The 72,089-nt window shown below is 41.3% G+C and overlaps 1 protein-coding gene across 1 annotated transcript; it reads right to left on the reverse strand.

Annotated features, from left to right (window-relative positions):
• Window positions 1-706: 706 nt before the first annotated feature.
• On the reverse strand, window positions 707-27,357 carry LOC124788773 (thioredoxin, mitochondrial-like). Its single transcript, XM_047256056.1, has 3 exons — window positions 27,179-27,357; window positions 934-1,057; window positions 707-847 (listed from the first exon to the last, which is right to left on the reverse strand). The coding sequence occupies exons 1-3, from the start codon at window positions 27,355-27,357 to the stop codon at window positions 716-718; spliced, it is 435 nt and encodes a 144-aa protein (XP_047112012.1). The 3' UTR covers window positions 707-715.
• Window positions 27,358-72,089: the final 44,732 nt, after the last annotated feature.

Raw genomic sequence — 72,089 nt, forward strand, 5'->3', positions numbered from 1 at the left:
GCTGATAACGCTGCCTCACTTTAATACATAGCATCTCTGTGTCAGTGATCACTTGGTGATTACTCACTGATCACTTGGTGATTACTCGCTCAGCATATGATACTGTTCACGCCCCTTACATACCTACAGACCTAGTAACAATACTAAACACAAACAACACTAATGCACTCTGGTGCCCTTTCTACCTGGCTCAGGGAATTGCAATTCTAATCATTTACATGCCTGTTGATGGTGTGTACTTGTGTCAAGTTATACTGCATCTGACCATGTCTTCTGGGTGCCTCAGTTTCTTCATTCAGGCTATGTATAAACATAGTTCTGCTGTGTCTATGACCTTTTTAGTTTCAGGAAGGAACTGGAACCATTCGAAAATTTATTTGATAGTAGGTGGGAAAATAGTGAAACAATATACACTAATAAGTAGCATATATTGGATCACTTTGTTATATCACTGTCATAGAAGTCATTCAGGTTAATTTGAATATTGTATTCAGACTTTAACCTATCAACTAATATTCTCCTTTTTGTGTAAAAAAATATTTATTTTACTGTTTATTTACCTATGTAGGTGATGTATTGCTACACTTTAAAGTAGTAGAGAAAAGGTATCATGTTTTGAATAATGCTTTTTAATAATTACTTATACATGGATTTGTCTAGAAGTTCTTCTGAAAGCTCAAGCCTTGCAGTGGAATATATAATTCTCGTTAATTTTTCATTCATCAGCCTTTTCTGTCTTACAGATTTTATCAACAAAACTTCTTAATTTCTCAGTGTTTTGTAGCCCATCTAGCCTTTCTTTTACCTTCCCATTTTCAATGGCTATGAGGGATGGTATACTGCCTACCTAAAAGTGAAAGAAAAAGGTCAGAACTGTATTCTGCTTCAAACATGACTACCTGCATTTAAAAAAGAGAGAGAAAGCAGTATTACCTCGTAGTCCATGGCAAGATCAGTGTTTTCATCAACATCCACTTTAGCGAGCAGTATTTTGCCCTTCTTCTCTGCTATAACTGATTCAATTCGTGGTGTAAGTTTTTCACAGGGTTTGCACCATCTAAACATACAAAATATGTTTGACATTGTATATGACTTTATGAATTTTATTTATGCTTTTGAAATAGACTAACTTTTGGGAATATTGCAATACCCATAAGAAATGTCCTAAATATAAAAGCTTGGAGACTGTGAAACACAGCCTACCAGAAAGCTTGTAGGGAGATAGTATACACATGTTAGCTGACTGATATACCCTTTTATGTAACTAGATACACCGACATCATTTTCAGTAAAAAGCTATCAAACAAAGTAAATACAATGAAACAAGTGCCACTGCCATTGCCAATGGTGCAATATTAAATCATAGTCCGTGAGTCAATCTGAACTGGGTAGAATGGTGGTTTGACTGACACTTTGGATCAGGCAGGGCCTGCTGCCATTTCAGCGATGAGTGTTTGGAACCAGCGGATACAAAAGGTGGCCACACACTGCATTGATGAACAGGTATTTAACCATATAGTGCAATCACAATACAGGAATATGTCTATCTTGTCCACATGGCCACTATGGACCATACAACTCCGTTTAAAAAGTATTAGCTTTGTTGGCTGTAATGGTGTTTCAGTCAGCAGAGTATTAAAATTTTGTGCTAACTTGATTGCCCTTAAACTACCTTTGTAATAAATCATCTACAAAACTGAAGATAAGCAAACCACATCTAATGACAGAACTATATCCATCCATGCCACCTTCTCAAAAGTATTAAAGAAAGTGGCCTGTGACAAAATATTGACTAATTTAACTGCTAGCTGAACATGTTAACTGCGTCTGTTATCTTTCATAAAGGGCTCTCCATGCAGAAAGGAATACAATACCTAACAAATGAAGTGCTATCCTATTGGTATATTATGTGACCTTGTCAAAGCCTTTGTACTGTTCACAAAATTCCACTTAGCGAACTCAAATGTTATGTCAGTAATAGCATCCCTCTTGCGCAGACTGGACCTTATCTTCGCAATGGACAGCAGAAGAGCTCATTAACAGACTACCTTGACCATGAAAATAACCTCAGGAGGGGGAACATAAAATGTGGAGTGCCACAGAGATTGACACTATGCTTGCTCACATTTATAATCTACATAAATGATTTTTCTATGATTTTAAAGGGCAGTCCAAATACTGTAACATTTGTTAATGACATAAGCGTACTAATCAAGGGTCCAAACTCATCCCTAGCAGACACTACTCAGATAATAGTTGACTAGGCCTATAAGTGATACACAGTTATCAGTGATAATCTCACAAAGATTTCTATTATGCAGTTTCGGGTAAGCAATAATAACCTTACACCACAGACATAAATGGTCATAATGATTGAAGTACAGATACATTCAAATGGAGTCAACACCTGGATAAACTAAACAAGAAACTCTGTCTAACACTTATGCCTTTAGAAAAATCTTCCGTTCATCATTTTGTGTGTGTGAGCAGTGGGGGGGGGGGGGGGGATCAGCAAAAAAACATCTTGTAGAGGTTTGATATTGTGTATAACGTTTGTTGGCGATCACTACCTGCTTCTGTTTTCAAATATTATGTGAATAAAGCCTCGCTATTTGTGTATCACGAGCTATTACAATTTTTCACCCCCCACACATTTGACAGAGAGATGGTTCTTACCTCCACAGTGGTTTGTTCTAGATGTAGGTGATTTAGAAGAAGTGGTTTAAGAGAAAATGTGGAACATACATTCGTGCACCCAGCATCCACTTCTATAATATGTATGGATACCGTATACAGATGTTTTGATGATGTCTTTATCTCACTTTAATGTATGTCTTGAATCATTACACATCCCTGAAGGTACTCCTCCATGATGTGATCAATGACACATTTTTCACTGTCTTAGTTCTATGTCTGAGCATTGAAACGTGTGAACCTGTCCGTGTTTAACAGTTCACTGCAGGCTGGACTGGTGGTACACGTACCATTGTGTTGGCACCCATTGTCCAGAAATCACAAATGCTTCTGAATGCCACAGGCACATAAATGCTTTCCCTATGAGAAGAGGCAAAAATTGTGTTTGTGGAGTCTAGCTTCATTATGTCCTAATGTGAACACACCACATTCTGACACTACCACTGGTAACTGCAATCAAGGGGTCTGCTTTGTTAAATTGGCATAACAAATAAATGTCAAGTGGGTGTTATTCTGCTGCATCCTGCCCTGCCAGACAGACATGCCCATGAGCAGTTTGAAGGAAGCCAAAATATGTACTGGATATTGACTAGTAGAGACCTGTACATAAAGTCATTTGATGTAGGCTATTTCTTCATTCACTGCAAAACAAACATAAGTCACATTCTCTCTTCCCATTTTAGGTCCACGGTAGGCTCCTGACCACTACTTCAGGAAGGCTTTATGCTGCTGTGAACAAAATAAAATATCTGTGCTCAATAATTTAAGAAAATGTACAAATCTGTAAGCAGACATAGTTCACAAATTTTTGATTGACCTCAGGAAATCTCCTGCTCCCACTTTACATTACGCTGTGATTTATGAAACTATCTGTGAATGTTTTGCCAAAAGATAGCAATTGTGTTTATATAGTTATGAAATTTTTGTGACATTGCCAGAAGGTATGTCCTATCATTCTGTCTTCTCTTCTTGTCACTGTTTGCCATATGTTCCCTTCTTCACTGATTCTGTGGAAAGTCTCCTTATTTCATATCCCATTAGTCCACCTAATTTTTCAACACCCTTCCATAGCACCACATCTCAAACACATTGATTCTCTTCCTTTCTGATTTTTTTTACAGTCCGTGATTCATTATCATACAATACTGTGTTCCAAATGTACATTCTCTGAGAATTCTTCTCAGATTAAGGCCTTTGTTTTCCATGAGTACATTTCTTTTAGACAGAATTGCCCCTTTGCCTGTGCTAGCCTGCTTTCTATGCCCTCCTTGCTTTGCCTGTCACGTTATTTAACTTTCAAGGTATCAGAATTCTTTAATCATTGTGACCATCAATTTTGATGTTAAGTTTCTCACTATTATCATTTCTGATCCTTCTCATTACTTCTGTCTTTTTCTGGTTTATCCTCACCCAAATTCTGTACCCAGAAGACTGAGCATTCCATTCAATGGGTCCTGCAATTATACTTGACTTTCACTGAGGATAACAATGTCACCAGTCAATCTCATCATTGATATCATTTCTTCCTAAATTTTGATAGCACTCTTGCACCTTCCTTTAAATATGATCATTGCGTCTTCAATATACAGATTGAATAGTAGGGGCAAAAGACTGAACCCCTGTCTTATACATTTTCTAATCTGAGCACTTTGTTCTTGCTCTTCCAGTCTTATTGTTCCCTCTTGGTTCTTGTACATATGGTACATCGCCCATCTTTCTCTATAGCTTACACTTATTTTTCTCTGAATATCAAATGTCTTGCATCAGTTTACATAGTCAAATGCTTTTTCTAGATTGAGAAATCCTATGAATGTATCTTGATTTTTCTTTGATGTTGCTTCCATTATCAAGCACTTCCATATCAAGCCTCTCTGGTGCCTTTCCTAAAGCCAAACTGATTGTCACCTAACACATCCTCAGTTTCCTTTTCCACTCTTCTGTATATTACTCCTGTCAGCACCTTGGATGCATGAGTTGTAAAACCAACTGTGTGATAATTTTCACATATCTCTGCCCCTACTATCTTCAGAATTTTGGGGATGATATTTTTCCGAAAGTCTGATTGGTAAATGACTAGTCTCATAGATTGTAATCACTAACTTGAATAGTCATTTGGTTGACACTTCCTCCAATGATTACAGAAATTCTGGTAAAATATTATCTATCCATTCAGCTTTATTTTACCTCAAGCCTTCCAGAGCTCTTTTAAATTTTGGCTCTAATACTGGATCCCCTATGTCTTCTTCAATAGTTCCATTTTCTTCTATCAGGTCATCAGGCATGCCCCCCCCCCCCCTCCCCCCCTCACACACAGGCCAGTATTGCCTAAGCTAATAGTTTGATAATATTCAATCTGTCAGCGCCTGATTTCTTTGTAATTGGAATTATTACATTCTTATAGAAGTATGAGGATATTTTCCCTGTTACTTATATCTTGCACACCAAGTGGATAGTTTTGCCATGGCTGGCTCTCCCAAAGCAATCAGTAATTCTGACAGAAAGTTGTCTACTCCAGAGGCCTTGTTTCAACTTAGGTCTTTCAGTGCTCTGTCAAATTCTTCTTGCAGTATCATCATATGTCATCTTTTTCTATATTCTGTGACCTTTCTATAATATTGCCTTCAAGTTCATTTCCCATGTATAGTACTTTTTTCAGCTTTCCCTCTTTTCTTAGTACTGGTTTTCCAAATGAGCTGTTGATATTCATACAGCTGCTTATCTTTTCTCCAAAGGCCTCTTTGCTTTTCCTGTGGCAGTATCTATCTTTCCCTGAGTTAAAGATGTTTCTATAGACCTACATTCATCCTCTAGCCTCTCCTGCTTAGCCATTTTGCATTTCTTATCAATTTCTTTTTTTAGATATTTGTATTCCCTTTTGCCTGCTTCATTTTTACATTTTCTCCTGTTGTTGATTAAATTCAATATCTCTTGTAACATCCAAGGATTTCTACTAGATCTTTTCTTTTTACCTGTTGTTGTTGTTGTGGTCTTCAGTCTAAGAGACTGGTTTGATGCAGCTCTCCATACTACTCTATCCTGTGCAAGATTTTTCATCTCCCAGTACCTACTGCAACCTACATCCTTCTGAATCTGCTTAGTGTATTCATCTCTTGGTCTTCGTCTGCGATTTTTACCCTCTGCGCTGCCCTCCAACACTAAATTGGTGATCCTTTGATGCCTCAGAACATGTCCTACCAACCAATCTCTTCTTCTAGTTAAGTTGTGCCACAAATTTCTCTTCTCCCCAATTCTATTCAATACCTCTTCATAAGTTATGTGATCTACCCATCTAATCTTCAGCATTCTTCTGTAGCACCGCTTTTCAAAAGCTTCTATTCTCTTCTTGTCCAAACTATTTATCGTCCATGTTTCACTTCCATACATGGCTACTCTCCATACAAATACTTTCAGGAATGTATTCTCAACACTTAAATCTATACTCGATGTTAACAAATTTCTCTTCTTCAAAAACGCTTTCCTTGCCATTGCCAGTCTACATTTTATATCCTCTCCACTTCGACCATCATCAGTTATTTTGCTCCCCAAATAGCAAAACTCATTTACTACTTTAAGTGTCTCATTACGTAATCTAATTCCCTCAGCATCACCCGACTTAATTCGACTACATTAAATAATCCTCGTTTTGCTTTTGTTGATATTCATCTTATATCCTGCTTTCAAGACACTGTCCATTCCGTTCAGCTGCTCCTCCAGGTCCTTTGCTGTCTCCGACAGAATTACAATGTCATCGGTGTACCTCAAAAAGTTTTTATTTCATCTCCATGGATTTTAATACCTACTCCAAATTTTTCTTTTGTTTCCTTTACTTCTTGCTCAATATACAGATTCAATAACATCTGGGATAGGCTACAACCCTGTCTCACTCCCTTCCCAACCACTGTTTCCCTTTCGTGCCCCTAGATTCTTATAACTGCCATCTGGTTTCTGTACAAATTGTAAATAACCTTTTGCTCCCTGTATTTGACCCCTGCCACCCTCAGAATTTGAAAGAGAGTATTCCAGTCAACATTGTCAAAAGCTTTCTCCAAGTCTACAAATGCTAGAAATGTAGGTTTGCCTTTCCTTAATCTATCTTCTAACATAAGTCGTAGGGTCAGTATTGCCTCGTGTATTCCAACATTTCTACAGAATCCAAATTGATCTTCATCTACATCTACATCTACATTTATACTCCGCAAGCCACCCAACGGTGTGTGGCGGAGGGCACTTTACGTGCCACTGTCATTACCTCACTTTCCTGTTCCAGTCGCGTATGGTTCGCAGGAAGAACGACTGTCTGAAAGCCTCCGTGCACGCTCTAATCTCTCTAATTTTACATTCGTGATCTCCTTGGGAGGTATAAGTAGGGGGAAGCAATATATTCGATACCTCATCCAGAAACGCACCCTCTCGAAACCTGGTGAGCAAGCTACACCGCGATGCAGAGCGCCTTTCTTGCAGAGTCTGCCACTTGAGTTTGTTAAACATCTCCGTAACGCTATCATGGTTACCAAATAACCCTGTGACGAAATGCGCCGCTCTTCTTTGGATCTTCTCTATCTCCTCCGTCAACCCGATCTGGTACGGATCCCACACTGATGAGCAATACTCAAGTATAGGTCGAACGAGTGTTTTGTAAGCCACCTCCTTTGTTGATGGACTACATTTTCTAAGGACTCTCCCAATGAATCTCAACCTGGTACCCGCCTTACCAACAATTAATTTTATATGATCGTTCCACTTCAAATCGTTCCGCACACATACTCCCAGATATTTTACAGAAGTAACTGCTACCAGTGTTTGTTCCGCTATCATATAATCATACAATAAAGGATCCTTCTTTCTATGTATTCGCAATACATTACATTTGTCTATGTTAAGGGTCAGTTGCCACTCCCTGCACCAAGTGCCTATCCGCTGCAGATCTTCCTGCATTTCGCTACAATTTTCTAATGCTGCAACTTCTCTGTATACTACAGCATCATCCGCGAAAAGCCGCATGGGACTTCCGACACTATCTACTAGGTCATTTATATATATTGTGAAAAGCAATGGTCCCATAACACTCCCCTGTGGCACGCCAGAGGTTACTTTAACGTCTGTAGACGTCTCTCCATTGATAACAACATGCTGTGTTCTGTTTGCTAAAAAGTCTTCAATCCAGCCACACAGCTGGTCTGATATTCTGTAGGCTCTTACTTTGTTTATCAGGCGACAGTGTGGAACTGTATCGAACGCCTTCCGGAAGTCAAGAAAAATAGCATCTACCTGGGAGCCTGTATCTAATATTTTCTGGGTCTCGTGAACAAATAAAGCGAGTTGGGTCTCACACGATCGATGTTTCCAGAATCCATGTTGATTCCGACATAGTAGATTCTGGGTTTCCAAAATCGACATGATACTCGAGCAAAAAACATGTTCTAAAATTCTACAACAGATCGACATCAGAGATATAGGTCTATAGTTTTGCGCATCTGCTCGACGACCCTTCTTGAAGACTGGGACTACCTGTGCTCTTTTCCAATCATTTGTAACCTTCCGTTCCTCTAGAGACTTGCGGTAAACGGCTGTTAGAAGGGGGGGCAAGTTCTTTCGCGTACTCTGTGTAGAATCGAATTGGTATCCCGTCAGGTCCAGTGGACTTTCCTCTGTTGTTGCTTTTCTATTCCTTGGACACTTATTTCGATGTCAGCCATTTTTTCGTTTGTGCAAGGATTTAGAGAAGGAACTGCAGTGCGGTCTTCCTCTGTGAAACAGCTTTGGAAAAAGGTGTTTAGTTGGATTCTACAAGTTTTTCCATTCGTCTGTAAATGATTCGCGTTAGTATTTTGCAACCATGACTTATTAAACTGATAGTTCGGTAATTTTCACATCTGTCAACACCTGCTTTCTTTGGGATTGGAATTATTATATTCTTCTTGAAACCTGAGGGGTTTCGTCTGTATCATACATCTTGCTCACCAGATGGTAGAGTTTTGTCAGGGCTGGCCCTCCCAAGGCTATCAGTAGTTCTAATGGAATGTTGTATACTCCCAGGGTCTTGTTTCGACTTAGGTCTTTCAGTGCTCTGTCAAACTCGTCAAGCAGTATCATATTTCCCATTTCATCTTCATCTACCTCCTCTTCTATTTCCATAATATTGTCCTCAAGAACATCGCCCTTGTATACACCCTCTGTATACTCCTTCCACCTTTCTGCTTTCCCTTCTTTGCTTAGAACTGGGTTTCCATCTGAGCTGTTTATATTCATACAAGTGGTTCTCGTTTCTCCAAAAGTTTCTTTAATTTTCCTGTAGGCAGTATCTATCTTACCCCTAGTGAGATATGCCTCTACCTCCTTACATTTGTCCTCTAGCCATTCCTGCTTAGCCATTTTGCACTTTCTGTCGATCTCATTTTTGAGACGTTTGTATTCATTTTTGCTGCTTCATTTACTGCATTTTTATATTTTCTCCTTTCATCAATTAAATTCATTATATCTTCTGTTACCCAAGGATTTCCACTAGCCTTCGTCTTTTTACCTACGTGATCCTCTGCTGCCTTAACTATTTCGTCCCTCAAAGCAACCCATTCTTCTTCTACTGTATTTCTTTCTCCCATTCCTGTCAATCTTTCCCTAATGCTCTCCCTGAAACTCTCTACAATCTCTTGTTCTTTAAGTTTATCCAGGTCCCATCTCCTTAATTTCCCACCTCTTTGCAGTTTTTTTCAGTTTTGATCTACAGTTCATAACCATAGATTGTGGCCAGAGTCCACATCTGCCCCTGGAAATGCCTTACAATTTAAAACCTGGTTCCTAAATCTCTGTCTTACCATTATATAATCTATCTGAAACCTTTGAGTATCTGCAGGCCTCTTCCACGTATACAACCTTCTTTCATGATTCTTGAACCAAGTGTTAGCTATGATTAAGTTATGCTCTGTGCAAAACTCTACCAGGTGGCTTCCTCTTTCTTTTCTTACCCCCATTCGATATTCACCTACTACATTTCCTTCTCTTCCTTTTCCTACTATCAAATTCCAGTCACCCAAGACTATTAAATTTTTGTCTCCCTTCACTATCTGAATAATTTCTTTTACCTCATCATACAATTTCATCAATTTCTCCACATCTGCAGAGCTAGGTGGCATGTAAACTTGTACTACTGTGGTAGGCGTGGGCTTCGTGTCTATCTTGGCCACAATAATATGTTCACTATGCTGTTTGTAATAGCTTACCCACAGTCCTATTTTAAATTCATTATTAAACCTACTCCTGCATTACCCATATTTCATTTTGTATTTGTAACCCTGTATTCACCTGACCAGAAGTTTTGTTCCTCCTGCCACCGAACTTGACTAATTCCCACTATATCTAACTTTAACCTATCCATTTCCCTTTTTAAATTTTCTAACCTACCTGCCCGATTAAGGGATCTGACATTCCACACTCCGATCCGTAGAAAGCATGTTTTCTTTCTCCTGATAACAACATCCCCCTGAGTAGTCCCCACCCGGACATCTGAATGGGGGACTATTTTACCTCCAGAATATTACCTGTCTTCATTATTTTATCTCTCAGAGCTACCTATTTTTCTTCTACTGTCTTCTTTCTCTTGCGTCAGTCAGTCATTGCTTATTGCACTCTTATTCAGGTCCCATGTCCTTAATTTCTTACCTTTTTGCAAGTTCTTCAGTTTTAATCAACAGCTCATAACCAACGAATTATGGTTAGAGTCTACATCTGCCCAGAATGGAAAAGTCTTACAGTTTAAATCTGGCTCCAAAATCTCCATCTGAGTGGACCTTCCAGTGTCTCTTCCATGTATAAACTCTTCCTTCATTATTCTTGAACCAAGTGTTAGCGATGATTAAATTATGCTCCATGCAAAATTCTACTAGATTGTTTCCTCTTTTAGTCCTTTCACGTAGTCCATATTCCCCTACTATTTTTTCTCTTCTTCCTACTCCTGAACTCCTATCACCCATCAAAATTAAGTTTTCCTCTTCCTTAACTATGTGAATAATTTCTTTCATCACTTCATACATTCTTTCAGTCTCTTCCCATCTGTGTAGCTAATTGGCATGTAAAGCTGTACTACTGTAGTAGCTGTTGATTTTGTGTCTGTCTTGGTTACAATAATGTGTTCGCATGCTGCTCATAGAAGCTTACCCACATTTATATTTTCTGATTCATTATTAGACCTACTGCTGCATTAGTTCTATTTCATTTTATAAATATACCCTATTCTCATGTGACAAGAAGTCCTATTCATCTTGCCACACAAATAGCATTCCGTGCTCCAACTCATGGAATGTCAGTTTTGTTTTACCTGATGATGACGTCGGCCTGAGTAGTCTGCCCAGAGATCCAAATAGGGGACTATCTTACCTCCAGAATATTTTACCCAAGGGGATGCCATATGAAATATTTTACCCAAGAAGATGCCATCATCATTTAATGATAAAGTGGAGCTTCATGCCCTTGGGGAAAGTAACAGCAGTAGTTTGCCCTTGCTTTCAGCTGTTCATAGCTGCAGCAGCAGCAGCACAACAAGGCCCCACTGGCTGATGTTACAAGGTCAGTCATCCCATTTAAAGGTAGCAGAAATAACATACATGGCGTGAAACTTATCTACAACTTGTACAAAAACAAGACAGTAGTTATTAAAGTTTAAGGACATAAAAGGGGTGCAGTAGTGGAGAAGGAAGTTAAACAGGGCTGTAACCTATCCAAAACATTATTCAATTTGAAAACTGAGCAAGCAGTTAATGGAACCAATGAGAATTTTGAAAAGGGAAGTAAAGTTCAAGGATAAGAAATTAAAACTTTTGAGGTAGAAAGATGACATTCTAAGACCAGTGGAACAGCATGGATAGTGCATTGAAAAGAGGTTATAAATGAATGACAAAAAAGTAAATCAAGGATAAGGGAATGAAGTAACTTAGGTGGTGCTGAGGGAATTAGGTTAGCAAATGAAACACTAAAAGTAATAGATGTGTTTTGCTATTTAGGCAACAGAGTAATACAATGGCCAAAGGAGAGAGGATGTAAAATGCAGACTGATAAAGGCAAGAAAAATGCTTCTAAAAAAAAGACACATTTGTTAACATTGATTATATGAGAGTTATTCAATAAATAATACCCCACAATGTTTTCCTCAGTACACATTCATCCATGAGAGTCAGAATTTGATGACAATATCAGTCAACTTTTATTTTACATGTACAGTCTTTTTTTACATAGTCTCCAACACATTTTACAAAGAAGTGGCACAGTGGTTAGCACACTGGACTTCCATTTGGTAGTTTCAGATCTATGTCCAGCCATCCATATTTAGGTTTTTCATGATTTCCCTAAATTGCTCCATCGGATGCTGGGATGGGTCCTATGAAAGGGATGGCTGATTTTCTTGCCTATCCTTGAAACACCCCAAACTTGTGCTCTGTATGACATTGTTACTGACTGGACGTTAAACCCTAGTATTCCTTCCTTCTGTCTTCCCTTCTGACATATTCTACAGCCTTACATCAACACTGTACAGGGGAGCACGAAGTCTTGCCATGATTATAAAAATTTGTAACAGAATAACTATTTGACATAATAAGTTACATTTGTTGCCGTTACATAGGGTAGTGTTACTAGTTTTTTTTAACTTTTTTTTAAAGAGTCAAGGGGCGTAATGTCTGGGGAGAGCAGGTTGGCCAGGGTGTTGGATTGTTCCTTCCAATCCACCAATCCAGACATTGCTCCAGATGAAGTCCAAGACTGCCAGGTCTGGGGTACAGGGTGGATGAGGCAGTGATGACCATCTCAATTTGACAACGTTTCCCTGAGTTCTGAAACTTTTGAGTGGGCTTGCATTTCTGTATTAGAGTAAAATTTTGTTTGGATTCTTGTGAGACTAACAATATTGCAAACTGTTCTGGGGTATGTCCAGTCCCTACACAAATGACTTTGAAGAAATAGTTGACCCTTTTGGCAAACACATCTACAAGAATTAGTATCCCAAAAGACAGTCATCATGACTTTGCCAGCAGAGAGAGCTGCCTCCAATTTCTTCCTTTCTGGTGATTGTGAGTGGCACCATTCCAGTGACAACCTTTTTGTGTCTGGTTCAAAGTAAGGTATCCAGTTTTTGTCACCTGGAACAGTCCATGACAGAAAGGCCTTTCCATTGGCTCAAAGTGTTCCAACACTTCAGATGAAAGGGCTAGGCTACTCTTTGAATTTGTGGTGTGTTGTGAGACTTCATGGAACCCACATTGAAAATGCTTTTGAACATCCAAGAGTCTCAATCATTGCACACATGCCTCCAATGTTCACCTATAGTTGTAAAGCCAGTTGTTGAGCTGAGATACGCTGGTCTGCACAAATAATCGCATCACACCTAATCAGGAGCAGTGGTTGTGACAGGACATCCTGAACATTGACTATCTTGGAACACAGTTTCTGCCCATCTTGATATTTTAATTCTCTTTACCCATTGCCCAACAGTACTCCTATCACATGCATCATTACCATTACTACACACAAACATTTATGGATGTTCATCATGGTTTCTTTTACTGCAGCAAAGATTCAACTATAGCACAGTGCTTGTTATGAATGTCTTGCATATATACGATTTTGGTGGTCTCTCTCTCTCTCTCTCTCTCTCTCTCTCTCTCTCTCTCTGTGTGTGTGTGTGTGTGTGTGTGTGTGTGTGTGTGTGTGTGTGTGTGTGTGTGTTTGTTTGTGTGTGTTTGTGTTTGTATGTGTGTATTGGGGGGGGGGGAGGGGGGGAGTGTTATTTATTAAACAACCTAACAACCTTCGTAAATTTTATAGAAAGTCTTTTCTGTAGATATTTGTCTGGATTATAGCCTTGTGCACAAGTGAAAAGTGGACAATAAACAGTGCAGCAAGAAATGAATGGAAATTTTTGAATATGATGTAACAGGAGAATGCTGATGATACAGTGTGGAGATTGGATAACTAACGAGGAGGCACAGCATTGAACTGGGCAGAAAATAAATTTATGGGACAGCTTGATTAAACAAAGGAATTGGTTGATAGGACACAAACTGAAACATCAAGGAGTAGTTAATTTGGTAAAGGAGGGCAATGTGAGTGGTAAAAATTAAAAATGGAGTCCAAGGCTTGACTACAGTAAGCAGATTCAAATGGATGTAGGTTGTTGCAGTCATTCAGAGATGAAGAGGCTTGCACAGGGCACATTAACATGGAAGACTGCAGCAAACCAGTCTTGAGACTGAAGAGGGTGACGATGATGACAATGATGTTTTTAGACCTTAAAGCTTCTAATTCGGAACCACACAAAGTAAATAAATTCTTTTGCACATGATAAATAACAAACAGGTTTGTGAATGGAGTCAGAGTCTCTTGTAGTGTGTACCACTGGAGTTTTTGTTAAGCCTCTCAGTAAAGCTCTCACACTTACCCAACTAACTTGTGACAAATATGACACTCCTCTTTGAATCTTGTCTCTCTCTCTCTCTCTCTCTCTCATATTAATACAAAATAAGTATCCCAGACTGATGACCAATCGGTAGCGACTCATGCAAAATTTTACCAATCTGCTACATTGTAGGTGGCCTATAGCCTCTTAGCTTACAAGGGCAGTAATCCTAACTCAGTTGAATATGTTAATTTTATGTATGTACATAAGAAGAGAAATTTGTTAACATCGAGTATAGATTTAAGTGTCAGGAAGTCGTTTCTGAAAGTATTTTTCTGGAGTGTAGCCATGTACTGAAGTGAAACATGGATGATAAATAGTTTGGACAAAAAGAGAATAGAAGCTTTTGAAATGTGGTGCTACAGAAGAATGCTGAAGATTAGATGGGTAGATCACATAACTAATGAGGAGGTATTGAATAGAATTGGGGAGAAGAGGAGTTTGTGGTTTGTGGCACAACTTGACAAGAAGAAGGAACTGGTTGGTAGGACATGTTCTGAGGCATAAAGGGATCACAGATTTAGCATTGGAGGGCAGTGTGGAGGGTAAAACTTGTAGAGGAAGACCAAGAGATGAATACACTAAACAGATACAGAAGGGTGTAGGTTGCAGTAGGTACTGGGAGATGAAGAAGCTTGCACAGGATAGAGTAGCATGGAGAGCTGCATCAAACCAGTCTCTGGACTCAAGACCACAACAACAACAACATTAAACTGTTTAAATAGATGTAAATTTTATAATTAAAAGTAAAAAACTGTGAGGAATGAAATAAAATGAAAAGAAAATAAAGTATAGTAGTAATCTTCATCATAAATGCTGCTTCAGCCATGCTTAAAATTTTGGTATAGTAGTAATGCGAATCGAACCTGAGATGATGAATTACCACTCAGCACACTTGACCATTCTCCCACGTATTTGAAAATACCTCATATTCTACACTTGCGCCGTACATTACATGCACTTTAAAAAAAAAAAATAAATAAATAAATAAAAATAAAAAAAATGCTGACCTGATGCTGCAAGCAACTTAGCACTCATAGTGCCGAAAAGGATAATGTTACAACAGAGCATGTGCAGTGGAAAATAGACATCTGCAGCCCTTCTCTAAGTTGAACATAGTGTGGTTGACTGTCATTTTGGTACTTCACACTGGTTTCTAGTTGTCATGAAGAGAGTGCAACAAAATATGCTTTCATCCATTTCATTTGCATTGGCAGAGAAATGGTGTGATTTTAGTGCCATTTCTGGCTCACATTCAAAGAGAATGTCATAATTTTAGTGCAAATTTGCAGTGTACCGTAGCACATGATAAATGGCCACAACTGTGAGCAATACTCAAGAATCAGTCTTACAGGTGTTTTATAAATCACTTTTTCATGAATAAATTACATTTCCTTAGCATTATCCCAATGAACCGAAGCTTGGCATCTGATTTTCCTATTATTTGTTTTGTGTGGTCATTCCACTTGAGGTTGCTCTAAATGATTTATCCTAGACATCTTTATGGATGTTACTGTTTCCAGAGGTTTATCACCAAAAGCTTAATCAAACACCTGTGGGTCTCATTGCCTCTTTGTGTGCAGTATATTACATTTATTTAACCTCAGTGACAACTGCCAGTCCTGCTACCAGTTATCACTCCTCTGCAGCTCTTCTTGAATTTCACTAGTCTTCTGGCACGCAACTTTCCTATTGAAAATAGCATCATCTCGCAACAGCCATATGGAACTACTAATGTTATCCACTAGAACACTTGCATATGCTGTGAACAAGGTCCCTATCACCTTTCCTTAGGGTACTCCCCAAATTACTTTTACATCTGTCAATTTCTTCTCCCATTAAGAACTGTGTGGTGATGAAATCTTGAATCCAGCAACAAATCTTGTTCAATACTCATTAAACTCATAGTTAGTTCAGTAAACAACAGTGTGGAATTGTATCAAATGCCTTCTGGAGGTCAAGGAGTGGGACATCGATCTGGGCGCCTTTGTGGCACTACAGATTTCACATATATTTGCATGAGTTGTATTTCGCAAGATCTCTGCTTATGGAATCCATGTTCATTTTTATAGAGCACATTTTCATTCTTTCAATATGTTGTAATTAGCAGAAAGCATATTGAATAATTTCACATCAGATTGATGTTAGCAGTATAAGCCTATAATTTCATGCGTCTGTTTGATGACCATTCTTGAAATTGGGAACGACCTGTGCTTTTTTCCAATAGCTTGATATTCTTTGTCAATCCAAAAATCTTGGATAAATGTATAATCCCTGTAGAGTCTTATGGGTATCTCAAACAGTCCAGAGTCATTTCTGCTGTTGAGTGATTTCAGTTGATCTTCTATTCTACGATTGCTTCTCAATGTCTGCCATTTCAGTATTCAAGCACTTGGTGAATGGAGGAAAACATTTGTTTTATGATTTTCCACAGCAAAACAATTTTGGAAGTCTGAATTTAGTGTTTTGGCCTCTCTGTCATCTTTGGTTTTGGTGCCAGTGTGGTCACTGAGTGAATGAATATGTATTTTGATATGCTTACTGGCTATGCATGATGAAAAATTATTAGGAGTTTTGGTCATATCAGAAGATATTTTACTTTTGAATCTCTTGCACACTTCTCACATTAACTTGCTCCACACATTTTGCTTCATTTAGCTCTGTTTGGCTATTAGAGTTTGATTGCCCTTAAATATGAATGAAGATTGATAAGAATAGAACTGATTTATTCACCTCTGAACATTTTCCATGTAATTGATGTCATCAATGTTTACATTCAACTATAATTACAGATATACCATACTTCATGTTAATAAATTGGACTTTATAATTACATTACCATATTTTCAATAATTAATTAATTGTTACAGTAATAAATTACACTTGCACATTACACTTTTACACATTAGACCTACATCCATATTAAATACTGATGTGTTTTAGCATTGTGTTTGTACAATATTTCATTTTATTATTTTAGATAGCTTATCAACATAAAAAATAAACCTTTTGTCATGAAATTCTTATGCAGTTTATTGTTATTTACTTTTAACTCATTTTTCAATCCTTTTTTTTTTCTCTTCCATACGCACTATATCAGGACTTTATTGGACTTTGTTAAAAATGTGATGCAAGATGTTTATAATTGCTGTGGATCTTCCGGTAGTCCAGTGTATGGCATGTCAGTTGCATGTGCCTTTCTTGTGCTATTCTGATGTGCACAGTAGCCAAGATTAAACTGATTTATGTTTTCCTTAGTACAGACCAGGCAACTATAAATACATAAACTCAGTACTATCATGATATTAAGTTCCCGAAAATAATTGCTGTAAGATCCTTGTGGTGCAAGTTTCACAATACATCTAACTGCTGCTTCTGCCATTTAAATGACATGGACAGAGGTCTGTGGACTATGGCTATTCAGTTAACTAAATGTGATGAGCAGAATGCTGTTTCTTTCAGACGTGTTCACCTAAATTCGAGAAGTCTGTTGTTCTTTACTTACTGTTTAATACTTAACAGTAGGGTCTTTCCCTTCCTGTCTTGCCTCACTAAACTTCTTGTGGTGTGTCAGACCTACCTGTAAACACAAGAACTGCATCTCATTTATTGCCACTAGCAAGTACCATCATCCTATGAATGGGCAGCTTTACTGGGCTGGAATGTCCCCTGCAGGTGGTCAGGCTGCAAGCCCATCCACATGGGAAAGGAACTGAAAAGTATGTTGCATTAAACATAGCTGTGATTTCCTATAGTTTATTGCCATTTTGGAGATACCCATTTTTCATGCTGCTTTATTCTTTGAAAGTTAGCAGAGAAATTTGGAATTAGATATATGGTATGTAAAAATATAAACACCTTTACTAAAATGTTTTTGTCTCATGAGCTCATCACAGTTCACTCAGTGACTGGGACCTCATGACCCTTCCCTCATCCTTGGATCTGCACATGCTCCAAAGCTTTTGCAGTGGTTTACAAAACATAGATGTAGTTCTGCTCCCACAAGGGTAACTCGCTATACAGTACCAGGTATAAGGAGGTTAGAAGTTTGCTTAAGATGGAAGAAGATATCCAGTCATGTTTCACCTGCCTGACCATAAAGTTTTCACTCTATGGAAAAAAAGGGTTTTTGGCAGTCACACAGGCACACAGACAGACAACAAATTGATCCTATAAGGGTTCTGTTTTCACTGACTGGAACCTTGAAAAAAAGGTAATTCATTTTGAGACTTCCTGGCAAGTTAAAACTTTGTGCCAGACAAGCACTTGAACCCGGGTCCTTTGCCTTTTGCAGGCAAGTGTTCTACCAACCTTTTTTTTTTTTAACTAATTTGATTCAATGTTGTTTGTTGCATTTGACACCTGTTCAAGTTCATCACTGATCTGTTCACTTAGTTTTTTATTGCAGAGGGCAGCTAACCCTCTGACTGAACAAGCTGAGCTACCGTGCTGGCGCTAATCTTCTCTGTATCATTCCAATTTTAGTATATGTACCGCTGAAGTGAGTGCAACAACCCACCATCAAGCTTTAATTCCACCAGTACCTCATCTTATATATTACAAACTTCACAGAAGTTCTGCATACCTTGTAGGTCTAGTACCCTCGGAAGAAAGGGTGTTGCAAGACTTGGTTTCGTAAGATATGCAGGACATCTTCTCTGAAGTTTGGAAGCTAAGAGATAAGGTACTGGTGGAAGAAAAGCTGTGAGGGCAGGTCGTATGTTGTACTTGGATAGCTTTGTTGATAGAGCCCTTGTCTGTAAAAGCTCCCAGGTTTGAGTCCTGCTCTGGCACAGAGTATTAATCTGCCAGGAAGTTTCAGATCAGTGCACACACTGCTGCACCATGGAAATTCATTCTGGATAATTCATCCTGCTTGAATACCATTTATCTTATTAAACTATGGTGCCATGCCACCAAGAGTAGCAAACTGCAATATGGAATGGTACGATAATTTACTATCAGCATCCCAAGCAACCAGTTTCATCTACTTGGATGTTATTGAAATGTTAATGACAGTGCCACAATATCTGATCTTATCTTTGTTGCAATGATTAATATCTTCCATTCTTTTCTGCAATTTTATACAAACATTGCAACTGAATATGTTGACTGGGGTACAGTGAAGTGCTATTACAACTGCTTTAATACTTTTGTTAATATTAGCACATTACACAGTTGCTTAAGAACAAATAATGTGTTACTAATAATTGTCCCATGAGCAAATATCACAGTTCACTCAGTGCAGTTATGGGCTATTCTCTACATCCATACATATATAGACAGTGGTATAGCTGTAACTTACATCATTAATTTCAGTTCAGGTGTAGCACGTATAATCCTTGTGCACTGGCCAACATTTAGTTCATTATACTTTCTTCCAATACTATGGATTCATTATCAAAACTTTAGTGTGGAACTTATTCAACACACTGTTAGGCCATAATATCTATTTTCCAAAGGCACTGAGTGGCACGCAACTGTCTCTGATTACCATACTCAAAACTAGTTCACAAAAAAAAAATATATCGGGCCTACTGTAGAACATTCAAAAGTTTGTGTTTTTCATTTCTAAATATGAAAATGCGCTATCAGCCAACAATGGGAGAACTGATTTTACAAGAGGAAAATCATAAAAGTCATCTTACTACAATCATTTATATAAGAGGACGCATTAGGTTGATCTACAGCAGAATGTCTCAAAGACAACAAGTGAGACAGAAAAATAATTTAGGGATACACTTTGGTTATAAATAAGGGGGAAAATGGTGTGGATGAGTTTCAGTAATATTATAAATAAAGACAGACGCAGAATAAAAGCTGAGTTAGGGAACTATGCTGTTGCTCAAGCTCCATACACAAAACTTTTAGGCATATGCGTGAGCACTTGAGATGAGAGAAGTATCTAGGAGTTTTGAAAAGTAAGTAAATGCTGCTATGTGCTAAGAATGCTTCAGGAGTGTTGCAGTACTGAGTATTTAGTGGAAACAATCTTGAATGTTTTAGAGACTCATGATATTCCCAAAAAGGATTGCAGAGGACAAAACTATGACAATGTTTCAAATATGCTGGTCTAAAAGCAAGAATCAAAGAGAAATGTGAATCTGCCACCTTTGTACCATGTATGGGACATTCACTAAACTTGCTAGGTGTCCAAGCTGCTGGGTGTGTATCAGAGGCAACAAAGTTTTTTGAAATGATTCAGAAAGTGTACAACTTTTTGTCAAGCTCTACCCACTGATGGAATATATTGACAGAGATTTAGGTTCAAAAAAAGTTGTTAAAAGTCTTTTACAAGCCAGATGGTCAGCCCAAGCTGATGCAGTAATGCCTTGCATGAAGGTCATCAACAAATTATAAAAACTTTGATGCCCATCGCAGAAAATATTGAGCAGGCAAGAGAAACTAGAGACGAACCCCTTAGTCTGTCCACAAAAATGGGAAAGTTATAATTTATTATACTAATGGAAATTTGGAGCTCTATATTGGAAATAATTGACAAAACAAGTAATTATCTTCAGAAAGAAACAATTACAATGCACGTTGCAACTAACTAAATTTGATGACTTCAAATCATTTGCTAAAGAAATAAATCTGTAATCTGGTTACAAGGACCTATCTCAAAGAACAAAACGTAGGAACTCACACCAGAGTAGTTTTTTTGGTGGCTCTGCATCATCAGTCCAACTAAATGGAAAAGAGAAATTCAAAAAAGAAACCTTTCTTCCCATAATTGGATAATTGATACCCTGACCATTCATCTAAACCAGCGATTATATTTGTGTGAGAACACTAGTCAACGTTTTGGTTTATTTTATCGCTTGAAAACTCTGAATTCTGAAGAGCTGAAACAAAGTTGCAAAGAATTTGCTGAAATTTATTATGAAGACTCTGATGAGCAATAATTGGAAACAGAATGTTTGCATGTAACAGAATACTTGAAAATTGTTTATAGTAAAAATGGAGAAACGAATAGTATATCGGAAATACACTCCTGGAAATTGAAATAAGAACACCGTGAATTCATTGTCCCAGGAAGGGGAAACTTTATTGACACATTCCTGGGGTCAGATACATCACATGATCACACTGACAGAACCACAGGCACATAGACACAGGCAACAGAGCATGCACAATGTCGGCACTAGTACAGTGTATATCCACCTTTCGCAGCAATGCAGGCTGCTATTCTCCCATGGAGACGATCGTAGAGATGCTGGATGTAGTCCTGTGGAACGGCTTGCCATGCCATTTCCACCTGGCGCCTCAGTTGGACCAGCGAGCGTGCTGGACGTGCAGACCGCGTGAGACGACGCTTCATCCAGTCCCAAACATGCTCAATGGGGGACAGATCCGGAGTTCTTGCTGGCCAGGATAGTTGACTTACACCTTCTAGAGCACGCTGGGTGGTACGGGATACATGCGGATGTGCATTGTCCTGTTGGAACATCAAGTTCCCTTGCCGGTCTAGGAATGGTAGAACGATGGGTTCGATGACGGTTTGGATGTACCGTGCACTATTCAGTGTCCCCTCGACGATCACCAGTGGTGTACGGCCAGTGTAGGAGATCGCTCCCCACACCATGATGCCGGGTGTTGGCCCTGTGTGCCTCGGTCGTATGCAGTCCTGATTGTGGCGCTCACCTGCACGGCGCCAAACACGCATACGACCATCATTGTCACCAAGGCAGAAGCGACTCTCATCGCTGAAGACGACACGTCTCCATTCGTCCCTCCATTCACGCCTGTCGCGACACCACTGGAGGCGGGCTGCACGATGTTGGGGCGTGAGTGGAAGACGGCCTAACGGTGTGCGGGACCGTAGCCCAGCTTCATGGAGACGGTTGCGAATGGTCCTCGCCGATACCCCAGGAGCAACAGTGTCCCTAATTTGCTGGGAAGTGGCGGTGCGGTCCCCTACGGCACTGCGTAGGATCCTACGGTCTTGGCGTGCATCCGTGCGTCGCTGCGGTCCGGTCCCAGGTCGACGGGCACGTGCACCTTCCGCCGACCACTGGCGACAACATCGACGTACTGTGGAGACCTCACGCCCCACGTGTTGAGCAATTCGGCGGTACGTCCACCCGGCCTCCCGCATGCCCACTATACGCCCTCGCTCAAAGTCCGTCAACTGCACATACGGTTCACGTCCACGCTGTCGCGGCATGCTACCAGTGTTAAAGACTGCGATGGAGCTCCGTATGCCACGGCAAACTGGCTGACACTGACGGCGGCGGTGCACAAATACTGCGCAGCTAGCGCCATTCAACGGCCAACACCGCGGTTCCTGGTGTGTCCGCTGTGCCGTGCGTGTGATCATTGCTTGTACAGCCCTCTCGCAGTGTCCGGAGCAAGTATGGTGGGTCTGACACACCGGTGTCAATGTGTTCTTTTTTCCATTTCCAGGAGTGTATATCACCTTCGAAAGAAAACAAAATTGAAGACACATTTCCATACGTAGAAATCACAATGAAAATCTTTTTAAGCATGATGGTAACCAACTGCATTGCGGAACACTCCTTCTCCAAATTGAAAATAATAAATAATGAATTAAGTAGTACAATGCTTCAAGAGAGATTAACCAGTTTATTGCTGATGTCCATAGAGTGTGATATGCTCAAAAACATAGATTTTGAAGAAGTGATTAATTATTTTGCTCTTCTCAAATCTAGAAGGGTACTCTTCACTCAACATACAGGGTGTTTCAAAAATGACCGGTATTTTTGAAACGGCAATAAAAACTAAACGAGCAGCGATAGAAATACACCGTTTGTTGCAATATGCTTGGGACAACAGTACATTTTCAGGCGGACAAACTTTCGAAATTACAGTAGTTACAATTTTCAACAACAGATGGCGCTGCAAGTGATGTGAAAGATATAGAAGACAACGCAGTCTGTGGGTGCGCCATTCTGTACGTCGTCTTTCTGCTGTAAGCATGTGCTGTTCACAATGTGCAAGTGTGCTGTAGACAACATGGTTTATTCCTTAGAACAGAGGATTTTTCTGGTGTTGGAATTCCACCGCCTAGAACACAGTGTTGTTGCAACAAGACGAAGTTTTCAACGGAGGTTTAATGTAACCAAAGGACCGAAAAGCGATACAATAAAGGATCTGTTTGAAAAATTTCAACGGACTGGGAACGTGACGGATGAACGTGCTGGAAAGGTAGGGCGACCGCGTACGGCAACCACAGAGGGCAACGCGCAGCTAGTGCAGCAGGTGATCCAACAGCGGTCTCGGGTTTCCATTCGCCGTGTTGCAGCTGCGGTCCAAATGACGCAAACGTGCACGTATCATCTCATGCGCCAGAGTTTACACCTCTATCCATACAAAATTCAAATGCGGCAACCCCTCAGCGCCGCTACCATTGCTGCACGAGAGACATTCGCTAATGATATAGTGCACAGGATTGATGACGGCGATATGCATGTGGACAGCATTTGGTTTACTGACGAAGCTTATTTTTACCTGGACGGATTCGTCAATGAACAGAACTGGCGCATATGGGGAACCGAAAAGCCCCATGTTGCAGTCCCATCGTCCCTGCATCCTCAAAAAGTACTGGTCTGGTCCGCCATTTCTTCCAAAGGAATCATTGGCCCATTTTTCAGATCCGAAACGATTACTGCATCACGCTATCTGGGCATTCTTCGTGAATTTGTGGCGGTACAAACTGCCTTAGACGACACTGCGAACACCTCGTGGTTTATGCAAGATGGTGCCCGGCCACATCGCACGGCTGACGTCTTTAATTTCCTGAATGAATATTTCGATGATCGTGTGATTGCTTTGGGCTATCCGAAACATACAGGAGGCGGCGTGGATTGGCCTCCCTATTCGCCAGACATGAACCCCTGTGACTTCTTTCTGTGGGGACACTTGAAAGACCAGGTATACCGCCAGAATCCAGAAACAATTGAACAGCTGAAGCAGTACATCTCATCTGCATGTGAAGCCATTCCGCCAGACACGTTGTCAAAGGTTTCGGGTAATTTCATTCAGAGACTACGCCATATTATTGCTACGCATGGTGGATATGTGGAAAAGATCGTACTATAGAGTTTCCCAGACCGCAGCGCCATCTGTTGTTGAAAATTGTAACTACTGTAATTTCGAAAGTTTGTCTGCCTGAAAATGTACTGTTGTCCCAAGCATATTGCAACAAACGGTGTATTTCTATCGCTGCTCGTTTAATTTTTATTGCCGTTTCAAATATACCGGTCATTTTTGAAACACCCTGTAGATTTTTAAGCATTAACCTGTGAATGCTAAACGAGTTACTTCTGTGGATTCTATTATATTATCTACTCATTTAATGTGACTGTAAACAAATAAAAATATATCTAGAACCTTACTGATCTACTTTCTTTGTCTATTCTAACAAAATAGTGCACTATTTAGATTTAAGTTAGCTGATAGGTATACCTGCTTAAAGGAAGTCCCTCTAACTGTTCCCATTCTAAAAGGGAAATTGGTTCGGAAATGGGCAATTTGGGCAATAAGTGGTGTAAGTTCACAAACCTCTAGTCGACCCCTGTTCACGTGTCTGGGTTTTTGACATTGGCCTCTCAATGTATATATATTCCTTGCTGTCATTTCGTGTTAACAATATTAACTTATTCCCAAGAATAAGCAGCTTTCACCTAGTTAATACTCAGCAGAAATCAAACCTGCACTTGGATCAGACGTCGTTAACTCTTGTGCAGAAAGGTGTGCAGCATACTGCTGCATCCATTTTCAATAAGCTAGCGCTCAAATTAAAAAATCTTAGCTGCAATCCTCACGCTTTCAAATCCAAACCGAAGAGTTTCCTCATGGGTCACTTCTATTCTGTCGAGCAGTTCTTTGGAAAATTAAGCTGATTCTTGTTGCATTGTTGACTGCATTTACTTAAACTCATGAATTGGCATTTTTCAGGTTCATAAACATTTTATTTTTATCTGTTATTACTTTTATGTTGTAATTTCATGCACTGACATGTTCCATGACCTTGGAGATTTGCTCCTTAGTTTGGTCCTACGGAACTTGACGTGTAAATAAATAAATATCAAGGTCATAGGGATACATTATCCTATGTGCCCATGGCCCCATCAAGTTAAAGACGGCGCTGGTCAATGGATGCTGTGACATCACCTTTTGGTGTGTGTTTTCAGTTTGGTTGGTTGTTAGCGAAGACAGCAAGTGTGGGGTGAAGAGGAATGTTCAATATGAGTAACGTAATGTTAATGGCTGCCGTTATGTCACCTCTTGGTGCATATATTCATAGTTTTGTTGTTAGTTGGGAAGCCAAAAAATATGAAAAAAAAGAAGCATAACACTAATCTAATCTAATCTACTGGTTGTGGTGACATACTGATCAGTAGCTTATGTCGAGGCAAAGGTTAGGTCGGAAGGTTACCATCTGGTTGTGAGTTGGCGAAGCCAACTAATGTGGCATAAAAAAACGTGGTTGTGGTGCAAAAGTGATCTGCAGCTTTGGCCGAGATCAAGGTTTGGTTGAAGATGACAGTTTGGTTGTTCGTTGTAGAAGCTAAAGAATTGGTACTAAAAAGGCCTGATTGTGTTGACAGACGCCCAGGTTCCCGGGTTCGATTCCCAGTGGGGTCAGGGATTTTTCTCTGCCTCGTGATGACTGGGTGTTGTGTCATGTCCTTAGGTTAGTTAGGTTTAAGTAGTTCTAAGTTCTAGGGGACTGATGACCATAGCTCCCATAGTGCTCAGAGCCATTTGAACCATTTTGTGTTGACAGACTGATCTGTACCTTACCTCGTTTGATAAAATCGGCAGTAACATCACATTAAAGACGCCATATTGTTTATGTCGTTTGTCGCATTTTTCCTATGTCATTGGTCAAAGCTGACGAAATAAATCAAACATACCTCTGTATCCCAAATGCGAAAGCAAAAAACCTTGTTGTAGTGACAGACTGATCTGTAACTTAGGCCGAGATCTATGTTAGGTTGGTAAGTGACAGTTTGGTTGAGAGCTGGCGAAGCCAATGAATGTGAAAGCAGCAAACCTTATTGTGGTGACACTGAGCTCAGCCCATCCTAAAAAAAAAAAACGCCACTGATATCACGTTGTAGTCGCCATGTTGTTTATGGCGTTTGCCTCGTGTTTCCAACGTCACTGGTCAAAGCTGACGACTAGTATCGAATATTCCTAATTTTTAAATAATGGGACTAGTACTGTACATGCAAACTAAGTCGACACTCTGCACAATGGCTTATGTGAGCGACCGTGAAGGAATTTCCCACTTACAGTCGCTTCCATCAACCACAGCACCAAATGTCATCTTAGTTTGCGCGAATATAACTTGGGCCCAAATCTTCGCCTTTGCAGAGCAGCTCTGTTACTAATTCATCCTGTTCTTTTAGAGTCAGATGCCCTTTTGCGTGCGAGGAAGTATTTCATGGCCAAGGTCTACAGATTATTTTCACCGATGCTGATTTCTCTCTGTAGCGAAGTGTACACTACAAACTTCCTGGTACTGGAACTTAGTGTCGGAGTGAGCCTCTAACTTGGACCTTCGCTTTCTGTGGGCGCTGTCTATGGCCCAGATCTCCACTACAGATCGAAAGAATCATCTTCAAACAAAATCATAGAATTGCGTCTATACATCGGTAGCGAATTTCTCCAGTGCACCCGATTTTCCAATACTGGTATTAGATAATACAGGTTGTTCACTGGACAGTTTCAGCGCTTAAGCAGCACACTGATTACTGTGTAATATACATGAATGCCATATTTTCATTTTTTTCCTTAATCACGTTCTATTACAGGATGCTCGTATATCTTTATACCGTATGCAAGAAGGAAAAGGATATGGTGTAACAATGAACATTAATGTGCTGATAATTATAAATAGCCTGCCGGACGCTGCAGAAGTATTTAAATAAATCACATATGGTTCGTACCGGTATCATAAACATGATTTTGTAATTGCTAAATGAAAATATTGACAGTACATGGAAAAATCGCTTACGGTATCTCGTTTTGCAGGACTGCAAAATAATCATCTAGGATTTATTTCGTACTTACGTTGCACAGAAATCCACAATAACTGGTTGTTTGCTGTTCTTCACCTTTTCATTGAATTCCGTGAGATTTTTGACGGTGAAGCTTACCGATCGTTTAATAGTTTCTTGGGTAGCTGCATGAGAATGCTTATGGACCTCTCTCAGAAGTGAACAACATTTCGAAAAGAAAGGGCGAGACATAGTGACTTATCGTGGAGTACTGTTGTTAATAATTCTTTTATGACGTTACACTTGAAAATTTCGATGACAAATGACTGTCGCTCAGGGAAGTTCGGGTCATTTGTTTCTTGTACCAGGCGGTTCTCATGGTTCCTGGTTAGCTTTTATATTGTCTTTGATTCGGAGCGTCTGCGTCGTCTAGTACTGCGAACGCAGCTTTGCAGTTTCCGCGGAATTACACGATCAATGGCACGAGAATGGACGAAGATGTTATAATTATGAACGCCCCTTGAACGAATGTTATACTGCTGACTATGACAGCAGCAATATCGTCTAACCATCGGTCACTCATTTCGACATACCCACACACGATCGTTTTGCCAAGTAATTTCAACCAGAGTTCCGAGCGACACTGTTTCGTGAAATTGTGCTATGGCAAAGAACTGCTGTGTTTAGCAGCAGTGGCAGGTGAAAGATTCCGTAAAATCTTTATTATATATATACAGGGTGTTACAAAAAGGTACGGCCAAACTTTCAGGAAACATTGCTCACAGACAAAGAAAGAAAATATGTTATGCAGACATGTGTCCGGAAACGCTTACTTTCCATGTTAGAGCTCATTTTATTACTTCTCTTCAAATCACATTAATCATGGAATGGAAACACACAGCAACAGAACATACCAGCGTGACTTCAAACACTTCGTTACAGGAAATGTTCAAAATGTCCTCCGTTAGCAAGGATACATGCATCCACCCTCCGTCGCATGGAATCCCCGATGAGCTGATGCCGCCCAGGAGAATGGCGTATTGTATCACAGCCGTCCACAATATGAGCACGAAGAGTCTCTACATTTGGTACCGGGGTTGCGTAGACAAGAACTTTCAAATGCCCCATAAATGAAAGTCAAGAGGGTTGAGGTCAGGAGAGCGTGTAGGCCATGGAATTGGTCCGCCTCTACCAATCCATCGGTCACCGAATCTGTTGTTGAGAAGCGTACGAACACTTCGACTGAAATGTGCAGGAGCTCCATCGTGCATGAACCACATGTTGTGTCGAACTTGTAAAGGCACATGTTCTAGCAGCACAGGTAGAGTATTCCGTATGAAATCATGATAACGTGCTCCATTGAGCGTAGGTGGAAGAACATGGGGCCCAATCAAGACATCACCAACTATGCCTGCCCAAACGTTCACAGAAAATCTGTGTTGATGACGTGATTGCACAATTGCGTGCGGATTCTCGTCAGCCCACACATGTTGATTGTGAAAATTTACAATTTGATCACGTTACTGACGAAACTAAAATGAGCTCTAACATGGAAATTAAGCGTTTCCGGACACATGTCCACTTAACATATTTTCTTTATTTGTATGTGAGGAATGTTTCCTGAAAGTTTGGCCGTACCTTTTTGTAACACCCTGTAGATACTTCATCCATCCTGGGAATTGAGAATTTCGACGATTTTGAGCTGTTATCGAAACCGATTCTGGCAGGATATCAAAATATGTGACATAAATGGCCGTATCTTTTGACTGTATTGACATAGAAGCTTAAATTCTTTACACCACCAAGGAACGATGTTCGTCACATACACTTCAACCTGATACGTCTACCAAATCCTGAAAAAGAGGTCTTAACCGATGGACAGGCAGTCGGAAAACATGACAAAAAGTTTTCTCGTATGGTGTAATTACAAATTTAACAGTCCACGAATTTTTTCCCCTATACTTGTGGTATAAAACCTTGTTTCTTCACAAATTTCATAATTCTAGGTCAACGGGAAGTACCCTATAGCTTTTAATGAGTGTGTTAGTGAGTATCAAAATGTTACAGAAAAGGCCGCGTCTTTTGATTCCATTGACGTAGAAGCTTAAATGTTTTACACCGCAAAGAGACCTTAGACCTTAATTTCCACTTGATATGTCTACGAATTCTTCAGAAAAATGGGTCTTAACAAACGGACATATGAATAAAATATGACAAAAAATAATTTTTTCGTGTGAGATGATTACAGATGAACGGTATTCGGATTTTTCCTTAGTTACAGTGTACAATCTTGCACCTTGACGAATTTTGTGATTCTAGGTCAATGGGGAGTACCCTATAGGTCCTGATGAGTGTGTTTTGTGAGTATCAAAATATATGATTGCATTGACTTACAAGCTTAAATTTTTTACACCACCAAGGAACCATAGGCCTTAGTATGTGGCATAAATTACAACTTTGTTATGTCTACTCGTCCCTTAGAAGAAGGGTTTTTAATAGTCGGACAGACAGACAGACGGACAACAAAGTGATCTTGTAAGGATTATCGCCCTCGGCAACTCATGCAATTGCGCGTAACATGGGGACGAATCAGATAAATGTTAGAAATGTCCCCATGTGCAATTTTTAATCTGTGTCACTTATAGCGTGTGTACAACCTGGAACCAGATGACTATCCAGTAAGAGCTTAGTTTTAACACTGGTACCGGAAACAGTGTTAAATGGTTCCTACCTTTGTATGACAGTTTTCTCACTGATTATAAATATTGCTACGATGTAGCTTTCCCATTAAAAAGAATTAACATCAGTGAGAGGACAAACACATGGGTAACACAAGGGCTTGAAAAATCAGCGACCACCCTTAGAAACCTAAGCAAACATGCTAAAATAAATACAACAATAAAACCATACTATAGAAAATATAGAAGGATCTATAGGAAAGTTTTACCGGCAGCAAAAAGGCTAAGCAACGATTCATACATTAATAATGGAAGCAATAAATCAAAATCGATTTGGAAGGTTAAAAACAATAGCATAGGAAAATGTAAAACCAAGACCCATAATTTCAAAATTAAAAGTGAGGGTAAAGCGATAGAAGATGCTCAACAGGTAGCCAATATATTCAATGAACATTATGTGAACATAGCACCGAACCTAATTAAAAGTCTGTGCAATTCAAACAACAAAAACATAAAAGTACCAACTTGTGAAAAGACAATGTTTCTGTACCCAGTAACAGAATGAAGTTACAAATGCTATTAATAAACTAAAAAATAAGATGTCTTGTGGTATTGACGGAATTCCAGACAAAGTAATCAAACATAGTTCTACCAGTACAGATAATCACACAACTGACATTATTAATAGTTCTTTCAGAACAGGGGTGAACTCTCCATAATAAAGCAACTTCACAAAAAGGACAGTACAGCTGACATAAATAATTATAGGCCAGTGTCATTATTGTCAGGTTTCACTAAAGTAATTGAAAGACTAATGTATGAAAGGCTAGCCAACTTCCTGAATAAAAATACACTCTTGGAAATGGAAAAAAGAACACATTGACACCGGTGTGTCAGACCTACCATACTTGCTCCGGACACTGCGAGAGGGCTGTACAAGCAATGATCACACGCACGGCACAGCGGACACACCAGGAACCGCGGTGTTGGCCGTCGAATGGCGCTAGCTGCGCAGCATTTGTGCACCGCTGCCGTCAGTGTCAGCCAGTTTGCCGTGGCATACGGAGCTCCATCGCAGTCTTTAACACTGGTAGCATGCCGCGACAGCGTGGACGTGAACCGTATGTGCAGTTGACGGACTTTGAGCGAGGGCGTATAGTGGGCATGCGGGAGGCCGGGTGGACGTACCGCCGAATTGCTCAACACGTGGGGCGTGAGGTCTCCACAGTACATCGATGTTGTCGCCAGTGGTCGGCGGAAGGTGCACGTGCCCGTCGACCTGGGACCGGACCGCAGCGACGCACGGATGCACGCCAAGACCGTAGGATCCTACGCAGTGCCGTAGGGGACCGCACCGCCACTTCCCAGCAAATTAGGGACACTGTTGCTCCTGGGGTATCGGCGAGGACCATTCGCAACCGTCTCCATGAAGCTGGGCTACGGTCCCGCACACCGTTAGGCCGTCTTCCACTCACGCCCCAACATCGTGCAGCCCGCCTCCAGTGGTGTCGCGACAGGCGTGAATGGAGGGACGAATGGAGACGTGTCGTCTTCAGCGATGAGAGTCGCTTCTGCCTTGGTGACAATGATGGTCGTATGCGTGTTTGGCGCCGTGCAGGTGAGCGCCACAATCAGGACTGCATACGACCGAGGCACACAGGGCCAACACCCGGCATCATGGTGTAGGGAGCGATCTCCTACACTGGCCGTACACCACTGGTGATCGTCGAGGGGACACTGAATAGTGCACGGTACATCCAAACCGTCATCGAACCCATCGTTCTACCATTCCTAGACCGGCAAGGGAACTTGATGTTCCAACAGGACAATGCACGTCCGCATGTATCCCGTGCCACCCAACGTGCTCTAGAAGGTGTAAGTCAACTACCCTGGCCAGCAAGATCTCCGGATCTGTCCCCCATTGAGCATGTTTGGGACTGGATGAAGCGTCGTCTCACGCGGTCTGCACGTCCAGCACGAACGCTGGTCCAACTGAGGCGCCAGGTGGAAATGGCATGGCAAGCCGTTCCACAGGACTACATCCAGCATCTCTACGATCGTCTCCATGGGAGAATAGCAGCCTGCATTGCTGCGAAAGGTGGATATACACTGTACTAGTGCCGACATTGTGCATGCTCTGTTGCCTGTGTCTATGTGCCTGTGGTTCTGTCAGTGTGATCATGTGATGTATCTGACCCCAGGAATGTGTCAATAAAGTTTCCCCTTCCTAGGACAATGAATTCACGGTGTTCTTATTTCAATATCCAGGAGTGTAGAACACTGGCTAATGCTCAAAATGGGTTTAGAAAGAACAGATCCACTGAAACGGCAGTCTTCCAATTCATGCAAATGGTTCTAAATGCCTTGGACAAGAACGAATTAAGCTGTGGAATATTCTTAGATTTATCTAAAGTATTTGATTTAATCAGCCATGACTTATTGCTATGAAACTAGAATGTTATGGGGTCCGTGGACTTGCCTTCAAATGGTTCAAGTCTTATCTCTCTGATAGAAAACAGAAAGTACAAATATGCCATGAAGGCAAAGAGTTTCTTTCAGAATAAAAAAAATAGCTACAGAGTGTCCCCGGGTTCTGAGTTAAGCCCTCTGTTGTTCTTGGTGTACATAAACGATTTGCCAAACCATCTGACAGTTGCAGAAACGGTGATGATAGCTGATGACACTAGTATTTTAATAAAAGGATACACTGAGGACAGCAAAGTGTCTCTAGGACAATAAATGAGACAGGAAAATGGTTTAGTGATAATGCTTTGATCATAAAAAAGGATAAAACGGTATTGATGATTCCAGTAATATTAAAAGTAAAGCTAGAAGAAGAGTAAAAGCTGAGTTAGGGAACTATGTTATTGCACAAGCTCCATACACAAAATTCCTCGGTATATGGGTGGATTAGCACTTGAGATGGGAAAAGCAGCTAGAAGTTTTGAGTAAAAAATTAAGTAAATGCTGCTATGTGCTAAGAATGCTTCGGGAATACTGCAAACCTCAATCATTGCTGTGTGCCTATCATGCTTACATGAACAGTTTGCTTAGATATGGTGTGATCTTCTGTGGAAATACAGGTATGGCAAAACAAGCTTTCAAACTTCAAAAAAGAGCTATTAGAATAATGAAAGGGGTTCCCTGAAGAGTGTCATGCAGGGAAATATTTAAAGAATTTAAAATATTGACTCTTCCTAGCTTAAACATCTATGAATGTGTATGCTTTCTGAAAACTCATCAGGAATTTTCAACATTAAATAATCAGGTTCATAACCATGAAACAAGGAACAGGGATGATTTTCACAGAGACATCCACAAAGGAGTGTTGTACCAAAAAAGTGTAAACTACCAGCCCAAAATACTTTTTAGTGCATTGCCTTCTATAATAAAGAAAATTAAAGAATTTCATAAATTCAAGGTAGATCTTAAACAATTTTTATTAACACATAGTTTTTATAGCATTGAAGAATATCTGAACAGGGAAAAGTAATATTATTTATATATACTGATATAAAATATTTGTATTTATTATCCAAGTTTTAGAAACAAATTAAAGGTAAGCAACTATATTGTAATTGACTACATCCATACAATGTATATTATTAACGGATGAATAAAGAGATCGATTGATTGATTGATTGATTGACATTCCGTTCTATGTGCTGTTTGCAGATCAAGAAATGTTCGCGAGTGATTGGATCTTCAACATCCACAATTCACACGTTTTGAGTGAGGCTAATCGACATGCCACATTTGCGGTTCTACGTGAATGTGTGGGAAGATGTTATTGGTGACTATTTAACAGGACCATACCTCCTTGCCTAGGCCATTAAATGAGAGACATTATTACAAATTCCTCGCCAGAGCATTGCCAGAGTTGCTGATGTGCCACTCGCAAGACAGCGCGTCGTGGTTTCAGCATGACGGGGGGCTAGCACATTTCAGTCATCCTGTGCGTCGATTCTTGAGCCGACAGTTTCGACAAGAGTGGGCTTGCAGTGGTGGTCCTGTACCATGGCCTACTCGATTCCTTTATTTGATCGCTCTCGACTTTTTTTTTGTGTTACGAGAGATGTGCAACCTTGTTTGCAAAACCTCTGTTGAATCAGGGGAGGATCTGGTTGCCCGGGTAGTAGCAGCAACAGTAGGACTTAAGGACACTCCTGCAGTCTTTGACCATGTTAGACAGAACGTGATATATCAGTGTAACATCTGTTTACAAGTCAACGGAGGCATTTTTGAACAGCTACTGTAATTGAAGTAATTTTGTTATGTTAATGTTGTTTCCCTTCGGTAATAGAGAATTAAAACTTGTTTGTGCAACTTTTTGTTCTCACAGGGAAACACATTAGAAATACTTTTTTCACTATCCCAAACAACCTTACAGAGTTTTTTACTTTAATTAGTTTTCACCTATAGGCAACACCCTCTACCGGTTTCGAACATTCTCCTAGGAAAATGTCATAGTAGAGGAAATATTTGTTTCCGTGTCCCGTAAATATTTACACTATCTCCACATAGCTATAACAGTGTTATCAAAAGCAGTGACGCTGGTTCCCACAACTACGCTATTTTAAAATGTATGAGCGATTGAAGATTATGTAAAATGGCAAGGGATTTAAGTATAGCACTTGAATAGGTATGATTAAAAGAATTAAAGTCTCCACTCATCTTATTGTAATATTACCGCATTCTCTTTAGAAGCTAAAAACTTTAACAAAGCGTCAATCTGTGACAGAAATACAAATATATATATATATATAAATAAAAAAAAATCAGCTGGAGCCTTTTAATTGTGACTGCAGCATCACTTTTAACTTTCGATGAATTTCTACTTGCACGATAGAGGCTTTAAAATGTGAATCAATGCCTGTGGTATCTGTACGTCTCCTTGGCCTGCTTGCGAAGTTACAACTCGAAGTTTAACTCAACTCTTCAGATTGGTTGGTGCTGCCTGAATAACTCTGTAAAGTGAAGTCCTTATTCCGCAGGGCTATACCGAAACGAAAAAGAACTACACAACCACGTTCAGTGGAGAAATGGCTCGCAGCCAGCCATATTGCGACACAGAGGCGATTCATCACCGGCGATTCATTTGATAGCTTGAGAATTACAAGCGATCCATTGCTGCGATCTATGCACGATTATGCTATCTGCTGCTTACACAACAAATTATTATTATTATTATTTTGGTGTTCAGTGCTACTGCGTCATATAGACAAAGCACGTAAATACACTGAAGCGCCATAGAAACTGGTACAGGCATACGTATTCAAATACAGAGATATGTAAACAGGCAGAAGACGGCACTGCGGTCGGCAACGCCTGTATAAGACAACAAGTGTCTGACGCAGTTGGCAGATCATTTACTGCTGCTACACTGGCATGTTATCAAGATTTAAGTGAGTTTGAACGTGGTGTTATAGTCGGAGCACGAGCGATTGGACACGGCATCTCCGAAGTAGCGATGAAGTGGGGATTTTCACGTACGACCGTTTCACGAGTGTCCCGTGAATATCAGGAATCCGACATTGCTGCGGCCGAAAAATGATTCTGCAAGAACAGGACCAACGACTACTGAGAGAATCGTTCAACGTGACAGAAGTGCAACCCTTCCGCAAACTGCTGCAGATTTCAATGCTGGGCCATCAACAAGAGTCAGCGTGCGAAACATTCAACGAAATATCATCGATATAGGCTTTCGGAGCCAAAGACCCTCTCGTGTACACTTGATGACTGCACGACACAGAGCTTACCCCTCGCCTGGGACCGTCAACACCGACATTGGACTCTTTGATTACTAGAAACATGTTGCCTGATCGGACGAGTTCTCGTTTCAAATTATATCGAGCGGATGGACGTTTACGGGTATGGGTTGAACCCCATGAATCCATGGATCTTGCATGTCAGCAGGGAACTGTTCAGGCTGTGGGGCGCGTGCAGTTGAATGATATGGGGCCCCTGATACGTCTAGATACGGCTCTGAAAGGTGACACGTACGTAAGCATTATGTCTAATCACTTGCGTCCATTCATGTCCATTGTGCATTCCGACGGACTTGGGCGATTCCAGCAGGACAATGCGACACCACACACGTCCAGAACTGTTACAGAGTGGCCCCAGGACACTCTTCTGAGTTTAAACACTTCCGCTGGCCACCAAACTCCCCAGATACGAACATTATTGAGCATGTCTGGGATGCCTTGCAACGTGCTATTCAGAAGAGATCCCCACTCTCTCTTACTCTTGCGGATTTAGGGACAGCCCTGCAGGATTCACTGTGTCAGTTCCCTCCAGCACTACTTGAGACATTATTCGAGTCCATGCCACGTCGTGTTGCGGTACTTCTGCGTGCTCGGGAGCGCCCTACACGATATTAGGCAGGTGTACTAGTTTCTCTGGCTCGTCAGTATAATTACACTACTGGCCATTAAAATTGCTACACCACGAAGATGACGTGCTACAGACGCGAAATTTTCAGCGCATTCACACAAGGTTGGCACCGGTGGCGACACCTACAACGTGCTGACATGAGGGAAGTTTCCAGCCGATTTCTCATACACAAACAGCGGTTGACCGGCGTTGCCTGGTGAAACGTTGTTGTTATGCCTCGTGTAAGGAGGAGAAATGCGTACCATCACGTTTCCGACTTTGATAAAGGTCGGATTGTAGCCAATCGCGATTGCGGTTTATCGTTTCGCGACATTGCTGCTCGCGTTGGTCGAGATCCGATGACTGTTAGCAGAATATGGATCGATGGGTTCAGGAGGGTAATACAGAACGCCGTGCTGGATCCCAACGGCCTCGTATCACTAGCAGTTGAGATGACAGGCATCTTATCCGCATGGCTGTAACGGATCGTGCAGCCACGTCTGAGTCAACAGATGGGGACGTTAGCAAGACAACAACCATCTGCACGAACAGTTCGACGACGTTTGCAGCAGCATGGATTATCAGCTCGGAGACCATGGCTGTGGTTACCCTTGACGCTGCATCACAGACAGGTGCGCCTGTGATGGTGTACTCAACGACGAACCTGGGTGCACGAATGGCAAAACGTCATTTTTTCGGGTGAATCCAGGTTCTGTTTACAGCATCATGATGGTCGCACCCGTGTTTGGCGACATCGCGGTGAACGCACATTGGAAGCGTGTATTCGCCATCGCCATCTGGCGTATCACCTGGCGTGATGGTATGCGGTGCCATTGGTTACACGTCTCGGTCACCTCTTGTTCGCATTGACGACACTTTGAACAGTGGACGTTACATTTCATATGTGTTACGACCCGTGGCTCTACCCTTCATTCGATCCCTGCGAAACCCTACATTTCAGCAGGATAATGCACGACCGCATGTTGCAGGTCCTATACGGGCCTTTCTGGATACAGAAAATGTTCGACTGCTGCCCTGCCGGCACATTCTTCAGATCTCTCACCAATTGAAAACGTCTGGTCAATGGTGCCGAGCAGCCGGCTCGTCACAATACGCCAGTCACTACTCTTGATGAGCTGTGGTATCGTGTTGTAGCTGCATGGGCAGCTGTACCTGTACACGCCATCCAAGCTCTGTTTGACTCAATGCCCAGGCGTATCAAGGCCGTTATTACGGCCAGAGGTGGTTGTTCCGGGTACTGATCTCTCAGGATCTATGCACGCAAATTGGGTGAAAATGTAATCACATGTCAGTTCTAGTATAATATATTTGTCCAATGAATACCCGTTTATCATCAGCGTTTCTTCTTGGTGTAACAATTTTAATGGCGCTCTCCGACTTTGTGAGTTCAGTATTCCTCCTATGAAATCCTCACACGATACAATCAGCAGTGTTGTGATTCAGCACGAATTGAACAGCTCAAGCAGCTTATGACACAACTCAAAAAAAACTCGGGCTCTGCTCGAACTTTCTATCGCCCCGTAATCTAGCGACTACTATTGGCACTGTTTCCACGTGTATTAATGCTAGTGCGCAGGGGATTGCTTCCTCACTCTTGTCCAGTCTGCGGATATATACACTTATGCGTGTATGTTACGACGTGAAAGCCGGGTGACGCATATGTCTGGCCGGCTCTCGAGCGAGCCGATGACAAAACTGTAATTACACCGCGAGATTTTGAGGGCTACGCATGCACAAGTGACAAAATTGCCACTCTCCGTGCATTCTCCTCTCCCATTTGCTTTCCGACTATTGACACAGCAACACACAAACACGGTATCCGCGTCTTCGCAAAACGTGACTGTGCACAAAGACGACATCGGTAATGACATTCTTATACAAGTGGGAAAAAGACCAGCACTATGCGACAAAAATTTACATTATTAAGAAATAAATATGTAGATTAAAAGATGAGATAAAATCAGTCGAATAACATTTTCAAGTTCTTATGTTGACTTGGGACAGACTACGTCATATTCATATTTTTGTATGTTTATGCAAGTAAACCCCTGGGAGGGGGGGAGGGGGGTAGGTTTGCGTGCCTCAGCGATACAGATAACCGTACCGTAAGTGCAACCATAAGAGACGGGTATCTGTTGAGAGGCCAGACAAACGTGTGGTTCCTGAAGAGGGGCAGCAGCCTTTTCAGTAGTTGCAGGGGCAACAGTCTGGATGATTGACTGATCTGGCCTTGTAGCATTAACCAAAACGGCCTAGCTGTGCCGGTACTGCGAACGGGGGTAAGCTACTACGAGCAGCATAAAAAACGCATAATTTTAGCCACGATAGACACGATGCCCACGCATATCACAGTAGTACAAGTTTATATGCCAACTAGCTCCGCAGATGACGAAAAGAGAGAAGAAATGTATAATAAGATAAAATAAATTATTCAGTTGGTGAAAGGGGACGCATTTAATAGTCATGGGGACTGGGGGAACTGGAATTCGATGGTAGGAAAACGAAGAGAAGGAAAACTAGTAGGTGAATATGGGCTGGGGGTAAGGCATGAAAGAGAAAGCCGCCTGGTAGAATTTTGCATAGAGCAAACCTTAATCATAGGTAACACTTGGTTTAAGGATCATGAAAGAAGGTTATATACCTGGAAGAGGCTTGGAGACAAGAAGGTTTCAGATAGATTATACTGTATCATGGTAAGATAGAGATTCAGGAAACAGGTTTTAAATTGTAAGATATTTCCAGGGCCAGATGTGGACTCTGACCACAATCTATTGGTTATGAACTGTAGATCACAACTGAAGAAACTGCAAAGAGGTGGGAATTTAAGGAGATGGGACCAGGATAAAATGAAAGAACCAGAGGTTGTGGCGAGTTTCAGAGAGAGCATAAGGGAACGAATGACAAGAACGGGGGAAAGAAACACAGTAGAAGAAGAATGGGTTGCTTTGAAGGATGAAATAGTGAAGGGAGCAGAGGATCAAGCAGGTAAAAAGACGAGGGCTAGTAGAAATCATTGGGTAACAGAAGAGATATTGAATTTAATTGATGAAAGGAGAAAATAGAAAAATGTAGTAAATGAAGCAGCCAAAAAAGAATACAAATGTCTCAAAAATGAGATCGACAGAAAATCCAAAATGGCTACGCAGGGATGGCTAGAGGTCAAATGTAAGGATGTAGAGGCATATATCACTAGGGGTAAGACAGATACTGCCTACAGGAAAATTAAAGAGACCTATGGAGAAAAGAGAACCGCTTGTATGAATATCAACAGCTCAGATGGAAAACCAGTTCCAAGCAAAGAAGGGAAGACAGAAGGGTGGAAGGAGTACATAGAGGGTCCATACAAGGACGATGTACTTGAGGGAAATATTATAGAAATGGAAGAGGACGCAGATGAAGATGAAATGGGAGATATGATACTGTGTGAGGAGTTTGAGAGAGCGCTGAAAGACCTAAGTCGAACAAGGCCCCGGGAGTAGACAACATTCCATTAGAGCTACTGATAGCTTTGGGAGAACCAGCCCTGACAAAACTCTACCATCTGGTGAGCAAGAAGTATGACACTGGCGAAACCCCTCAGATTTCAAGAAGAATATAATAATTCCAATCCCGAAGAAAGCAAGTATTGACATGTGAAAATTACCATACTATCAGTTTAGTAAGTCACGGCTGCAAAATACTAACACGAATTCTATACAGACGAATGGAAAAAACTTGTAGAAACCAACCTCAGGGAAGATCAGTTTGGATTCCATAGAATGTTGAACACGTGAGGCAATACCGACCCTATGACTTATCTTAGTAGATATATTAAGGAAAGGCAAAACCACGTTTCTAGCATTTTTAGACTTAGAGTAGGCTTTTGACAATGTTGACTGGAATACTCTCTTTCAAATTCTGAAGGTGGCAGGGGTCGAATACAGAGAGCGAAAGGCTATTTACAATTAGTACAGAAACCAGACGGCTGTTATAAGAGTCGAGGCCACGAAGCAGTGGTTGAGAAGGGAGTGAGACGGGGTTGCAGCCTATCTCCAAGATTATTCAATCTGTATATTGAGCAACCAGTAAAGGAAACAAAAGAAAAAAATGCAGTAGGAATAAAATAAAAACTTTGAGGCTTGCCGATGATATTGTAATTCTGTCAGAGACAGCAAAAGACCTGGAAGAGCAGTTGAACGGAACGGGCAGTGTCTTGAAAGGAGGATATAAGATGAACATCAACAAAAGCAAGACGAGGATAGTGGAATGTAGTGGAATAAATCAGGTGATGCTGAGGGAATTAGATTAGGAAAAGAGACACTTAAAGTAGTAGATGAGTTTTGCTATTTGGGAAGCAAAATAACTGATGTTGGTCGAAGTAGAGAGGATATAAAATGTAAACTGGCAATGGCAAGGAAAGCGTTTCTGAAGAAGAGAAATTTGTTAAAATCGAGTATAGATTTAAGCGTCAGGAAGTCGTTTCTGGAGGTATTTGTATGGAGTGTAGCCATGTATGAAAGTGAAACATGGAAATAAACAGTTTAGACAAGAAGAGAATAGAAGCTTTCGAAATGTGGTGCTACAGAAGAATGTGTAAGATTCGATGGGTAGATCACATAACTAATGAGGAGGTACTGAATAGAACTGGGGAGAAGAGGAATTTGTGTCACAACTTGATTAGAAGGAGGGACCGTTCTGTAGGACACGTTCTGAGGCACCAAGGGATCACCGATTTAGTATTGGGGGGAAGCGTGGAGGGTAAAAATCGTAGAGGGAGACCAAGAGATGAATACACTAAGTAGATTCAGAAGGATGTACGTTGCAGTAGTTATTCGGAAATGAAGAGGCATAGAGTAGCATGGAGAGCTGCATCAAACAAGTCTCTAGACTGAACACCACAACAACAACATGCAGGTAAAATGCGAAGTAACACGTCAAAACGCTCAACTCTCATTCGAAAATACTGAAAAAATTTGTATGAATGTTGTGGAACTTTATGAAACATTGTGAAAAACTTTTCGCTTATTAGCGTTTCACTGCAATGGGAAGATGATGATGTTTGGTTTGTGGGGTGCTCAACTGCGCGGTCAGCAGTGACCGCACAAATTCCCAATCTGTATACAGTCCAATCTAATCACTTTCATGATTGGTGATGGAATGATGAGGACAACACAAACATCCAGTCCGCGGGCAGAGAAAATCCCCAACCCTCCCGGGAATCGAACCCGGGACCCGTGAGCCAGAGATAGCAATGCTAGCCACTTTTTTTATATTAATCTCATTTTGTTCGTTTTTGTTCGTTGTATCTGCTCGGGGCGGACGTCTCAAGACACCCGTTTCAGTTCGTCGTTGATCCATTAACTCAGTTTTTTTTATAACAGAGGGCAGCTAACCCTTTGACCGTACACGCTGTTACCGTGCCGGCAGCCACTAGACCACGAGCTGCGGACCCTTCGTGTCCTAACACAGGATAGAGGGATGACAGGGGATTACAAGTTAGTTCGCAACTTCCAAGTGACCAGGAGCAAATGCAGAAAGATAAACTCCCAGTGTAGGCAAGTTGACTGCATGGATCAATGTCAAACACTGTCACTTACAAGAGGCACGGATTTTGGGAGTTTTGCTGTTTGCTCGCAGCAGGAGCTTCAAGGATATTAGGGCTCTGAATAACGCTGTTTATTTGCAATCAGACTAACTACTGCACTGAAGGCTAATTCTAAACATTACGAAAAGGAAAGGATGCAAGTGGTTGCACTACATTAATCATTATCTGACTCCATAGAGTGAGAGCCAACAGAAGTAGCAACCACTACTAGCATTGTAAAGTACAAAATTTTAGAGCATCACTCCAAGTGAGAAAAAATACTTGTCAGGATTTACTCGAGGCCGGAGATGAGCAACATAGAGTTGGCACCCCACAATCTGACTAAGAACTCTTTCTGGATACAACACAATGGGTTTTTAAAGGATTGTGGCTGCGTGCTATTTCTTCCTTCCTATAGGCGGCCCACCAGTCTACCGACACTTTACAGGCTTCAGCCAATCTGACGAGTGGCTCTGCACCTCCAGACTGTCTCTGGCCAACAACATTCAGATTCCTCCACTTCTCCTACTCGGTAGGTAGCGTTGTCTCTGGCCTGGAAAAACAAACGCCAGGTTTGGTAGCAAGAGTGTTCAGTTGAAGGCTGAACATGACTGCCCCTCCTATTATGGCAAGCAAAAACAGTGTTCTACATCTACATCCACACTCCGCAAGCCACCTGACGGTGGCTACTTTGTACTACCCAGGCGCACGATCTATCCGAGTTCGACCGAGGGCAAATTGTGATGGTCCGGAGGCTCGGCACCAGCATTTCTGAAACTGCACGAATTTTCGGGTGTTTGAGAAGTTTCGTTGTGAGTGTCTTCAACATGAGGCGTAACCAAGGTGAAACGACATCCAAACGTCGTGGGGTTGGGCGGTCATCCCTCATTACAGATGTCGGACGTCATAGGCTGGCAGGACAGACAGCGAACTGTGGCGGAACTACAGGGTGTTTCAAAAATGACCGGTATATTTGAAACGGCAATAAAAACTAAACGAGCAGCGATAGAAATACACCGTTTGTTGCAATATGCTTGGGACAACAGTACATTTTCAGGCAGACAAACTTTCGAAATTACAGTAGTTACAAGGTTCAACAACAGATGGCGCTGCGGTCTTTTCCACATATCCACCATGCGTAGCAATAATATGGCGTAGTCTCTGAATGAAATTACCCGAAACCTTTGACAACGTGTCTGGCGGAATGGCTTCACATGCAGATGAGATGTACTGCTTCAGCTGTTCAATTGTTTCTGGATTCTGGCGGTATACCTGGTCTTTCAAGTGTCCCCACAGAAAGAAGTCACAGGGGTTCATGTCTGGCGAATAGGGAGGCCAATCCACGCCGCCTCCTGTATGTTTCGGATAGCCCAAAGCAATCACACGATCATCGAAATATTCATTCAGGAAATTAAAGACGTCGGCCGTGCGATGTGGCCGGGCACCATCTTGCATAAACCACGAGGTGTTCGCAGTGTCGTCTAAGGCAGTTTGTACAGCCACAAATTCACGAAGAATGTCCAGATAGCGTGATGCAGTAATCGTTTCGGATCTGAAAAATGGGCCAATGATTCCTTTGGAAGAAATGGCGGCCCAGACCAGTACTTTTTGAGGATGCAGGGACAATGGGACTGCAACATGGGGCTTTTCGTTTCCCCATATGCGCCAGTTCTGTTTATTGACGAAGCCGTCCAGGTAAAGATAAGCTTCGCCAGTAAACCAAATGCCCACATGCATATCGCCGTCATCAATCCTGTGCACTATATCGTTAGCGAATGTCTCTCGTGCAGCAATGGTAGCGGCGCTGAGGGGTTGCCGCGTTTGAATTTTGTATGGATAGAGGTGTAAACTCTGGCGCATGAGACGATACGTGGACGTTGGCGTTATTTGGACCGCAGCTGCAAGTTTGTCCGCCTGAAAATGTACTGTTGTCCCAAGCATATTGCAACAAACGGTGTATTTCTATCGCTGCTCGTTTAGTTTTTATTGCCATTTCAAATATACCGGTCATTTCTGAAACACCCTGTAACATTAGACTTTAATGCTGGGCAGAGTGCAAGTGTGTCTGAACACACAGTGCGCCGGACACTCCTAACGATGGGCCTCCTCAGCCGCGACCCATGCATGTGTCTTAGTTAACACCACGACATCGGCAACTACGACTGAAATGGACACGTGACCTCTTTACGCCGCCCTAACACTCCGGAAAAACCACATTTACTTCAATAACACTGTAATCTGTCTTCTCGAATTTACGCGCGTCTCTGAAATATACTCATCTTACAGTGCAAAAACCATAAACGTTATTCAGTCCTCGAATTCTGAAACAGAGTTGCCAGAAATTTACGCGCTTTTTCTTCCAAGAGGAAGAATGACGTAAGATCGTCATATAATTTCAATAGTCTCTCTACTGTAACCGAGATAACCACATTGTTGCCATATATGCAACAACGAATGGTACTCGTACTTTGTGTCAATGAACTCACAAAATTCCTTTAGACGCCCGGTTCGTGTTGTGCACAAGAAGTAACTGAAAGGTTTAATTAAAAATGTTTCCACATCAACACACATCATGCAGAGGCTTCCTGTGCTGCATTATGTAATATGAGTGTATGGCGTCCAACTCCTACAAGATTTTCGTTTAAAGACTTCTCTTCACTTTTCAGTTTCACGAACACATTGTTTTTACCAGCTCGTACTCCACTAGAATTCGTGTTGGCATTGTCATCGCAAAACGCTATGCATTTAATTTCATCATTATTTTCCTCTAACGCAGTGACGCAAAACGTACTTATTACAGAGGCAATTTCATTTGACAGAGAAGTTAATTCATTTTTCGGTGTAAAATGCGGAACAATTAATGGAAATATTTTCTCGGCTTTGTGATTACTAGCGTATGTAACCATACCAAAATAATAGACCTTTGAAAGATCATCGCATATTTGTTTGACACCGCCAGGCGCTAACACCGATTTCACAATTGTTCACTTTGTTCTGCCCAACGACACATTTTTTTTTTTAGAATCATTAAAAAGTTTGTAGCTTAGCTTAGAAATTCAGTCCACTGATTTCAAACATGATGATGTTTACCAGTATGATAGCACATTACTATTTCCGCTGCTGTTGCTAATTTGCCCTGTTTAAATAATTTTTATACAAAATAACTGCATTTTTAAAGTGTTTTTGGAGTATACGTTTAATTTATGCTTTACGGTAGCTGAATCATTCTTAATATCTGCTATTTTCTCGTATACAATGGAAAAAATGGCTCTGAGCACTATGGGACTTAACTGGTGAGGTCATCAGTCCCCTAGAACTTAGAACTACTTAAACCTAACTAACCTAAGGACATCACACACATCCATGCCCGAGGTAGAATTCGAACCCGCGACCGTAGCGGTCGCTCGGTTCCAGACTGTAGCGACTAGAACCGCTCGGCCACCCCGACCGGCTACAATGGAAACAACACAAATTACACATTCTACTTCATACTCTCTTCTCCCTCATTTTATGAAGAACCATTTACAGTAACCGGAAATTTTTCTCGGAATGAACACGTCCTCTTTGGTGGTTTGAGTTCACTTGAAACGATAAAACACATTGATATCTAAGTAACAGCGATCCGAGTCAAATAGAGAACCACGTTGCTGCAGAGCTTAAACTGAACTAAGGGAAGCTCACCAGCGTTACTTCGTAATAATACTCCTTATGCAACTCAGCTGCGGTAGTAAAAAATTGTTCGTACATTAAATCAACCGTGTCACGGTACTGAAGAGTTAATAGTAAACAGAACACATCGTCTCATTCTGAATGGGGAGAAGTCTTGAGACATAAAAGTAACTTGGGAGTGCCCCAGGGGACCATTACTTTTCACAATATATATATAAATCACCTAGTAGATAACGGTGGAAGTTCCTTGATGTTTTTAGCGGATGATGCCGTTATACAATTTATAGAGAAGTCGCGGCGATAAAAAATTATAGGGAAATCCAAGAAAACCTGCAGAGAACCGACGCTTGTGGGGCGTGTTGCGACCGTGCTCTTCATGTTGTATATTAATAACCTTGCAGACAATATTAATAGTAAAATCAGGCTTTTTGAAGGTGATGCAGTTATCCATAATAAAGTACTATCTGAAAGAAGCTGCATAAATATTCAGTTAGATCTTGATAAGATGGCAACTTGCTCTAAATATTCAGAAATGTAAAATTTTGCACTTCATAAAACAGAAAATTGTAGTATCCTATGACTACAACATTATTGAGTCTCTGCTGGATATGAAATGGAATGATCACATAGGTTCAGTTATGGATAAAGCAGATGGTAGACTCCGGTTTATTGCTAGAATACTGGGGAACTGCAGTCACTCTACAAAGGAGATAGCTTACAAATCACTCGTGCAACGGGCTCCAGAATATTGCTCAAATGTGTGGGACCCATTACAGATAGGTCTAACAGGTGATATTGAACGTATACAGAGAAGGGCAGCACTAATGGTCACAGGTTTGTTTAATCCGTGGGACAGTGTCATAGAGATGCTGAAGGAACTGAACTGGAAGACTCTTGAAGATATATGTGAACTGTCGCGAGAAAGCCTGTTAGCAAAGCCAATAAAATACTTCTGGGTTTGAGGCTGCATTGTCAACTATAAGATACCGACGTTCCGGCGACTAGTGCAAGACGCCTTCCTTAGGGTGTACTGCTTCCTTAGACGCACAGGATGTACTGCTTCCTTAGACGCACCGAGAGGGAGGGGGGGGGGGGCGGGGAAGTTGGGTCTCAGGTGATTCATTACTAAAATGCTGAAATGCCACTTACACGTGGAAGATGAAGTGTACGTTTAAAATAACACAATAAAAAATATGTACTTACTGAACATAGAATTTTGAGGAAAACATACACTATACGGGGGCCAGCACCTAGCGGTAAACTCGGCTACTCGGCCTGAAGTAGAGGAAATATCTACTAGCAAAGTGAAGCTGATCATTGAAAATGTAGCCATCGTTTTACTCTAAGTATTTGAAAATTTCGAGCTCTTTCTGTAAATACAGTCTACACCCTATTACTTCTTTGTGTAAGATTACAGGCTCCCCTAAATCCTTCGGAGTATGACGAAGCCACACTAGTGTGGCTTCGTTTATTTAGTATTTTACTGGATATTTTATAACACCCCTCGCTTCTAGTATATTTGTTCATACAGCATGCTTTATCAGTATGACACCTTCCTTTAGCATATGCTTCACAACTGACGATCCACCCCCCCCCCTTTTCTCTTCCTCCAATTTGCATTTGTCTTGTAATATTTGCAGTTTCTCTGTCACAATGTGTCCTTGCACAGTATTCCTTCATTCTATCTATCGCTCGCGCCTGTGTCCCGCATTTTGCGCAGGGTTGGCGTGGTTAAATCGGATTTGGCAAGTTAAGTTGCCCTTCCTGCCGCCACCCCGTACCCCCCGGGAGGGTATCAGAGTACCCCATCTGTCTGCGTCTAGTTTAAATCATGGAAAAGTGCGGATGTGTTCCAAATGTCTGTGAGTCGTGTAACTGAGGCGGGACGTGGGGACCAGCCCGGTATTCACCTAGAGAGATGTGGAAAACCGCCTAAAAACCACATCCAGGCTGGCCGGCACACTGGCCCTCGTCGTTAATCCGGCGGGCGGATTCGATCCGGGGCCGGCGCGTCTGCTCGAGTCCAGGAAGCAGCGTATTAGCGCTCTCGGCTAACCTGGCGGGTCTCACGGTATTCCTTCGTGTGAGGGGTCAACTTAATACGTCAAGTAATGGGCCTCTTACACGCTGATAGTATTTCTGTGAAGCGTTTTCGATTTGACGCTCATTTTATGTGAGCCTGTGATCTCTTTATAGACCATATGACTTCAATGGCACACTTTTTACCCCTCTCCTCCTTTCAACTTTTTAGTTAATGTGTTAACTCTAGTAATGAATATGTATTTTTGAAATCACACACGATGCTCATTGCAGCTACGAGCATACAGGGCGCGCAGGGGCGCCACCTACCAGTGGCGACCTAAGGTTAGTGCCTCCACTCTTCAGCCAATCGGCGCATGACACTAGCTCTGTATGTGACATGCTTAAGGTGCGTTTACACCTGGGCGACTTCCCGTGCGCACAAGGCGCATGCAGTCCCGTGCGCCGTTGCACGACGAGGCAAGGAGGTGCATCCACCAATGCAAAATCGCGCGTGCCTCTGTATTGTGCACACGGGGGTGGGTGCCGTAGTCTCCTCCAAAGAGCAGAAATATCTCTGGAGTGAGAGCGTTCAGCGCATGTTGGTAACATTAACCTGGAATTTTTACGTTATCTCGATATACCACCGTTTGCTTATGCTTTCTGCAGAGTTCGAAACTTACAATATTACACGTATTTGTTGCATTGTAAATTACTGTTGTTGCTGCAGGTGCAAAGGTAAATACACGGAAAGAGAAAAAGTTCGTGTTATATGATTACTTTGACATACTGCTCTGTTCTGGTTACATTTAGAATAAATATTTTAAATCTGTTACTGTTTGTGCAAAGTTTGTGTTATTTCTTGTTAGTGATAAACATAAAACGCTATTTAAATCCACAGCTCTAGAAATGGCCATTTCTTTTGACAGTTATCAACAGAAAAGACGTGGAAGTTAGGCTTCTTTTCTCTCTGTGCATTTCTGATAGCTCACACCTGCGTAATTTGTGGCCATTTTGTTTTAATTAATGATTAATTGGATGATACGCGCTGCACTAGACAGAGTCAACGACTCCCACATCGGACATAGATAAGTTTCTAGCCTAACAAATAAAGAATGACAGAAATTTCATAATACTAATTTATTTTTCAATATAATACCCGTGTACACTAATACACGTGCGGGCACGCTCAGATAATTTCTGCAAACCATTGAAACAAAAGGTTTTCCATTTCGTGTCCAACCAAGCGTACACAGCATCAATCACTGTATCATCATTGTCAAATCGTCATTCTTTGAGGTATTTTTTTAGGTTTGGGAAAAGAAAAAGTCTGATGGTGGCAAATCTGGAGAATATTGTGGATGATATAACAATACTAACGCGAATTCTTTACAGACGAATGGAAAAACTAGTAGAAGCCGACCTCGGGGAAGATCAGTTTGGATTTCGTAGAAATGTTGGAACACGTGAGGCAATACTGACCCTACGACTTACCTTAGACGCTAGATTAAGGAAGGGCAAACCTACATTTCTAGCATTTGTAGACTTAGAGAAAGCTTTTGACGATGTTGACTGGACTACTTTCTTTCAATTTCTGAAGGTGGCAGGGGTAAAATACTGGGAGCGAAAGGCTATTTACAATTTGTACAGAAACCAGATGGTAGTTATAAGAGTCGAGGGACATGAAAGGGAAGCAGTGGTTGGGAAGGGAGTGAGACAGGGTTGTAGTCTCTCCCCGATGTTATTCAATCTGTATATTGAGCAAGCAGTGAAGGAAACAAAAGAAAAATTCGGAGTAGGTATTAAAATCCATGGAGAAGAAATAAAAACTTTGAGATTCGCCGGGGACATTGTAATTCTGTCAGAGACAGCAAAGGACTTGGAAGAGCAGTTGAATGGAATGGATAGTGTCTTGAAAGGAGGGTATAAGATGAACATCAACAAAAGCAAAACGAGAATAATGGAATGTAGTCAAATTAAGTCGGGTTATGCTGAGGGAATTAGATTAGGAAATGAGACACTTTAAGTAGTAAAGGAGTTTTGCTATTTAGGGAGTAAAATAACTGATGATGGTCGAAGTAGAGAGGATATAAAATGTAGACTGGCAATGGCAAGGAAAGCGTTTCTGAAGAAGAGAAATTTGTTAACATCGAGTATAGATTTAGATGTCAGGAAGTCGTTTCTGAGAGTATATGTATGGAGTGTAGCCATGTATGGAAGTGAAACATGGACGATAAATAGTGTAGACAAGAAGAGAATAGAAGCCTTTGAAATGTGGTGCTACAGAAGAATGCTGAAGATTAGACGGGTAGATCACGTAACTAATGAGGAAGTATTGAATAGGATTGGGGAGAAGAGGAGTATGTGGCACAACTTGACCAGAAGAAGGGATCGGTTGGTAGGACGTGTGTTGAAGCATCAAGGGATCACCAATTTAGTATTGGAGGGCAGCGTGGAGGGTAAAAATCGTAGAGGGAGACCAAGAGGTGAATACACTAAGCAGATTCAGAAGGATGTAGGCTGCGCTAGGTACTGGGAGATGAAGAGGCTTGCACAGGATAGAGTAGCATGGAGAGCTGCATCAAACCAGTCTCAGGGCTGAAGACCACAACAAGAACAATAACAATTCGAACACGCAGTCACGCAGAGTTTCCAGTGATGGTAGGGCTTTGTTCGCCGGTGCAGTGTCCTGATGCAAACGAACTCTGTGCGCCAATTTTCCGCGCCTATTATTCTTTATCCCTTCTCTCAAACGGCGAAGGAGGGTGCAAAAGTATGATGCATTGAGATTTACGCCCTGTTACAAGTAATCCACCATAATTACCCCTTCTCCATCCCAGAAGACTGATGCCATTAGCTTACCGGCTGCCTTTTGCACCCGGAATATTTTGGGGGTAGGCGATGAAGGATGTTTCCATTGTTGTGACTGTTTTTTTGTCTCAGGATCAAAGTGGTAAACCCTCGTTTCGTCTATTGTCACATACCTTGCAAGAAAGCCGTCTTCATCCGCTTCAAATTGACGGACGATTTCTTCGCAACACTGCAAGTGCTCCCGTCTCTGATCTGCATTCAAGTCTTTCGGGAACCACCGAGGTGAAACATTCCGGAATTCCCAAAATATCGACTACAATGTCATGAGCCCGCGCATGGGAGATTCCAAATGTGCTTTCAATGTGCCTCCAAAATCGTATCGTGAATTGCAGTCAGTGTTTCATCAGTGGCAACGGTGACAGGCCTTCCACTCCTTGGCGCACCTTGCGGGCTTTCATATAACATGATGAAATGATAGAGGTGGCCCTCAACTACGTACCCTCAGACTCAGAGTTGAAATATTAAAAGTTTTGGCTGGTTTCGTTGTCTAGGGGCTGGGATACGTAGTTGCCGCATTACAAGCCAAATACTGCTGAGTCTGCAGTATGCACTATGAATATACACATGAATCGAATGGTCGAAGGTTCTTATCACTCGGCAATTGCGAATGTAACGTAGAAATTTATAAATGAAAGATTGCAATTAAATACAATCTGCAGGTACTATCTTAACGACTTTAAATGATGATAACGATAGTAGAAGTACTTTTGAGAATGTGGTATATTTCTGCAAAATACTTATTGGTGTCGACGGTCCAGCAATTAAATAAAATATAAGTTGAATAACAGGGAAGCAGTCGATTCCTACTTCATGTAATAAGTTATGAGCAACAACATAGCTCGCAAGATGTTCACTTCGAAACGCATACTACGTCTCCACTGTAGAAACCACCAAAATCTCACAAGTTCACAAGCCGCCACTCCAAAGTATTTCAATCACCCGTGACCACGCGCAAACTGATCCACAATCTCCACATCTCTCTCGCGACCGTGCGTCCGCGTCCGCCACGCCGTACTCCCCCCCGCCTCCCCTCCCCCTCCCGGACTCACCTGTCCTGTACTGTACTGTTCTCCCACTTTCATCGAGTCTCCCCATTCATGAGCGCTGTGATTGGCTAGAGCGCTCCCGCCATGTCTTCAAGGCAACACACACTCACAAACATAAAGACTTTCGAAATACTGGATTTACATGTAAATAATTTGAAATTAAATAAATATTCCTACGGCTGGACCATAAACACGCTCTAACACACATTATTAAATACATAAATAAATTAAATAGACATATATATCAAAGGAACCGTAAGCAAAATTTGTCCAGTAGCCTAACGTCTCTGTGATTTCTAAAACACAGTAAATAACTGACCAATTTCTTCATGAATAGCATATATCGGATATAAACAAAGACATTGATGAATAAATATATTTATAAGCATGCTGCTAACGTTTTTACGTTTAACTTTGGAGTACTTATGGCCTGACGCGATCGATAGTAATCGTCCACTTTGACCTCCAATAACTCATGTACTATTCAAGCTACATGGCTGTAATTCATACCAATTTAGGTTTACACTAATAGCTTTCTAAAGACACGTCGATCGACGAAATAGGATGAACCGTTTAGATTTTGGAAATTCGTTGCTGGCTGTTACTTGTATAATTTACAGTCAGAGACTAAACTTTAAACAAATAAAAATATTGAAAATCTGATTACACCATCAGAATCGTCGTGCAAATAATGGTAATGTACATGTTTCTTTTTGAGGTATCATGTTTCATCTGGCTACTATTAATTCCTATATGAACTCTGAAACGTCTACCACGATGGTTTCACAAAGTCCGCCATCTTTGGCGCACAAGCCTCTTTCATCGACACAGCGTCACCATGGAATTCTCAGGCATGCGGCCGCTGGACCCCGGGTAACGTTCGGCACCAGGTGGCCGCGGCCCATTACTGAAGCGCAGCCATGTTCAAAATCCATAAAATATCTAGAATTATGTGTACATATTGATTTGAAGTGGAACGCTCACATAAAATTAATTGTGAGTGAGGCAGACGCCAGACTGAGATTCATTGCAAGAATCCACAGGATATGTAGTCCATGAACGAGGGAAGTACTCGTTGCTTACAAAACACTCGTTCGACCAATACTTAACTATTGCTCCTCAGTATGGGATCCGTACCGGATAGGACTGGTACAGGAAGTAGAGAAGATCCGTAGAAGAGTTGGATATTTCGTTACGGGTTCATTTAGTAAGCGCGAAAGCGTCACAGACAAGCTTAGCCAACTCCAGGCACTCTGCATCACGTCATGGTCAACTGTTAAAGTTCCAAGGGCGTACAATCCTAGATGAGTCAACCAATATATTCCAGAATGAGATGGTAGAGCACTTGCCCGCGAGTGGCAAAGGACCCGAGTTCGAGTCTCGGTCCGGCACACAGTTTTAATCTGCCAGGAAGTTTCATATCGGGGCACACTCCGCTGCAGAGTGAAAATCCCATTCTGGAAACATCCCCCAGACTGTGGCTAAGCCATGTCTCCTCAATATCCTTTCTTTCAGGAGCGCTAATTCTGCAAGTTTCGTAGGGGAACTTCTGTGAAGTTTGGAAGGTAAGAGACGAGGTACTGGCGGAACTAAAGCTGTGAGGAGGGGGCGTGAGTCGTGCTTGTGTAGCTCAGATGGTAGAGCACTTGTCCGCGAGAGGCAAAGGTCCCGAGTTCGAGTCAAGGTCTGGCACACAGTTTTAATCTGCCAGGAAGTTTCAACCAATATATTGCTTCCATCTACATATATCTCGCGAAAACAACATGCAGATGAAATTAGACAGATTGGAGCTCACACAGAAGCTTACCAGCAATCGTTCTTCCCGCGAACCATCCGTGACTGGAATAGGAAGAGGGGAATATAGCAATGATACACGAAGTACCCCCCGCCAAACATCGTAAGGTGACTTGCGGAATATAGATGTAGATGTAGATCTAGATCTTCTTTTGATCTTCTCTGTCTCCTCTATTAATCAAAACTACTAAGTTCTCAAACTGAGGAGCAATAGTCAAGAATCGTTCGAAGTAGTGTCTTGCAAGCCGCTTCTTTCGTGGTTGAGCCCATCCTTCCTCTCACTGGACATGAAAACGCACGTAGACGAGGAACTGGTGACGTCACAGTGTGGAATCCCACGTACCACTACACTGCGGAGCGTGATATAAAGAATCTGGTACGTCGCATTTTTCCCTAGTGGAGAGGTACTTGGCCAATGAGATGCGACATCGTTTTGCGTTACAAGCAGGAAATGGGAGCCGCCATATTGTATGGCATTAAAAATAGTATTTAGTGGGTTTTCTTATTCATAGAGTACGTGGTATGAATACTAGCTGTTTCAAATCATCAGAAAATTGAGGATTTCTCGAAAACGCATAGTTTTAGCTAAGGTCTGTTATAATAAAATTACAGGACTACATATCGGTAGGTGAAAGCTTCCTCCACTTTATGTTCCTAGTCTTATAACTTCTGTGCTGCGGAAGTATGCCGCTTCAATGCTACGGCACAATGATGATCTATCAAAATCGCCTCTTTTTGGTACAATTTACGTATTAAATATCAAATATTGACATTTGTATATACAGTATTTGTACAGAGTATGTCATTTACTGAGTCGTGGTTTGGAAAGTCAAGGCTGTGATACAGTTGATAGCGTTGTGGGTTCTGGAGCTGAGAAGGCAAAAGTAGTAGGTTCGCGTCCACTTCCTTCCAAAAAATAATCTTTTCACCTTCGTCTGTCTCACTCATTTAATACAAGTATTATATCAAAATTCGATGTTATTTATTATAAATAATGTATCCGGTGCAGTTCTTGTTGCAAAGCCCAGTGACTGGAACGACTGGAATGTTTCCCCAGTAGCCAGAAATCTTAATGAAGAGTACCAGTCTATGTCTGAAAGTAAACACGAGTTACACCCTGGAATTTTTGCTATTACGAATCTTTCTGTAATATGTAGGATGTTCATTTTAACCGAAGACATTGAAATATCTCGAAAACTAGGCATCGGATCAAAAAAAGTTATAATTTCAATATGTTTGTCTCGGAAGGGAAGATGCAACGATACCACACTCGACTCGCCACATCACACCGTGCGTGGGTGGCGTGTGTCAATTTTGAAATCTTCAGTGGAAATCACCGTTTTTTATTGCAGATTGCGATTCTACGGCAAAACCTACATACGTTTTGTCTGAAGCATTTTCTTTGTTTCACCAAAGATGGCGCTGTAATCGGAGGAATAGAAATGGGTATACAAGCGTAATTTACGACATGCCATTCAATGGTCCTTGAATATCAAATAGCACGTGGGACTCCACCTCTGTGCAGCGAGAGTAGAACAGGCCAGTATTTCATAACTTCTAATTGGGAACCCCATTCGCGACGCTGTATTCCTCCGACATATCGAACAGAGGACTGACTACTCGACGTCGCCACAGTGGCCGTGTAGCGAAATACGACGTATCATAACACTGCGACCGGAGCTCACGTATTGTGCAGACGTAGAAGAGATAGCTGCTCTAAACATTACAGTCCTGTTGTCTACACACCTACCTTTCATTTAGAGAACAGACGTGCAAGTCGACGATGAATGTTGCAACCACAGAAGAAAAAGCTGAAATGATCCTGATTTAGGGAGAATTGAGGCTGCCGTTGCCTTGTATGCCGGGCGTTTTCCAGAGAAAGCTCGTTCTCGTTCGTTCTTTTACAAGGTTGTGAACGACTCTATGTCTGATGGCAGCGTACAGACTGGCAGAAGGAAACGAAGCAAACGTGTTACAGAAGAAACTAATGAAATAGCCGTATTATCGACAGTGCATTGCGACCGTGGCTCATGCATCGTGCAGACGTACAACAAAAACCCTCTCTAAGCAGTAAAATACTGGCGCAGTGTTCATTGCCGGCAAGGATAAGCGCCCGGCATTTACACTGTGATTCCGGCATGTCCATAAGTAGTACTGTTACTATAATTCATCGTCATAAGTACCATCCATACCAAGTGTCACAGCATCAAGATCTCCATGGCACTGATGTCCACAACCGGGTAGTGTTTTGTGAATGGGCACGTCAACAAATGCAGACGAACTCCGCGTTTTTTGCGGAAGTACCGTTTTCCGATAAGCCTACATTCACAAACCATCGTAGCGTTAACCGGCTTAACATGCGTTACTGGAGTGTAAACAGTCCCCACTGGTTACGGCAAGTTGACCATCAACGTCCTTCGTCGGTTAACGTATGCTGTAGCATCATGGGGAACAAACACATTGGTCCGTATTTTATCGACGGCACGTCGAATGGACACAAATGCCGAACGCTTTTCGAACTACCGGTACTTCTACAGAATTTTGCCCTGGACGTATGTGGTTGGTTGGTTTGGGGGAGGAGATTAAATAGTGAGGTCATCGGTCCCATCAGGTTAGGGAAGGATGGGGAAGGAAATCGGCCATGCCATTTCATAGGAGTCATCCCGGAATTTGCCTGAAGCGATTTAGGGAAATCACGGAAAACCTAAATCACGATGGCCGGACGCGGGTTTGAACCGTCGTCATCCCGAATGCGAGTCCAGTGTGCTAACCACTGCGCCACCCCTCTCGGTAACGTATATGATTTTAGCATGAAGACTGTCCAGCGCATTACACTGGTCGGTCGATCAATAGAAGGGCCCTATTAATTGGCCCGCTAGGTCGTCGGATTTAGCGTTGCCGGATTTATTCCTGTCGGAATATTTAAAAGGTTAGGTGTACCAGCAAGTGCCAACAGGCAATAAAGACACGGTCTACCGCATCAGAAACGCCTGTGCTGACATTCTCGCAGATATACTTCTGTCCTGTGTACGGTCATTTGAAAAGCTGGTCCCTAAGTGTATTGAAGTTGGCGGTACTACGTTTGAACACTTCCTCTAATTGGAAAAGTAGAGTAGGTTTCGCCTCTAGCTACGGCCATGGTGGCGCGTCGAGTAGGCTCCTGCTCGACATATCGGAGGAATACAACGTCGCGAATGGAATTTCCAATTCGAAATTATGAAATGCTGGTCTGTCCTACCCTCAAAGCATGGGGGTGGGGATCCCATGTGTCACTGCATATTGAAGGGCCATGTCGTAAATTATGATTGTGTACCGATTTCTATCCCTTCGATAACAGCGCCATCTGTCATGAAACGAAGAAAATGCTTCAGACAAAATTTATGTAGATTTGCCGTAGAATCGTAATCTGCAATAAAAAACGGTGGTTCCCATTGAATATTTCAAAGTTGCGCTTCCCCCTCCCCCGCCACCCACGCAGCGGTGCGATAGGGAGGGGGGGCGGAAGTCGAATTTGGTATCATTGGATGTCCCCCTCCGAGACAGACGTGTAGTTTAAAGATATTTCAACGTCTTCAGTTAAAATGAACATCCTGTATCTAGCCTATCTCCGGTTTTATGGACTGGCTCATGTTTGTATCTTGCCTGTAAAGGTCTTCTTCAATGAAGACGAGCAGCTTAGAAAAAATCTCCACTTCCACTCGAATCAAACTGCTAAACGAATCTCGATCTCGAAATCTATCTGATGAAGTAAGTTACTTCCGAGTGCTGATAGCCAATGCAACATCGAGAATATGAGTGTAGTGCATGCGCCAATTGTCATTACACAGTATACCTAAACTACATTCAATTTAAAACCGAAAATGGGATGAAAATTCAATTGCGATAATGAATAACTTGTACTAGTACGTATCTCTGATCGTTGTATAGCATTAGTATGCATTGTTCCTGTACCAGCAATTCGCTGTTCAAGCCGTCGACGAGTCCAGAATCTTCTTCGCGATTTTCTGCGCTCTTCTTCGACAGTCGCTAACAGAGTTAGCGCAGCTATTTTACGCGCGTCAATTTTCGTGAAGAAACTGATTGGTTTGGGAGTCAAATAAGCTTTTCCCGTGTGCCGATGGCGCAGTCTCTCGTGATACCGTATGTTCCGTCCGCGTGCACATCAACGATAGCTGCCTGTTCACGTGTGAGCACCACTTTCGGATTCTAGCATCTGCATTTTGTACAATTAATTTCATACTTATTTCTATTATAGATCGCTTCGAATGGTAATACCAGATATCTTGTGCATGACAACATTCAGTTTGCACACTTCACAGGCGAAAACATATCACTTCCGTTGCATTGACACATTTCACCTGGACAGAAATTTCAGTTGGTAGATCTGCTTATCAGTGCTCGTTAGTTCTCACTGGAGACTAATCACAATGTAACATCTACGATAATAAATCGCAGAAATTCCATTTTAACGTCGCTAGGGGATACTAGTTGTGAATTCGTGAAGTACGATTTGAAACTTATCGCATCGCAACTGCAATCGCAGTTTCCGAAAAGTAGCATTCACGGAAAATATTGATATCGGAAAGTCACAGTTTAGCCCATCCCTAAAGTATCATGCTGTAGAGTGCACTCAGCAAAGCAGCCACACGTCCGTCGAAAGCAGGTACCCAGCGATAAAACATATCAGTGACGTAGCGGAAAACCGACAGTCACCGGTAGTCAAAAATGGAGAATGGTCTATGTCCTCAACGCACGCAGTATCGCGTAATACGACAAATATTGCTACTGAGGGACACCGCAAACAGAAGTAACCGATATGCTGCCGAAAAGGAAGTACGCCAACTTGTAGAGAATGTAGACATAGAATTACTAATGACAATGACTCCTCGATCCGGAAATTCATTATAATCACTTATAAGAGTAACAATGATAACGGCTTGTCGACCCGACAGTTGTAGTCTATTAGAAGATATTTACATCAGAAGATATAATATAAACTTATTTACGGGGAAATAAATAATAAGAATAAAATTAAATATGTAAATTACGATAGAATTGAGAGAGATTCACCAATCCGAATGCTCGAGCAGGAAGAGGAGACAATTTCCTGCAAGAAAGACACTATATATACACATGCTTATCAAATAGTTTACATATGTTTTTATACGCTTAATTTCCACAATTGTGAATAGCATTAAACACAGTCATTGTCATGAAGCAATTAACGTAGCATATAAGATTTATTTTTATTTTTATGTACTGATGGCGCCCACGTCTCGCCGCTTACAAAATTTGTGAAAGATACTTTATCTAAATAAATTGTGTTATACTGGTAATATGCTTCCTGATGCAGATGTGTGACGTCAGATAGCAGGGGGAATGGGGCTAACCATAGGCAGGAATCTACGAGAGATGAAGGCAACTTCCTGCGGAACCTTAGACAGGAAGTCCGGCGGAGGTAGCCGAGTTTGTTGGATTCCTTCTTTGCGTTGCGGGAAGCGTCAGTTGCACGCGCAAAGTTGGACAGAAAACGGCGTCGCATGGACGCGCCTTTTAACGCTGTCATTTGCACTGTGTTTGCAACAAACTGACGTAACTGCGAGTTAACGCTCTGTCCAGGAGAGTGGCGCACTTTCCCCCACTCATGCTGCGCCTACGCTTGGTGACGTATAGTATTTACTACTCTAACACTCGACGTCGACCTAATCTTATCTGCTTCCCGACCTCGGGCACAGCTGAAGTCGCCGCGCCACTGCCAGCGCCGCATTAAATTCACCATAGTGCACAAAGCTCTGACCAAAGCACGAAGAGGCAGATACCATAAGTCGTTAAATTCGTGCTGAGATTTACGGCATCGCTTCAACACAGTCATTTCTTTCCTGCCGAAAAAAAAGCTCTGTTACGTAATGAAGCTAAGTGGTAAATTTAAACTGGCCACTGGTGGAAGACTTCAAGTGATGAAATCGCTCTCGATACTGCGATACGCAGGAACCGACAGAGCACGAATTCGATTTTCGCCGTTGACGTGTAGTGCTTTCATATCTGGTATCTGTTCTTTACAACTCACCTTCGTTTTCATCACTGTGAGCTAAACATGTTAACCTACCTCGTCCTATGCTTTTACTGATTCTTTACTGAAGCTGTTTTTTTTGTTTTTTTTTTTAAAGCAGAGTTAGAACATACTTAGAATAGTGAAAAGAGAGACCACACTTCGTACGAAGCCTGGCCGTAGTGCCTAATGAAAGCATGTGTCTTCTTTTCCTTACAAACATTAAGTCTTAAGTTGTTCAAACTGAGAAAGTTGATTTGAAAGGAGAACACTTAATACTTACTGAGTTAGTAAGTAGCGCACTTCCTAACAATGGCGAGATCCAGCCACGCACTGTATAGCAGTTAACAGTAAATTCAGCTCTACTTTTACACTGCGTTTTGCCATTGCTGTATTGCTTTCCCAAACTAAACTATCACGTTATTAACGTTCGCGGTCGGTTAAACAATTGTTCAAGTCTTACGAGGAGACTTCAAAAAAGCAAGTTACACATTATTATGGCAGGCCTGATAACTTTTGCTGAATGTTTACACTACACTTCAAAGCCACACAGATAAAAAATGGTTCAAATGGCTCTAAGCACTATGGGACTTAACATCTGAGGTGATCAGTCCCCTAGACTTAGAACTGCTTAAACCTAACTAACCTAAGGACATCACACACATCCATGCCCGAGGCAGGATTCGAACCTGCGATAGCAGCAGCAGCGCAGTTCCGGACTGAAGCGCCTTGAAGCGCTCGCTCACAGCGGCCGGCCCACACACATAAAATACACTGTTCTTCATCACAGTCACCAAGTCTCTGTAAACAATGGTCGAAACGTTCTACCAATCGTTCAATTCCTCGACGATAGAAATCCACTCCTTGGTCACAGAGTCATTCGACAATCGCGGTGTTACGTCCTCACCATCGGAGAATGTGCGAGTGCTATGGATCGGTTCCTCGACCGCCTGTACATTGTAGTCCATGACCGCGTCAAGCGCTTTCCTTCTCTATCGACATCACCCACGTCTGTGCAGCCTTGATGAATTTTTTGGCACCATTTTAATGCCACTTGACACGACATTTCATTCTGTCCGTAAACCGCCAGAATTTCGCAATGAACGTGTGTGCAATTTATACGTTTTTCCCGAAAGAATCGTGCTGTCCCGCGAACTTCAACTTTGGAACACCTTTCCAGGTGCCACGCCATTTCACTCGCACACTGTTGCGCACCTGCTATACGTACCGCTGCGCGACTGTCCCTGCAGGTAACCCACCACATGAAGTCTCTTATGACAAGGCGCCACTCTTGTTGCGTAATGGTCGTACCGTGATATGAGATGTGTACCAAACTTTCTGAAGTCCCCTCGTAATACAGCCTGCAAACTTATGTTACCAGCTAAGAATGACGATTCTGATCTGTCCATGGAGTTCGTGAGTAGTTACACGCATCCTCCTTGTGTAAACCGATCAGTCAATATTTTGCCCTACCGTTTAACGGAAAACTTGCTCAATCACATTTTATCGACATCTGCAAACTGCTCACAATTTTGGGTGCACTCTGCTGCAAGTAGTGAGAACGAGGACATTTTTCAAGGTCATTGAAGAAATAAGACTCCTGGGGTATAATGTTACACCTGAGGCAATTGCGTGAGATATGAGCAAGTTACCCCCAGCCTCCTCCCCCCGAGAACTACCTGTCCTGCCCAAGCACTTGAGGTAATTGTATGTGGTAATTAAAGATCACCTCCTTCTCTTCCCCTCCCCTTTCTGGACTAATAGGAATCAAGCACTGCCTACCCCACCTCATCTTTTCATTAGTACAGCAAATGTGTAAATCTCAGCATTCTTGTTCTGTGTACCATAGCGACTAGATCACTAGCAGCAGAGTTGTCTTACTTAAAAATGGTGGCAAATACTACCATAATTTATGAAACAAGAGACTTTCACATTACAGTGTGTGACTGAATTAGTATAAATTAATGACATCATGGCATAAACTGCAAAAAAGGTAAAAATATGCGTCCTCTAGGCACATTATGCGACAGAATATTATCCTACTTCAAATGGTAGCCAATATTACCGTAATAAATAGTCCAAAATGGTTGCCTCAAAATTTCATATCTAAATTAACACAATTAGCAGCAAAGTATTGGGCATCCAATAGTCCAGAAACAGGTATGTAAATACAAGATGCATCAGTGTACAACAATTATTGAAATGAATTATTTAATAACATGTATTCAAGCTAAATACCAAGTCAACATCCTCCTGCATTATTAGTGTGTGACGCTTTAAAGGCACATTTGCATGCTGAGCTTCTATTGGCGGAAAGCGTGGTTATGAGTAACGAAATGAATAAACATTCTGAACCATAGAGGTGGTCCACCATAGATGTGGGCCATTAATAATACATTATTTTATTAATACATTCGCGAGTTGGAACCAAACGGCACTCGTAATTGCATGCTTCAAGTCTCAATGTAAGTGTCGTAATTTAATTGTGTTTTATTTCAGAATATACTATTATTACTAACCTATAGATGTTTAATTTTTTATCTTTGGTCATTGTAAGATTGTTGGGTGACTTGGCATGGTAAAAGGTTCCGTACTTCTAAGCACAAAGTCGTCCAGTTCGATCCACCGTCGTCTTAGGGTGCTGTCTTATTACAAAATCCGAGTGTAGTAAAACACAGAGAGAAGTTGAATCTTACAGCAATCATTCTGAACTAAACATAACTATAATGCCGAGGAAGAAAAGAGCCTCATAAAACACAAACAATTGCAGCCAGTTATACCTGAAAAAATAACCGTACATCGTGTCATCTTTCTTAAAGCCTTTAGAAATGCATTTCCTCGTACGTGGAGTGACCGTAAGAGGATATTTTATGTTGACGCTTATATCCAAGGCGACGCAGTAGTGTAGGCGTATAATGAGGCCGACAGATGCGTCACATATGAACAACTTGAGAAGGCCTTTTTATCTAAATTTTGGTCACAATCTGTATAGGAACGACTTCGTAGGCAGATTGTGGATCCTGAAACATTCAATCCTAAACACGGCAATTTGCGCCGATGTTTTGAGAAATAATTAAATATGGGACATTTCCTTGACGAGCCGGTCGCAACGCGCAACATCCTCCGCGCATTGAAGGCAAGGCTGCCGTTTAACATCAAAGAAAAACTTCTGCACATCCCAGACAACGACGCAGAGTATTTTCTCGATTCTGCTGATATGCTTTACGTGGACCCGCGTTCCGAACGGCAAAACAATTGCTACAATGTTTACACCTGCGCCACGCAAAATATGCAGGGTAGCTAACACAATTCCGGCGCGCCGGCTGCTATCGGACACACAAACCAACAGAATCAACCGCTTCACATGGCAAATGTATGTACACAACAGAACCAACATGCTCAACACAGTACAAACAGCAATTATAACACATCTTATTCTACTGGCGGCAATCCAAATAAGAGGCAGCGCAACAACAAGTACAACGGTAATAATAATCATCATCAGAATGGTAAGAAAAATTTTAAGAGAAACAAAAATAATTGTCAATTTCCACCAAACCAGCAACAGAGCTGGAGTAACAACTGTGTTGCTCAGTATCAAAACACTACGTCACCTCCACAGCAAAACAATGACGCAGGCCAGTGGATGCCGCAAATGCAAACTCAAAACTGCAATGCATCTACGAACCCGCAGGTGAGCCAAAACATGAAAACGCAACGACCGCCACAGTTCGGAGACTGGAATAAACAATACCCAAATGTAAATATTATAGAAGTAACTAGTGATACTCCACTGCCGTCTGTGCCTGCACCCACTACAAATGTGACGACGTCAGACTAAAGTCACTACTGTGCCCCAGGTCGTGGCTGTGGAAGATTTTGGGGGTGACTTCAATTTAAATTTATTATTTGACACACCCACTTTGCAACAGCATAATGATCATGTACCTGACAGTTGAATACAGCAACCATTATTACTAGTAAGATATAATCATGACGATAACTTGTCTGATGAACTATTACAAGAGAACACACAATGTCGTTCATCATCCAATGAAATTGTTTTGGCCTCAACTTCTGGTGATGTGAATGGTATTCCCAATACTATTATTCTGGACACAGGAGCGGCTGTTAGTGTCTTGTTCTACGATTTTTTCAAGAAAATGTGTGAGGTGGAACCTGTAACAGAGTATTCTGTCCAGAACTGTAAAATTTTACCTCTCATAGGCAATAAGTATTCTAGGGTTAAGAAACAGGTATTTGTGATAGTCAAGGTAGGCAATGGAATCGTACAATGCCCATTCCTCGTCGTCCAAAACCTGGTCACTAATTGTATTTTAGGTTTAGACATATTGTGCGAGAAGGACAGCGCTATTGACTTCTTCCACCGTAAATGTGTACTTAGAGATAAGGGCAGAGAAAATTCAATTGATCTGGATATCAGGACTCTGAAGCACGATAAATATTGTACAGGGTACAGAACACTGATCAGAAACCACAGCTGTCACACATGATGAACGTAACGAACTTTATGAAGTTTTGTCCAAGTATATACAAGTATTTAGCAAACGACTAGGCGTGATCAACACATATGTGTGTAAAATAGAAGTTAAGCCTCACCAGTTTTTCTTTCACAAAACCTATAATGTGCCACTATCCCAACGATCTGCTGTGTGGCCCGAGTTGAAACAAATGTTTGAGTGGAAAATCATCGGACTTTCCTCGTCACCTTACTGCAGCCCTTTACTTGTTGTAAAGAAACCCAACGGGAATATCAGAGTTGTTTTGGATGCTCGTGCAATTAATGAGATTCTTTTACCTGTTCGCATGAAACCTGAGAATTTAGAGGAGCAGCTCCAGAAATTTTTAGATTCTAAATACTTTTCTACGAATCGTAGACTACGATAGATCTGACAAATTCGCTCTGGCAAGTCGCAATCACGCCAGATTCTAGAAAGTATACTGCATTTGTATTCGGGGGGCGAATCTATCAATTTTGTGTCCTTTCCGTCGGTATGATCGTCAGTTCAGGCGTGTTTAATAGCGCAATGGATACTGCACTTGCTGATGAATTGGTTGAATCAGTAACTCACTACACTGATGACCTGCTCATAGCTAGTAAGACTTGATCTGAACACATTGATACTTTGCAAAAGATTCTGCATAAATTCTCACAAGCTGGAGTGACAGCTAATCTCAAAAAGTCAGAATTTGCTTGCAGTGAAATTAAGTATCTTGGATGTATTATTAATGCTCGAGGTATACGACCTGACCCAGGTGAGTTAGACGCAATCAGGAATTTTCCTAGTCCACGGACTAGAAAGCAATTGAACTCTTTCCTTGGACTTTGTTCTTTCTTTCGATGATTTTTACCACACCAACTTTTAAACAGCAAACATCTATGGAACCTACTAAAAAAGAATCAGATATGGGTCTGGTCTGACCAGTGTCACAAACACTTTGATGGCATTAAGCATGCTTTGGTTAATGCAAACATTTTGGATCACTCTGATTTTAATTTAGTTTTTTGTATGACATGTGACGCCTCATCCTATGGCTTAGGCTGTTGTTTGTTTCAAGTTGTAAAGAATGGAGAACAAGAACATGTGAAAATCATTAGTTTTGCGAGCCGCACACTTAGTGAATGGGTAACATATTTCTCTTTATTTGAAGAGGTACACAACAACCTCAATGTTTATGAAACTCCGTACTTTCCTAATGAGCTCATGTTCGATCGCAAAGAAGACAACGATTGGACAACGCCGTTACCAAAACTTTCTTTTCGGCAAACAACACACGACGAAAAGGTAAGGAAAGTCTGTGCGACGCTGTCTGCGGAAGCCGAAATTAGGAACAAAACTTATGTGCGCACTGTCAAGAGGAAGCAGGAATTTAAAGGTGGAATGTTAGTACTAATGCTTACTCACCATTAAGTCGCCTGCCCTTCAGCGGCGCAACGCGAAGTGGCGTCTGCTGTACGACAATGATACTGTCAGCATTCCGCATCCTGGAGCATAACTGTTGCAGCATCCTAAAACAAACAGAATTATTGGACTATATGCTCATCGTGATCTTAGAGTATACCGTGCTCAACAGTAAACACATCTATGGATCATCCTTAAGTTATACACAACTATTTAAATACGCGTACCTCACAGTGCTTCTACAGAGAAGCTGCGTAGTATAAGCTTTATTTCAGCTGTTCTTGTCAGTAGCAGAAGGAGAAAGAAGAGATTCGTCATCGCCGAATAGTTACAGCAGCCACTTATAATTTTAAAGCAAATTTTATATTAACTGTTATACGGGTGTGAAGAAGATATATTTTCAGCCTGCGAGATTGACTATTTGCACCGTCAGTCTGCGTCTACTAACGACTGAGTGACTTGATTACTTAATCATTCTACACCATTACACTTTCACCTTGAAATTGAATGCATACGCATCTCACCATCGAACACACTCAGTTACAAGTAGCTAAGACGATGCTTACACAGCAAACTTACACTCGTGTCACGAGTATTTTTTGTTTGATGTTAGTTCATTGCTTTTGTTATTTGCTTATTTATAGTTGTGCACTTGGTCTTATTGCTGAAGTGGGATGTCGTGTCTAATCCTCCTCTATTTCAGGTGACATCATTTGCAAAGGCAAAACATGGATCTAAACTTGTAATGATTGTAATACTGTAAATATTGTAAACTTATGTAAAGCTATATGAAAAATATTTCTATGTGACCCCCAATCATACTTGTGTGAATACAAGAGAAATATGTTCCTATGTTTTTGTAAAGCCAATAAGTAATATGTTTCAATGTATTTGTACCTATGTAAAAACCTGTATGTAACATGTTTCTATGTATTTATCGGTATTTAGGTAAAGCTAAATGATATATGCTCACTTGTATATGTTATCTGTACTTGTAACATGTGCCCATACGTGAAAAGTTATGAGACTCACATAACCTGAAACAATTTGTGGACGGTTACTACACGTCGCAACGAGGAAATTGGCGTGCAAAACCACGTAATTGAGACACACAATTCATGATATATTGTTATGTGTATAGACGTGATGAACTATTTATGTTTGAAATTTGTTTACAAACTGTTAATATAAAGTCGTGTTACGAATTGTTTGCGTAAAGACTTGTCAACGGACATTTGTTCTACGTCACAACTACTTGTGTACGAATATTTGTATATCGCCTGACAAACTGAGTAAGTGAAAAAAAAACTGTCATAGTGAAATGTACCGACACTTTTGAGTGCATCGCAAACTGATATACTTACTGCGCTGCATCTCTGTATATCTGCATCTCTGGAAGTCTGAATATCAAGAACTGGTTCACTACTGCACCTATGATCGCTTTGCTCCAAAACGATGACCAGTCGACGGGTGGAGGAATTTTGGACGGGTTCTTAGGGACCAAAACGTTCTCGGAAATGACGGACACTCTTACCTGGTCTAAACGAGGATCGACGGCAGCATCGTGCCGTCCGAGGTTCTGCTTCCATGCCTTCACGAACATGTGCTGTGAAATGGGAATCCACCAGTCTTCTATCAGGCGACCGAGGGAAAAAAACCACAGTGACATCAGCCTAAATAAACTGTGTAACTAGTACAAAAATATAAACTGCCGAGTGATAGCGCACACGCACCTGTATCGAAACTGCAAACTGTGACAACATAATGCCAACGGCATTTACGTAACATTTAACTTAGGGTGTCCATTTCATTTTCACTGAAAAAGGAAACATTTAAAATAAATTAGAGAGAAACCTGGGACAATGAAGAAAAAAAACGGGATATAAATATTGTATTGACTAAATTTAATACACATACAAGTTTACTTTTACAACGTGCACTAAGATGATCCCAAATCACTTTTTACAATTATTCTGCCACACTATCACCGTACTTTTCACTTTTATGTACTTTATCAAGAAGTGCATTTTCGTCTGAAATTGTATCATAGAAGTCAGTACACGATACACCATTAAAGTGTGTTTTAACAATGAACAAGGCCCTCACTGTTTCAACTTTCATTCTGGTTTTTTTCATCTGACCACAAAAAGTTCACTAACGAAAACACACGTTCCACAGCAGCATTTGGTTTTTCATGTTAATGTTTTTACTTTTGAAAGAAGCAAATATTTTACACCAAGTTGCACTAACACTTTCTTTGTCTTCTTCTTCAATTTTTATGAAGTTCTGTGCACATGAAAATTCATCGAACAGTTCGTCTTCATCAACAGGAAAATTTGGTACAATACTTTTAACAAAAACACGACAGTCCTAAATATCCTTCCACTGTAGCTGCTCCTTTTCAGTATTAACCCAGTCAAATGCTTTAAAAGGTGTGAGAAATGGTAAACACCATTCCTTAATATACTCAATGCAAGAGTCATGGAAGATGGCAGCATAAATATCAAATTGTTCTACAGTAATTTCACCCTTTTCTTCCAGCTTTCTTAGAGTCTCATGTAAGGATGTGAGAAATCTTTCAGATTTTCTACATTGTAATTTGCCCAATAATTTGTTTCTTTCTTGATAAATTCCACTACTGCGATTTCTTGTTTCTCAATACATTTAATTGTTGTGGAGAAAGGTTTTAGCTGGTTAACAAGAAAATGTAGAACGACAATAGACATGGGTTTATCAAAGAATTGTTTAAGGATAACAGGACACTTATCAAGGGAAATGAAATATGATTTCAAAGCAGGAAATATCTCTACAATACTTTCCAATGCTGTTAGCAGAGATAGACACCTTGTCTTGCTGTGCCCAAGTACAGTTTTGTATTCAGTTTCATTAAACTTACAGAATGACTTCAGCGATTCAACCCTTACTGTATATATGTGGAAATGCTGGTAGATTTTGTTTACAATTAATTGGCAGTCGATGGGTAGGCAACCCGGGCCAGTTTGTAAGGAATTGTGCACCACATGTGCTGGACAGCCAGCATCTACTATAGTATTCACTTTTTCCAACAATGAAAGACAGTCTCCGTGGCCGTACATTCACCAGCCGTGCTGCTATTGCCTCAGAGATTTTCCAGTGGTCAAAACAGGCTCCTAAAGAAGCCTTCGCCGCTGCCATGGAATCAGGGCGTCAGCGTTGTGAAAAATGTGTACGTCTGCAGGCCAGTTTCATCGATTTCGGGTGAGTAGTTAATTAGAAAAAAAAAATCGGAGGCCTTAGAACTTGAATGCACCTCGTAGAGTGAGTTGCTCACCTGCAGGTGTGCCAAAAATGGTTCAAACGGCTCTAAGCACTATGGGGCTTAACATCTGAGGTCATCAGTCCACTAGACTTACAACTACCTAAACCTAACTAACCTAAGGACATCACACACATCCATGCCCGAGGCAGGATTCGATCCTGCGACTGTAGCAGCAGCGCAGTCCCGGACTGAAGCGCCTAGAACCGCTCGGCCACAGCGGGCAGGTGTGTCCTTTCGCCTCGCAACTCAGGGGGCAGTTTAAAGGCACATTTGCAAGCTCAGGTTTTATTGGCGGAAAGCGTAGTTATGAGTAATGAAATGAAGAAACAATTTGAGCCATAGACGTGGTCCACGGCTGTATAAATATTGTATGCAACCGCTGGAAGCATTTGAAGGTTTTCGATCGTCAGATGATTAGCAAAATAAGAGGCACCCGTTTGCTTTCTAGTTCTTGTCCAGATAGGACGTATTTTGGCACACCGCCATTAATACTACATTATTTTATTAATACATTCACGAGTTGGAACCAAACAGCACTCGTAACTGCGTACTTCAAGTCTTAATGTAAATGTCGTAATTTAATTGTGTTTTATTTCAGAATATACTGTTATTATTAACCTATGTATGTTTTATTTTGTATCTTTAGTCACTGTAAGATTATTGGGTGACTTGGCATGGCAAAGGGTTCCGTACTTCTAAGCAAAACGTCGTCCAGCTCGATCCACCGTCATCTTCGGGTGCTGTCTTATTACTAAGTCTGATTGTAGTAAAACACAGATAGAAGAAACACGGTTAAAAAAAAACATGAACGGACCATAAAAAAACATGCTCAAGCGGATAGAGTTTAGCTGATATTTAATATGCATTACTATAATTCATTGTATTGTCTCGATCCAGGTACGAACGAGCTAAAATTAAAACGCCACAGCAAGAGTACACATAGTAGACCTGTAAACAACAACAAAATTCACACTGTAAACAATTACCGTCACCACCAGCGTAAAAATGATGTCAAAGTTTATTAAAAAAATGACACTAATATGATGTCTTGGAGAAGCTGGACTCTAAAAGAACATAGTGTATGTGCTGTTACATGGAGTGGTAGGACTGGGTTGATCTGTGAGTAATGCATATTCTTCAAAATTTTCATTTAACGAAAAATCCGAAACAATTTTGTAATGAATTTCCACAAATTAAAAAAGATATTGTTTTTTAAACATATAACATTCAACATTGTTAATAGACTACTAGTCTCTGAATCAGGCCAAAACTCCAACACGTTACAATAAACATGAAAAAATTCAGAAATAGGTAACAAAAAAATGGCTCTGAGCACTATGGGACTTAACATCTGTGGTCAGCAGTCCCCTAGAACTTAGAACTACTTAAACCTAACTAACCTAAGGACATCACACACATCCATCCCCGAGGCAGGATTCGAACCTGCGACCGTAGCAGCCACGCGGTTCCGGACTGAGCGCCTAGAACCGCTAGACCACAACAGGTAACAGATCCTAAGGATATCCACATAATGTTAAAACAACTGGAACAATAAAATCACAAAATAAGTTGTTGCTGTTGTTGTGGTCTTCAGTCCTGAGACTGGTTTGATACACCTCTCCATGCTACCCTATCCTGTGCAAGCTTCTTCATCTCCCAGTACCTACTGCTACCTATATCCTTCTGAATCTGTTTAGTGTATTTATCTCTTGATCTCCCTCTACGATTTTTACCCTCCACGCTGCCTCCCAATACTAAATCGGTGATCCCTTGATGCCTCAGAACATGTCCTACCAACCGATCCCTTCTTCTAGTCAAGTGCCACAAAGTCGACTTCTCCCCAATTCTATTCAATACCTCCTCAATAGTTATGTGATCTACCCATCTAATCTTCAGCATTCTTCTATAGCACCACATTTCGAAAGCTTCTATTCTCTTCTTGTCTAAACTCTTTATTGTCCATGTTTCACTTCCATACATGGATACACTCCATACAAATACTTTCAGAAATGACTTCCTGACAAATCAATACTCGATGTTAACAAATTTCTCTTCTTCAGAAACGCTTTCCTTGCCATTGTCAGTCCACATTTTATATTCTCTCTACTTCGACCATTATCAGTTATTTTGCTCCCCAAATAGCAAAACTCCTTTACTACTTCAAGTGTCTCATTTCCTAATCTAAATCCCTCAGCATCACCCGACTTAATCCGACTACATTCCATTATCCTCGTTTTGCTTTTGTTGATGTTCATCTTATATCCGTTCAACTGCTCTTCCAAGGCCTTTGCTGTCTCTGACAGAATTACAATGTCATCGGCGAACCTCAAAGTTTTTATTTCTTCTCCATAGATTTTAATACCTACTCCGACTTTTTCTTTTGTTTCCTTTACTGCTTGCTCAATATACAGATTGAATGACATCAGGAATAGGCAAGAACCCTGTCTCACTCCCTTCCCAACCACTGCTTCCCTTTCATGACCCTCGATTCTTATAACTGCCATCTGGTTTCTGTACAAATTGTAAATAGCCTTTCGCTTCCTGTATTTTACCCTTGCCACCCTCAGAAATTGAAAGAGAGTATTCCAGTCAACATTGTCAAAAGCTTTCTCTAAGTCTACAAATGCTGGAAACGTAGGTTTGCCTTTCCTTAATCTTTCTTCTAAGGTAAGTCGTAGGGTCAGTATTGCCTCACGTGTTCCAATATTTCTACGGAATCGAAACTGATCTTCCCCGTACGATTATCAAAAAAATTTAAAATTCGTAATAGACTCAAAATAACTATTACACCTAGGCTAGAGCGCTTCATACAAGTTTGTTGTAACTGTGACATCTCTTATATGAAACCTTGCACTAAATTGCGACATACACAATCTGGCCACTAAGATAGTTATAATTTATTAACAATATTACCGAGTATAACCAATATCGAAGCTAGTTGAAAATACGAGAGAATAACCATATGCTTTCACAAGTTCTCAAAATAATTTAAACTTTGTACTCAAAGTGAATTTATAACGAATTAGCCATCAGAAGCAAGGGTTCAACCACAATCAATACAAGAGGAAATCACACTGAGAAATAAGCACTCTAGCAGAAAATATACATATGTTTGCTTCGATTATATTGCTTCTATGACCTGGAAACAGGTACCAGTACCATCATATGCACAATTCACTTGGTGCTATGGAACAGTTGCACTGAATAAACAAATCACTGTACCCAGAAATAGCCCTATTCTAACAAAACTGAGCATGCACACAAAAATACTGTTCTAAGCGGTCATTTCTTTCATACTCAAGTATATGTTTTCAAAGGGTTTTCATATGAGAAATTCAAATCTGAAATCAGAAATTCGCTGTCAGACACAGTTTTTTATATATACGAGGGGATATCTCCCCCCCCCCTTTCCCCTCCCACTCACCAACCAAGGAAAAGCCGGAATAACATTGTCGTAGGCGGAACTTATGTTGTACGTATTTCTGCCACTAGGCGTGTATAGTGCGTCTCATTGACAGTTTAGTGCCATCTGTGCTGTCGACGTGGGTTGTTTTTTTTTTTCATCTGCAGCGATTGCCTTTCCTAGTGCTGTTTTGTTCTTGTTTCGTTTTTTATGGTGGAAAATTTAAGTGAACAACGCGCAGCTGTGAAATTTTGTTTTTTACTCGGTAAAAATG

Source organism: Schistocerca piceifrons, chromosome 3 (assembly GCF_021461385.2).
Source record: "Schistocerca piceifrons isolate TAMUIC-IGC-003096 chromosome 3, iqSchPice1.1, whole genome shotgun sequence".
Classification (NCBI taxonomy): domain Eukaryota; kingdom Metazoa; phylum Arthropoda; class Insecta; order Orthoptera; family Acrididae; genus Schistocerca; species Schistocerca piceifrons.

Excerpts from the sequence above, each read along its gene's own strand:
- LOC124788773 (XM_047256056.1), bottom strand. The coding sequence starts at position 27,357 with ATGTCTCGCCCTTTCTTTTCGAAATGTTGTTCACTTCTGAGAGAGGTC. Across the intron at positions 1,058-27,178 it reads ATTGTGGATTTCTGTGCAAC|ATGGTGCAAACCCTGTGAAA; the intron begins GTAAGTACGAAA and ends TTGTATGTTTAG. Across the intron at positions 848-933 it reads ATCTTGCCATGGACTACGAG|GTAGGCAGTATACCATCCCT; the intron begins GTAATACTGCTT and ends TTTCACTTTTAG.